The sequence below is a fragment of the Diceros bicornis genome (assembly GCF_020826845.1).
Source record: "Diceros bicornis minor isolate mBicDic1 chromosome 1 unlocalized genomic scaffold, mDicBic1.mat.cur SUPER_1_unloc_8, whole genome shotgun sequence".
Lineage (NCBI taxonomy): Eukaryota > Metazoa > Chordata > Mammalia > Perissodactyla > Rhinocerotidae > Diceros > Diceros bicornis.
The window spans coordinates 144,325-216,063 of NW_026690861.1; the positions used below are offsets into that span (position 1 = coordinate 144,325).

Genomic DNA, 71,739 nt, shown 5'->3' on the forward strand with positions numbered 1-71,739 from the left:
AGTGAGAACTCTGATGCCAGCTCTACAGCTCAGTTGTGGCCAGCTCCAGAACGAGAGCTCCCTCCAGCTCCCACACTTGACCAGCTCCAGAGCAGCAGCCATTTCCATCACTAGCTCCCGCACCAAATCTGTCAACAATACAGAGCTAGAGTCCGTCTCAAAACCGGAGCCAATTCTAGAAGCAGGTCAGGCACCATCACCTGAGACAGACCGAGCTCCAGCCCCAGATCAGGTCCAGCTCCTGGGAGAGTTGCATAGCCATAGCTTGTGGGATCTCTAGCATCAGCCACAGCAGTGGCTCCAGCGCTAGAGTAGCTGCAGCACCGCCCTCATCGTCAGCAACTAAGGCCTGGCCTGCTCCAGCTCCACACCAGAGCTGTCCTTCACCTTGCCTATGAGGGCAGGATGTCTTTTCCCTTTTCTATGTTTTATGATTTTTTATGTCTTATGTGTTCAAATTTAGATTCAATAAAGTTTAATGTTTTCATCACTTAAAGTTGTACAATTCAGGGCCCGCCATTAACTACATTCTCTATGCTGTGTACCGTCACTGTTATTTAGTTACAGATCATTGCTTCGCTCCGCCAGAACCCATGTACCCCTGAAGCAGCCATGACCCCATATCCACTCCCCCACCCCCTGACAAGCACTGATCTGCTTCCTGTCTCTGTGCATTTCCCTGTCCCTGGTGTGGCTGTCCTGAGCATAGCCAACTCTCCTTTGGCACCTCACCCCCATGCTGAAGACCCCTGAGGATGCCAATGTGTTCAGTGCCATGAACCCGAAGCTTAGTATGACTTTGGCTTGAAGAAGCCCACCGTCGCCAAGGGGATGAGGTCAGGCATGGAGCCAGCTTAACCTGGCCTCACATGAAGAGGAGGGACTCGATATTGCCAAGGGCACCTTCTCCTCAGTCCCTGGTGCTGTTCAGCCACAGGGCCACCCTCCCCAGGGTCTGGCTAGCTGGGGAGACGAGCACGTACAGACTAGAGTGACAAAAACCAGGTGGTCATCTTTTCTGTCCAACCCGCTGGCCCAGGCTACCCTGGAGCAGTTTCACCCTGAACCTCTCGTGCTGCAGGCCTGATGCCTGCCAGCCAGTTGGCTCTCCTGGCCTTACGTGGACCACTGGCAGCACTAGGTGCCTTCTGCCTTCCAGGGTCCAAAGGACTAGCTGACCTTTGCCAAGGAGTGCTGCCCATGGACATGAAGCCCTGCCTGTCACTGAGGCACGGCCCTCTGTGCACCTCCCTCACACCTTCCCAGGTGTGGGTCACTTGCATCTATGACTTCAGGTGTCCCAGAGTCCCCACTCACCAAGTGGGCATGACCTCTGCAAATGCAGCCCTTCCATCCAGCCTCCAAGCCTCCAGGGCCCAACACAGGCTTCAGAACCAGGGACAGCTACCACACCAAGTGCTGGGACACCTCATATGGGGCCAGGACCTCAGTGGCAGGGGCATTGTCCAATGCTCAGCGAGCACTTGGCTGGTTCCTCCAGCTCCAAGAAGGAGGAGAGCAACATGAGTTTTGACCCAGAGTCCCCTGATTTCAAGGAAAAGAAGGTGACTGCTCTACCCATTCTCCCTGACAGCCCATTCCCAGTCCCTTCTTGCCCAGGACCAGTGTTTCACATCCACACCCACAAAAGGGCCAAGAAGCCCAGGAGCTGAATGCCAGCCTGGGGTGTCCTGCCGGGTCCAGAAAATCTGCTGATCGTGCCATCCCCCACAGTTATGGAAATCAACCACCCCCTGGACCCCGATGGTCTCTGGTTTCATCTTGGCCTCCAGCAGCACCTCTTCCTCCTCAGTCTCCACCACACCCGAGGCAGCTTTGGCCACACACAAGAGTTGTGTCTCAGGCTCTTCAACCATACCTCCTCGCTGACCCTCTCCATCCACACGGTGGGCGATGCTGCATCATCCCAGTCCACCTGGAATAAACAACAGCAACGTGGACAGGAGCGTCTTGTTTAGCCCACTGGTGGGACTTGCCCTTGGTCCCATCACTCAGAGCTCTCTGAGCACAGACCTGTCCTGAATGGCTACTTTGACAAGAAGCCCTCTCTGGGCCCTCCAGGCAGCATGCCGAGCCCTGGGAGGAGGTAGGCGACCGCCACAGTGCCCACTGTACATGGGAGGAAATGGAGGCAGCCTTCTCATCCTGTTGGTTCTTGGGGATCTGGGCTTGAGTGGAGGTGGATAAGGTGCCCACACCAAGCTCCCTCCAAATCTAGGATCTAACTGCCAGAGGCTCTGATGAGACTGCTCGTTCACGTCCAACCAACTTGTATTGAGGCTCGACTCCTTGCCTGAGTCACGGCCCTGTGTGATCTGGTCAAGACACTATCCCCAGAGTGCACCCCTCACCGCACCCCAGCCTCCCTAGAGCCTTCCTCCCCAAGGACCCTGCCAATCGCCTATCCCATTCAGAGCTCCTAGCCTGCAGTGCCGCTCCCCTGAGCCCCCATCCAGGATGGACTCACCTCTGTGCTGGGCTCACAGGCCACCTCCTCAGTCTCCTGTGCTAGCAGAGCCTTTAGGGTCCGATTAACCTGGGGTCAAAGCCACAGCTGGGTCACCTCACAGCCCTGTGACAGGCAAGGTCATGAGGTGTCTTCTCAGAGCCTCAGTTTCCTCCATGAAAAATGAGGTCAGTGACTCTGACCTCAGGAGGCTGTGTTGGGATTCAAGCTGGGAGAAGAAGGTGCCCAAAGTGCTTGGACACAGGAGGTCGCCTGGCTGGGGGAGCCCCAACGCAGGACAAGACCTCGATGGTCAATGCTGGGCTCAATGCTGGTGAAAATCAAGGATTTCCAAGCCCCTGTTCACGTCTGGACTTGTTCACTTAGAGTAGAGTGACCTTGAATGCTGAGATCACTGGTCATCTGTAAAATGGAGTGCAATCACTCAGCACCCAGGGGGCTCCCTAATAACAGTAACTCCCTCTAATAGTTGCCCAGCTAGGTTCCCTTCAGCTCCTCCTACACCCGCCAGGGCTGCAGGCAGGGACTGGCTGGACCTCATGTGGCAGCGAGGGGGTGTAGAGGGGGAGGTAAAAGGGCGGCCTGGCCTTTTCCCTGTCCAGGGTCTGTGTCCACCACTGTCTTCGTGTACGCAGGACCAGCCAAGCATGGAGCTGGACTGTGGGATGCAGTCTTTGGACCAGGACAGTGAGGTGAGTGTATATTTAGTGACCCTCACGTCCCCAGATGTCCAACCTACCAACTGCGCACCGTGTGGCCCACCTGGCTTGTGTGGTGTGTTCCCAGGAAGTAGGGGATGTGAGGGTCACCGAGCAGTTGGCTGGGGGAGGGGACAGACGAAAGCAGCCATGTCAGGGGACCGTTGTGTTACACGTGTGTGCTGCGGGCTGTGTCACCCAGAAGGGCTGTCTGCAGGGTCCCTCTGTGTGCCTGACCATGGACAGGAGGCCTGGTTGCCCCACAGGAGAGAGGCCTGTGAGACCGTGAGGGTATCCCTGACTCACTCATGCGGGCAGAGATCCCGGGTCATGTCCATGCTCATCGGGGCTGATGTTGCTCCATGTCCAACCCTCACAGGACAGTTGGGAAACTGAGGCCAGGAGAAGCAGGGACAGGCCCTGGGCCCACGAGGTGGGCAGAGTCCAGAGGAGAAGAGAGCATTCCAAGCTCTTAGGCCAGCCTCAACAATTCCAAGGGGTTTGCTTTGGGAATGAGAACCCTAAGATCCTGGTGGACCCCTGCCAAAGTCCCCCATGTAGGGCCCTTTCCTCTATGCATCCCCACATGGACACACTCGCACACACAAGCATACACACACACTCTGACTGCACAGCCCTGTGTCAGAAGGGAAGTGCACACTGGGGACGTGACAGGAGGAAGGCAGAAGGAGGTTTGAGGCAGCTCTGCCATGGGGCAGGGGCATCCGGTCCCCTAGCAACATGTGCAGTCCCATAGCATGAGGGGAAGAGATGCCAGACTATGGGCAGGGGGTCCCCAAGGTGCACAGGGGATGCAGGGGCTGGGGCCATCCCTAGAGCAGCCTGCAGAGAACCAGGTCTGGCATCCTATGTCCATCATTCTGGGCACCGGGAACTAGGATGTGACCCCCTAGGGGGAGGGGCTACAGGAGAGAAGGCCTGATCTTCGGCCTCTGTAATTGGGGTGCATAGATGGGGTGACTCTAAGGGTCCCACAGGCTTATAGAAGAGTCTATTGACCTTCGTTCTCCATCCATGACCCACTGTTCTCTGAGTCCTTGTAAAATGCATTCCATTCCCTCGAGGTCTTGCTGAGCAGAGGGCGGGCTGAGAGCTTGGGGACTGGGGCCCCGGGCAGTGCAGAACATGACAGAACACTGGTCGACTTGTCTGGGGACCAGGGACAAGGCCATCCGTGTCGGAGCCTCGGGGTCCTCCTTTGAAAGTGAGGTGGAGTCATTGCCCTGGCTGGGGTGAGGAGGCCTTGTGAATCAACGGGACATGCCAGCGCCAGTGTAAAGAAAGTGGGGAGCAAGAGAGGCTTCTGAGGTCCCTCACGTCCCTCCTGGAGCCCACAGGTCCTGCTCCTTCGCGCCCTCGGCCCTGGTGGAACCACTACCTTGAGGACCCCAAAGAAAGAAATGTGTGTGTTTTGCTTTCTGATTTCCTGCCTGCGGCTGCAAGGCTAGATCTGACCACCAGGGATATCCTGGGTCCACTCCTGCTCAATGGAGCAAGTGTAGCAGGGAAGGGACGCCCAGGGCTCGTTCTGGGTGTTCTCCTGTCCAAGGCAACAGGCACTTTTGATTACTGGCATCCACGTCCACAATGGGAGCTGCTCAGAGGCAGGAGGGGACTCTGAGATCCTCTCATGATTCTGTCAGCTACTGTGGCGCCAGCACTCACCCTGAGCAGGGCCCATGTTAGTCCTGAGGGCAGTGCTGAAAGCACCCACATGGTCCCTGTCCTCCATGAGCTCACAGCCTGGAGGTGGAAGGGACAAAATCATGAACAAATCCATGCGAAAAAGAAGAGCAGGTGCTACAGGGCAATGAAGCAGTGTGTTGTAGGAGGGAGGGCCTGGAGCCCCTAGGTGGGTGTAAAAGGCCCCCCTGGGGACATTTGTGCCCTGAGCAGAGGGACAAGAGGAACCAGCCCTGCATCTGTCTGCAAACAGCGTGCTGGGGGGAAGCTAAAAGGCACAGAGACTTGGAGGCAGAAGAGAATTTGACGAGAGAGGAGGTGAGAAAAGAGCCAGTGTGGCTAGAGTGAGCTGGGGAGGAGAGAAGTGAGGGAGATAGGATAGCAGGACCAGACCCAGGCTTGGAAGGAGGTACTAGCTGTCTATGCTGGGTGACAGCATTAGCCTCACTTAGCACTTATGAGAACTATTATTGAGCACCTGACAGTGTCTCTACCAGGGTTCAGGCTCAGGTCAGCTGGGAGGCTCCCCGTCAAGGTCTAGCAGGAGGCTTGGGCTGTGTTCTCAACTCAAGCTCTATAGAGGCAGGAGCCATCTCGGAGATCATTCACAATTATGGGGGCAGTGGTAGGATTCAGTTTGGATGGGGGGTTTCAGGCCTTTTCTGTCTGTGGGCCTGGACCCTCTGCCCGTTCTTTGCATTAGGGGGTGCCATGGGGAAGGAAGCTCATAATATCTGATCTGGCTTCTCCTGAATAGTGGATCAGAGAGACAGAAAGAGAGAGAGAAAGAGAGACAGAGACACACAGAGATAGAAAGATGGGTAGGAGAGACAAAGAGAGGAGACACAGACAGAGACAGGGAGACAGAGAGGAGAGACAAAGAGAGAGACAGAGAGACAGGGAGAGACCAAGAGAGATACAGACAGCCAGAGACACAGAGACAGGGAGACAGAGACAGAGAGAGACAGAGACAGAGAGATAGAATGAACACAGGAGAGGCAGAACCTGGCAGAAGTCACAGACCTTTTGTTAAGCCGACCGTGGAAGTGACATCCCATCACTTGGCCCTATTCTATTGGTTCGAAGCCAGCCGCAAAGTCCATTCTCATTGAGGAGCAGGGATTACATAGGTTGTGTGCCTAGGAAGTGGGAACGCTGGGAGCCATTAGGGGGCTGCCCACCACATAGGCTGAGATGACCGCCACTCAGGCACTTGGACCTGAGTCTAAACATAACAGGAGGCCCTGGAGTGTTGCGAGCCAGAAGGAGATGATGTCTGAACGTCATTTCATTTCAACCCTCCCTAGGGACACTGGGAAACAGGCAAGAGGGGAAGTGCCTCTCCCAGACCCCCAGCAGACCCAAGCCTCTTTGCGTTGTATTCTCTGCTACAGCCAGCCCTTTCTGTAATCCTTGCACTGCCAAGTCTGTGCAGGAGCTACGTGTGGGAGCAGCCCACGGGATTCACAGACTCTAAAGGGATCTCTAGGTCTATTCACCTGATGACATCCCTAGGAAGTAGATGCTAGAATGACCCGCACTACACAGAGAGGGACATGAACACAGGAGAGACCCTGAGAGGGGAGGCCCTGAGAGGCGCAGGGTTGTCCAGGGTGACATCACTGGCAAGAAGCAGGAGCGGGACTGAATTCAACTCTGTGTCCTCAAAGCTGAGGCCCCGGTTGCGTCCAGACCTCCCCAGAGGCTGTGGGGTGGACTGTGTCAGTGTGACTGTGTCTGGACAGGGTATGGAGATGGAGAGTGAGCAATCAGCAGCCCGGGGGGCCCTTAGGAAGGTCTTGTGTGAGGAGGAAGCTTATGTAAGGGTATCCCAGGAGGTGACCTCACAGAGCCCAACAGAACTTGGAACCCTGGTAACTAGGCGCCAACATCCTAAACACAGCCCCCAAGCGAGCTCACTTGTCTAGCACTTGTCTAGAAGGAGCAACATGTTTAGTTGCTGCTTCCCAATGACCAGGGGCCGGAGCCCCAGGAAAGCCCCCAAACACCGATGCAGATGCTGGTGCCCCTCTCACGGCAGACAGCTCTGGCCGTTTACCCGGAGGGATGGAAAGGTAACACCAGGAGGCCCAAGGAAGGCCATTCCAAACCAGGCTACCACTGTGGTCCCATCTGGGCAGCCATACATCCCCTCCCCATGTGTGCCTGGGAGGGAGGGTTCATGTGGGTAGACCACCGTGAGCAGGAGCAGGAGCAGGAGCAGTGGGTGAGGTGTTAGAAGCCTGGGGGTGTCGGTCAGGTTCAAAGCCCAGGTCAAGGCCCGCTGGGTGGGATGTGGAGTGCAGGGGTGGCGCCCTTCTGCCTGAGGTTTATCTCAAGCCCCTGAGGTGTAGGTCTTTCCTCAGGGGTAGAATACTGTGCAGACACAGGTGTGTGCCTGATCTGGGAGAATTAGGTCCAGAGGGCAGAAGCAGCAGCAAGGACAGCTGGGCAGGGCTCTGATGCCTCTGGGACGGAGCCAGTCACTGTCTTTGCAGAGCTCCAGACAGGAGACAGCATGGAGCTGGTGGAAGGGGATATTCCATCCATCTCCCCGATGGAGGCGCCGGTGTCCCAGAGGACTGAATCAGCAGCTACCGTGAGAGGGTCTGCAGTGACAGTGATAAAACCTTCAGAGCCACCAGAGGACCCAACTTCAATCCTGGGAGAAAAATTATATCCACCATGTCCTGCAGCAGACCAGGAGGCAGCTGAGGCCCCAGGGTCCGTGCAGGGAGAACCATCCCCTACCCAGGCTCCTGTAGGATACCAGGAGACAGAAGAGGCCCAAACCTCTGTGCAGGGAGAACCATCCCCTGCACAGCCTCCTGCAGGAGACGAGGAGGCAGCTGAGATCCCTGCCTCCGTGCTGGGACAGACATCTCCTGCACAGCCTCCTGCAGGACCCCAAGAGGCAGCTGAGGCCTCAGCCTCCGTGCAGGGAGAGCCATCCCCTGCACAGGCTCCTGCAGGAGACCAGGAGGCAACTGAGACCCCAGCCTCCGAGCAGGGAGAGCCATCCCCTGCACAGTCTCCTGCAGGAGACCAGGAGGCAGCTGAGGCCCAAGCTTCTGTGCAGGGAGACCCACGCTCTGCACAGGCTTCTGGAGGATCACGAGAGGCAGCTGAGGCCGCAGCCTCTGTGCAGGGAGAGCCATCCCCTGCACAGGCTCCTGCAGGAAAACAGGGGGCAGCTGAGGCCCCAACTTCCGTGCAGGGAGAGCCATCCCCTGCACAGTCTCCTGCAGGAGACCAGGAGGCAGCTGAGACCCCAGCCTCTGTGCAGGAAGAGCCATCCCCTGCACAGGCACCTGCAGGAAAACAGGAGGCAGCTGAGGCCCCAACCTCCGTGCAGGGAGAGCCATCCCATGCACAGTCTCCTGCAGGAGACCAGGAGGCAGCAGAGACCCCAGCCTCTGTGCAGGAAGAGCCATCCCCTGCACAGGCTCCTGCAGGAAACATTGATGCAGCTGAGGCCCCAGCCTCCGTGCAATGAGAGCCATCCCCTGCACAGGCGCCTGCAGGAGACAGGGAGGCAGCTGAGGCCAATCTCTTTGGCCTGGGGGAGCTGGCTCGGGAACCTCCCTCATTAGCACCTCCAGTCCCACCTGTTCCACCTGCTCCCTTACCACAAATTTCCTTCCCTACCCTGTTTATTGTATTTGTTTCCTTTCTGGTCCCTTTCATTGCTTTGTTTTTATTGTCTATATCTTGAATATTTAAAATAAATTTAACTTTCATCTTTTAACAATTTATTGTTTTTCATTTTAAATTGTACACCTCATGAGCATCAAATACATTCACAATGCTGTGCATCCATCACCACTGTCTGGGTTCAGAATGTTTCATTCTTCAAAAGGAAACCCTGTTCTAAAAGCACTCACTCCCCATTTCTCCCTCAGGTCCTGGTAACCCCTAATCTGTTTTCTGTCACGGTTTTTTTATTTTTTTAATCTGTTCTGGATGTTTCCTATAAGTGAAATCATGCCATAGGTGGCCATTTGTGTCTGCCCACTCATTTTCACACGGCCTGATAGGTGTTCCTTTTCTGTTTTTATTTGAAATAGAATTTCTCTAATTTGATAGGAAAATCCCAGATGAGTCTAGATTTGATGTATCCAAGAAAGCCCTTTTGGTACATATGCGCATAATCTTGGGGTACAGACTGTTGTTCTAAGTGGGACACCAGGGCCAGAAGCCACACACGAAACGCGTTGCTCTTTGTGCGGAAAAAACAAAAACAAGAAAAGGATTGAAAGCTGGAAAAACAAACCATAAACTGGAATGTATTTCTCATAACACAAGGCCAGGGAAAGGTTACGCATCCTTGTGGTCTAAAAAAACGCTCGAAAGTCAGAGTTTTAAAAAGAGATAAAGAGCAAACACATTCAACGTCAACGAGAGGCGCTACACAGGGGCAGCATGTGTCACAGATGCGCGAGTTCCCCGAGGAGGAGACGCGCACACGGAGACACTGTGGAGAGGGCACTGGTCCCCATCAGACGGGCAGGGTTTCAGTGTGGTGATGACAAGCCCTGGTGACAATGTGAGGAAGCAGAGGCCCCAGTAGAACCCTAGAGACAAGTGTGAAAGGACACTCCTCTCTGGAGACCAGCCTGCAGGACCCATCGCTGTCCCCAGGGGCACGCCTGTGCTGGCGGTGCAGATCCCAGGACTTCATCCCACAGAAATTACTGCCCAACTTTTCAAAGATGTATTTTCCAGACTAATTCATCACAGCACTGGTTGCAATAGCAAGCAATTGGAAGGAACGCTACTGTCCATGGCGAGGCGATGGGATCCATCCGTCCCATCTGTAAGACAACTTATATGTGATATCAGCCGGGAGACACGCATCTAGGAAAATGAATCTGTGTGTGAGAGAGAGACAGAAACAGACAGACAGAAAGAGAGAGACAGAGCCAGAGAGATACGTACCAAATCGTCAATGGGGTTCACCACTGGGGATGGGAATTGCCACTTGCTTCTCTTCTCCTTTAGGGGCCTGCGTGATGTTTCAACTTGATAGAATGTGCCTCTATTCCTCTTATAATTCTAACAAGATTAAAATCACATGGTTAATGTTATCCATTTATCACTCATCTTTGGACTGAAGTACATTATTTAGTTTTTCTTTGTAAAGGTTTTTATTACAAAGACAATGAACGTTTATTATAGCAAAAGAATGAATTCTAAGGGAATTAAGAATTAAGTGGAAACTGAGTGCCCTTAATAGGCAGTGTTCACCGTTTCAGTCTTTGCCTTTGTATGCACGTGTGTGTGCACGTGTGTGCATGTGCTCATTCAGCAATGTGCATCTGTATGCACATGGGTATGTCTATGTGAAAATGTGTGTGGGTGTGCACTTGTGTCCATCATGTGGGAAGGACTGCAGGGAGTGTGCTCTTCTGGAACCTGATTTCCCCAGGGCTTGACCCTGGCCAGTCAATCCTCTTCCTCCTCTGTGTCGGCCTCAGAATTTCCTAAGAGCCTCTGCTGGGCAACACGGATCATTTCTGATTTTTCACTCCAATCATTGTGCTGAAAGGAACACCTGCATCCATAAATCTCTACTTCTTTAGGACCTATCGCTAGAGGTGGAGATTCCGGTTCATAATGTAAACGTGATGTTAAGGTGTTGGTCACAGTCTCTGACACCCAAGGTCTCCTTCTACCCTGTGATCTTGTTTGGGAACAGGGAGCCCAGATACGCTGAAGCAGAGACCTGAGGGAGAGAGGGAGAAGGAGGAGGAGCTAGGATGTAGGGGATGAAGGTACCTGGGGTGACCTGCCCAGCTGGAAGGCCCGCAGCTGTTGCTTCTGTCCCTACCACTCCCCTCACCCCGGGCCCCGCCCCTACCACACCTGACCCCACTTTGGCCTTGCCCATGCCCCTCCTGCTCCCTAACTCACCTGAGCTGAGAAGCCTGGCCTGCCATCCAGGACAGATGATGATGAGGGTCTGCACACTCCTGCCTGCTCCCTCTCCCTCCAAGCCGAGAGCCCCATCCTCAGTAGGGAAAGCACATCTAGGGCAGTGAAGTGAGTCACAGGGACCTCCTTGAACATGCCCCCTCCAGGGGGAGTTCTCAGTTGCAACAGCAGGACCCACTTGAGCTTGTGTGAGCAGAAGTGACTTTGACAAGACACAGTGGAGGTGTCATAGAAGGTGCCAGAAGGTCAGAGCACAGGGCTGGAGGCTTTGGAGAAGGTCATTGTGCCCAAAGCACACCTCAGGGTCTTCCAGGAGTGATGGCTGCCTCAGGCACTGTGCCAGCCCCAGCCCACATATCCAGCAGATTAAGCCTCTGTGATGGAGGGGCCCTGCTCAGTGGGGACGAGCGAGAGAGCCCTGGTGACCTCGGAGAGGCACTGCCATTGGAGCCTCGGTTTCCTCACCTGTGAAGTGGGGTGGCAGCCGACATTTCATGGTGGTGTCAGACAAGTTCGCTGAGGCTGCACCTGGAGTGCCCTGCACCTTCTCAGATCTCAACAACTACTAGCTCTAATGAAGAGGAATCACGGGACGAGAGATGGGGCTGTGTCCTGGATCCCCACCTGGCTGGCTGACTGCCGTGGGACGAGATGGGGTGGAGAAAGGCATTCCAGAGGAACAGCGGAGTCAGAGCGAGTAGGGCATGCCTGGTGGGAGATCAGAGTGGGCAGAAGCGAAGGGCCCCAGGGGGCTCTCAATGGGGTGACATCAGCAGGAACAGCTCACGGTGATGAGCACTTACCGGGGCCTCTGTTCTCCTCTTGAGCTATCTCCTTGAAGCCTCCCCACAACTCCTTGGGGGAGGAGAAATTATTGTCTTCATTTCACTGATGAGGAAGCTGAGGCTCAAAGAGACTTGCCCCCTCTGTGCCCTGCAGAGTGGCAGAGCCAGGATTTGAACCCAGTGCCTCTTAGACCCCATGGGGCCTGCCTGAGAAGGGCTAACCCATGCTGAGGGAGGGACCACTTTTCCCTAAAGTTCTGAGAAATTTTGGTCCTGATGCCCAGAGAGACCTCACTCTGTGGGGGGATAGGCTGGTCCTTGGTACTGGGAGAGCCCACAGCGCCCACGGCTGCCATTCCCTGGCCACCATACCCAGCCCCAGGCAGACGGAGTGGCCCTGTCCCTTTAGTTCAGTGATGGCTGGAGGCCAGAAGGGTGCAGGCCCCAGGGAGACCAGGACCCCTGAGCCCGAGGAGGCCGCAGTGCAGGACAGTGGTTTGGAATGATCCAAAGTCAGAGAAACAGGGGTCATAGTCCCTGCTCAGCCTCTTTCTAGCTGATGATGCAGGTGAGGCTCTCAGCCTCAGTTTCCCCTTCTGTACAATGAGGAAATAACTTGGCCTCCCGATAGGCTGTTGGGAGACTTCCCTGAGGAATGGCTTGAGCATCTCTAGCCTGGTGCCTGGAGCGTGTTAAGAGCCCCCTGTCAGGCTGTCACAGTGGTCCTCCAGGGCACAGGGTCTGGGAAGTCCCTCCTCAGGTTCCCTTCCTGCTGCCCTGCTCCTGGGAACATTCAGCATTGTTTGAGGAGGAGCTGAAGAAGATCCAGAACCACACTGTGTTGAGGGTGACGGAGGCTCAGCGCTGGAAGGACAGCTGGACATGCTCCATGCCACCGTCCAGGGCTTGTGCTGTGACCCCCTGTGAGCACGCCACAGATAAAGGCTTCTCTTGTGTGGATCCAGCTTCTGTGGTTTATTCACTTACTGCTTCATTCACCCAGTCATTCCTTCACTCATTCCTTCACTCACTCACTCCTGCACTCATGTACTCATTCATGCATTCGTTCATTGTTTCACTCATTCAGCCAATACGCTCTGGTCCCTGCCATGGGCTGAGCACTGTAACTTCACCAGTGAGTATGACCCGACGTGGTCCCTGCCCACCTGGAGCTCACATCCACTGTGTGACCTGAAAGAGAGCTGTCCCTCGGATTAGCGGGGGTGATGACCACCAGGAATCCACTTCTGAAAGTAGAGGCCACCCATGCAAAGATAAGAACGGAGAAAACCCATGCTTGGCACGTCATCGACAAAAAAAATAATTAAAAGTTAAGAAAAATAAATATATCCTATATTTAACAAAATGTGGGTTCTAATCACAAGTGTGCACTCATTCCTACAACCAAAGAGAAGTAATCCAGAGTGGACTGTGTATTTGTAACTCATTTTTCCAGCCAATAATAGCATTTCAGTAACCTGTTCCAGTGCCTCACGATTTTCCTAAGGCCTCTGTGGTCCTCCAACACTTAAATCTTTCTCCTTGGAAGCCTCTGCCCTGTCACCCTCCTTGTCGAATGGCTCTTCCACTGTTCGGGGGCCTACCCTGCACGTCCACACTCGTCAGTGACTCTCCATGTAGTTTGTACAGGCTGCCCGCATTCCTCCCTCAGCCTCACGAGCTCCTGTTTCTTTGGCAAGGTTGGTGTTTTCACTGGGTGATCACCTGGCATCCTTCTTTGCAGCGGTTTGCATCTTCGCATGCTGTGTCTCCTCTGACGACTCCGGGAGGCAGGCCTTTAGTCCCCATCTTACAGATGAGGAAGCTCAAGTCCAGAAGGCTGGACGACCTGCTCCAAGTCACAGCCAGCGTGGAGCTTCGGCAGGGTTTGAGCCCAAAGCAGACAAGGATGTATGGCAAGTGGTTTGTTTGCAGGTGATGGAGGAGGCCCGAGGGAGGCCAAGGGGAAGGGAACATGGAGGAGGAGAGCCAGTGTGGGGCCTGACGAGGGAGCACTGAGGTGAGCATCCAACCTAGTCCTGTTGTGAGATGAGATCCCACCCGTACTGGCTCTGTCCCCGTGGGTGGAGGGTTTACCCCGGGGTCGTGAAGGCTTCTGTGATACAGGCTGGCACAGGCTTGCAGGAGAGGAAGCTCCCGGTGCAGGAGAGAGCCCTCAGGCAGAGAGTGGATGCAGGTGCTCCAGGGGGACACTGTCGGCCTGCTGGGGACTGGCTCCCAGGGACTGCAGGGACTCAAGTGGGCTGAGGGAACTGAAGGGCAGCAGCAGCAATGTCTGAAAGAGGGATCTGCACACATGTCCCACACTTATGCACCCAGAAAGGCTGCTCTGCATGGCATTTCTCCTCCCAGATGCGTAGTTGGCCCAAACTGCCCCTCCACTCCACACTCCCAATTCTTTTCCACTCATCTCAGGTTACTAGAAATTCAGAATATTTTAGTTGCTGTTGGAGTCCAGAGACTTTTGTTTGTCCTGCCCATGTTGTAACATTGCTGGCTTTTTAATGATCTCAGGGCTTTGACTCCAAAACAGCAAGATGCTGAAGATCCCAGACAGCTGTCTGGAAACAAGACTTTATGCTTTGCAATACTGCCATCCCACCAGCTATTCTCAAAATCCCTCCAGGACACAGACTCACAATCTTGGGTCCTCAGATTGCTGAAAGGATGCGCCTTCAGAAAGTGATCGGCGTGGGGCGGCAGGACACATCGAATGGTGGAGTGAGGACTTCAGCCAATCCTCTTCCCGGAAGCCATGATCACACCGGATGTGCTGTCAGAAACAACCTCTGGGAAGAGACGAAAGACATACAACCAACTGAGGAGCATTTGAAGCTGAGGGAAGAACAGTGAGATTCATGGTGATTTTGTTTGGGGCAGATCCCATCCCCACCACCTCAGAGTGACGGCCCTGTGAGCCACGCAAGCCTGAAGGGGGGTGGCTTCACTGTCAGAGGTTGCCCACTTGATGTCGGCATGGGTGGACAAAGCCCGGCCCCTAAGCATTTCTGGAAACAGTAGCCATCTCAGTGGCAAGCTGACGTGGAAAGTCAACTTTGCAGCCGCCTGAGGTTGGATCTAGAAAACAGCAGCGAATCAGCCAGGAAGGTGAGACGGACAACCACACAATGAGACAGACACAGTGGCCTTGATGGGCTGCACATAACCCCAGGGGCTCTGAAATGTTGTGTGCTTGTCCAGGCCTGTGCCGAATCAGGAGAGACCAGGAAGATGGGCATTGTTGGGATGCTTAGAGACCTGCCACCAGCCTAGGCCCTGCCCCCAGGGTTTGCTGCCTCCCAGGAAGTCCAAGTTGACTGAGGGGACAATGCCCAGCCCTGTCGAAGGTCCCTGTCCACTCTGGGGCTCCCATGGAGAGAGTCCTTCCCATCTGCAAACTTCTCCCCAGGTCTTCTTCAGAGGTTGAAACGAGGTGCTCTCAGAGCAGAGAAGATGGTGAGCAGTGATGAGAGGCTCCTGAGGAGTTGGCCCACCTGGGGAAGGAAGCAAATGAGCTGGGAGGGTAGAGTGGTCCCTGCTTGCTCTGTCATAAGCCCCCTCAATGTACCTCTCCCTCCTGGAGGGGACAGGAGCCCAGAGTACCCGGGAGAGCACACCCGGGCCCCGACGAGCAATGCTACCAAGGAAGAGGATCTGAGCTCAACGTAGTATGGTCCCAGGTAGGAAGGGAGCCTTTCACCACCAGGACAATAGAGTCAAGGTCAACATGCCCTTGCAAGGATGATCTCCCTGCTTGTTCTATACGTCCCTGTGGACCAATGACAGCTTAGGTATTGGCTTCTGACCAGCAGACCCAGCACAAGTGACAGGACGACCCTTCCCACATTCCACCACCGAGGCTGTCATTCTCTCTCACTCACTCTCTTATGTTCCCTCGACACTCTCCCATTGCTCCCCTCTCTCAGTCTGTCTGACCCCTGGACCTGGGGAAATACATGGATGTCCTGAGCTCCCCTATGCAGAGTCCCACACAGAAGAAACCAAGGGAGTTCCCTGGCCAACAAACAGAAAGGAGCCGGGCTCTCAGTGAAGCTGCTCCTGACCGAGCCCACAAGAGTTAGCTTGACAACACATCTCATCCTAGTCCAGCCTCAGTGGAGGCCACAGCCCCAACCTGGAAGATGCGATGAGCAGAGGCTCCAGCTCAGTTGTGCAGGATTCCTGGTCCACAGAGATGGAGAGAGAGCGAACATTTGCGGTTTAAAGATGCAGGGTGGGGAACAGTGTTGTCAGAGAGAAGGAGACACCCCACACCATCTCCTAGTTCCCGGGGCTGGCCTGCCCTTCTCCCTCCTCTCCCCTCCAGGCTCTCTGCAGCCACAGTGCCCACCTCTATAACCTCCTCTGGCCAAACTCAATTCTGCCTGGGTGTCTCCACACCAGCAGTGCCTTCTCCCTGGCACGCTGATCACAGGTGAGTGCAGCGCTGGGTCCTCCTGTCATTCTAGTCACAGCAAATGTCACCTCAGTCAGGCCTTTCAGACCCTCTTACCCAGTGAGATCCCAGCCCTCCCTGCAGGACACTCTTTATTTTCATTCCAGTTCATGCTCTTCTCTTTCACGTGTCTCTGATTTTGTGCTTTTGTCCATCTGCCTCCAGACTGAGCTCCTGGTGGGCAGGGAACACTGGGTAGATTTCAGCACCACCCTTGGGCCCACCAGGGCTCCTGGCCCAGGGTGAGGGCTTGGCACATAGCTGCTGAATGAACAAATAGGGGCATCTTGGATCTCTCTTTCCTGCTTTTGCTCCACTCAGATAGTGAAGAGGAACACTAGTAATAGGAAGTGCAAGTGGGTCCCCAGGCAGGCGGATGGTCAGCATGACTTCTGCATGACTCCTCCTTTTTCCAATTGCTCCAGCAAAGCTCAGTGGGCACCACTGACACAGGAGGCTGCCACCTGATGGCCAGCACAGGAACTGCAGCCTCAGGCAGGGACAGCACAGCACACCACCAGGCAGGCATATGTTTCTTGTGGAGAAATGCCTATCCAAATACATTGCCCATTTTTCATTGTGCTATTTGTATTTTATTGTTGAGAGGTGAGAACATATTATATATTCTCAATAGTAGACCCTTATCAGATATGTAAAGATCTGTAAACATGTTCTCCCCTTTTGTGAGTCATCTTTTCAATTTCTTGATCATTTCTTTCAACGTACTCAAGTTTTATTTTTGATGAAGTTGAATTGATCTGTTTTCCCTTTGGTTGCTTTTGTGTTGGGTGCCATAATTACAAAAACATTGCCTAATCCAGGCCCATGTTTTCTTCCAAGAGTTTTATAGTTTTAGGTCTTACATTTACATCTTTGATGGTAAGAAGATGTAACATATTTGTATATGGTGTGAGGTAGGGGTTTACCTTTATTCTTTCACATGTGGATATCCACCTGTCCCAGCACTACTTGTTGAAAAGATTATTCCCTCCTCATTGTCTTGGCATCTCAAATAATTCTAGAATCTGTGGTTGTTGCAGGTGGTGTGACTTACAGTTACTTAGAATTATTCTTTACACGAAGGTTGCTTTTCTCTGGCCTTGTGGACTTTCACCCACTGCATACGTAGACTGATCATTACCGAAATAATCATATCACGTATTTTGACTAGTGTTTTCTTTGCTTGCGGTGGGTATGTAAGTCCACATCCTGTTACTCCCTGATGGCTGGGTGGAACACATTGCACCATTGTTCTGGCCTGGATCATCGCTGTATCCTTCTAACTGGTTTCTCTGCCTCTATATTTGACCTGCAATCTATCCCCAATACACCAATTGGAGTGACCCTTTAAAACCAGATGTCACACCCTGACATTGTGAAATCTCTCAAGGGGCTCTTCATTTCTCTCAGGGGGAAAGTTCAAGTCCTTATGATGGACCTCAATCCCGATACAGTTGGTCCCACACTCTCTCTGATATCATCTTTGGCCAGTCATCCCCTGTACCTCTGCCCTCCATTATGCTCCTGGTACATGTCAGGCACTCTCCCACCTGTAGACTTGCACTTTATGTTCCTTCCACTTAGAATCCTATTCCACATGATGATTTCATGCCTCATATTCTTCACTATCTTTAATTCTGTGTTCAAATGTCATCTTGGTGAGGCTGTATTGAACATGTCATTTAAAATATAAACTATCCACTTGTCCTGACACTCCCTATCCAACTTGTTCCCCTTTCATTTTTCCCCTTAGCACTAACACCCTATAAAATAATATATAATGATAAGAATCAGTGTTCAATCAGGACAGGGAAACCAACCAATAGATTGAGCAGGGACAGTTTACATAATGGACAATTAACCATAAACCTTTAAAGGGAACTATAGAGAATAACCCAGAATTACAGTAGAGTAGTTAAGAAAGAAACAAATTTGGGAGAAGACCCCCTCACCAAGGCTGCCTTCAGGCCTTGTTGGAGAAGGAATGATTACAGCACGGGGATAGTGGAGAAGATTGTCATGTTTCCCAAGGCCAGTACCGGTCCCTGATCAGGGCAGAGCTCAGCAGGTAGGGAACAGCAGGCTGAGACTGGCAAACAGTAAAGCTCTGTCCCCTCCCAGGGGCAGGTAGGCTGAGGTTGGGATGCCTACTGGATTCACTGGGATTCCACTTGCAGGGGTGCCACTCATTCTCCTTATTAAGCCATCCAAGGGGATCCACTAAATCCACTGTGGATCACCCACTGTGGGTGAGTCCCTGTAAACACGCCTGAATTGTGCCACTGCTGGTTGTACTGCAGGAGAAAGAAAAAGGAAAGAATGGAAGCACCCTGGAATTAGGAAGGAAGGCCCTTTGTCCTAAATTTTCTCTGACAAAGCTTAACCCCTGCCAGGTGCAAAAGAGAAATGTCTACTGGGTGCAGCTCCATTATTGTAGAACAGACAACAGAGGCCAACACTCTGATGTTGTTACACAGCGGCAATCCATTGATAACTGGCACCATAATTCCCTTATTATTTTGTTTATGTATTCCATGCTTTTACTTCCAACTTGCCTCTATTGCTTTATTTGAACTAAGATTTTGAAGACAGCATATGGTTGCATCAAGGTTTCTAAAAAAAGGTATTTTGACCCCCCAAAATGCCATTATTAGATCAAAACAACAGAAGAATTAAAAGTACAAAGAGGCTATACTATCAGTATATGCCTTAAGTAAATAGTTTACTGTCAAATAACTCTTATATAAGAAAGCACCATCCAGTTTCATTTTAATGATGTTGGCCTCAATAATCTAGTATAATAATAAACTCCTTTGTAATGAGTAACTATATAAAATGAAGTTACAATAATTTACAATTTACGTCTGTGACATGACCCAACTACTCTCTACAAGCACCACTGAAATCTTGATTGATGCTTGGCTACCTTGTTCTACTAGAACTAACGGGAATATTTCACTGCCAACAAATTCTGTTTACCTGCTGTGTAGTTTATAAGGGTTGAATTCTTTTCTACTTGAAACTCACCATTTTCATCTCTCCATATGGATACCTGTTTATCGGCAGATAGCTTTGCAGGGAGTATAGTTTTATTCAGGAGAGTCTTATATAAGAAGTCATAAAAAATGAGTATAAATAACTTACACTTAGGCAATTTTTCTTTTTCTTTTTTTTTCCCTGCTTGGAAAGATTTGCCCTGAGCTAACATCTGTTGCCAATCTGCCTCTCTTATTTCTCCCTTCCCAAAGCCCCAGTACATAGTTCTATATTCTACATGTAAGTCCTTCTAGTTCTTCTACATGAGCCACCGACACAGCATAGTCAATGAGAGACGAGTGGTGTGGTTCGCTCCTGGGAACTGAACCTGGGACGCCAAAGCAGAGCGTGCCAAACTTTAACCGCTAGGCCATCAGGGGTTGCTCCAGGAAATTTTTCTAGAAAAAAATTGGAATCAAGAAGTATGATTTATTTCTAAAAATTTCATAACATACTTTAAAACCTGAAATGCTCAACATGTTTAAAAGCACTTTACCACTCAGTTTACCTTAACAAAGATATAGCAAACATTTTGAGAAATATACTTTCAACAGGAAAGTCCAATTGTAGCTTTATGCTTTTGTAGACCACTCCCAATAACGTGGCTTAAAAATATAACTGTAAGATTCTCTCAAGAAAATGTATTTCATTTCTATAAAAATCGTTCTTTACAGTGTCTCAATGTTTGTTTCCTACTAAGCTTCTCAATGTTCTTTAGGCTTAACAATATAGTAGAATCAAGCTCCTATAATCTAGCTTTTAATCCCCAAATCCGGAAAGCTCTATCTCAAGGTCATCAATGACCTCTTAAATCACCAAATAACATTATTCCCATTTTATGTGTGAATACTGGGTTTTAAAGAAGTCAAGTTCATGCCCAATATTGTTTAGCTAGTAAGAGGCAGAGCCTAGATATGACTGACTCCCACTGTCTGATTCTAAAATCCATAAGCATAACCTCTAGGTATACAGCCAAACATAAAACTCTGTATTCTTGCAACAGAATAAATGCATTTGCTTTTTCCTTAATGTCTGTAACACGGTTCTTAACTATTCCCATACATTGGTTTCTCCCTTTCTGTAAATGAGAGTGTTCTTCAAAGTACCTTCCTTCCTCTCCGCTCTTCTCTATACATTCCCTCGACTCCCAGTTCTTGAATTCATTTAACAAGCATTTATTTTATTGAGTCCATACAATTCCAGACCCCATGGAAAAGCAATGAAAAAAAAACCAGTCCCTGGCCTTGAAGGATTTACAGACTACTATGGGAGAAAGCCCTATAAGCAAGTCCAATACTATTTTCAAAAAAACAAAAAACAAGTTTGAGTCTGCACAAACACAGAAGGCTATCTATGACACACAGCACGGGTTTTCAAGCCTTTTCTTAGGAGGACTACAGTTTTTTAAGAAATAGCGTTTAAAATTTCCAAAAGAGCAAGCAAGATCTAGAACTTCCCTGATCCACTGTCCCCTTCCCACTACAAGCCATGTTTTTTCTAAGACTCTTAAGAACATCGTTTGAAAACCACTATATTCTAACATCTTAATAGTTTTGCCTTTCATGCCTAGGTCTTTAATCTACCTGGAATGGATTTTTGTGTACGGAGTAAAGTAGGGTTCCAATTTGAATTTTTTCCATACTGATATCTAATAGTCCCAGGACCACTTAAAGAAATGCCCCTCCTTTGCCCTCTGCTCTGTAAGAGCACTTCTATTAAAAGAAATCAAGTTTCTGGATACACGTGGAACTGGATTTGGGTTCTCTACTGTTTTCCACTGGTCTAACACTGTGCTAATACCAAAGTGCTTTAGTTACTATAGCTTTATATATAACAAATCAGGATATCTCATAGATCAAGTCTTCTCACCTTGACCTGCTGCTTAAAAAAGATCTTGGCTATTCTTAGTCCTTTGTATTTCCATATGTATTTTAGAAAACACACGTAATTTTGAGCTCTGTAATTTCCTGGCAAACTGGTAAAATACCCACAAAACAAATCTAGATCAGTGGTTCTCGACCATGGCAATTTTACCACCCCCACCTCCCACCCCAGGGACATTCAGCAACGTCTGGAAACATTTTTGGTTGTCACAAAGTGGGGGGTAGGTACTACTGGCCTCTAGTGAGTTGAAGCCTGGGAGATGCTGCTAAGCATCCCACAGTGCACAGGACAGCTGCCACAACAGAGAATTATCCCATTCAAATTTTAATAGTGTCACTTTTGAGAAACCCTGTCCCAAATAAATCAAGGGGCAAATTTGCATGGGCCCATTAAAGGCCAGGTAACGTCTACCAAAAACAATAATTTAGTTTTAGAAAAACTGAACTGCCATGTGCCAAATGAGATTTACCCCAATTCATTAAAAATAAATCATATTATTTCCATAGACCAAAAGGCTTATCTTCCTGTTCTCTATAGCAGGGACATTTGCAGGAAGCTTATTGGAGGGGTTAAGTCTTTAAAATACAAAGTTATAAAGAAACAAGACATAGCCAGAAGATATTAAAAAAAAAAAACTCATAGAAATCAGTAAGAAACAACCCAATAGAAATATGGGCAATCTGAATAGGCAATTCATTAAAAGGAATATTCAAATGACCAATAAACATATATGAAGATTCTCAACCTCACTAGTCATCAGAGAAATACCAATTCAAACTCACGAGAACACCATCCATGCACCAGAATGGCTAAAATTTTAGAAAACTGGACATATCAAGTGTTAACAAGAATGCTGAATAACGTAATTCTCATATACTACTGGATGTAGTGAAGGGGTTGCATAAACTGGTTCAACCACTTTGGAAAATGTTGGCAGTCTCTACTATAGCTGAACATATCCATACACTATGACCAGCAATGCCATTCCTAGGGATCTATCCAACAGAAAATACTTACCTATTTGCAAAAGAATGAACAAGAATGTTCATAAAAGAATTAAAAGCCTAAAGGAGAAAACATCCAAATGTCTAATAACTGCAGAACGGATTAATAAACTGTGATATGTTCATAGATGGAAATAATATACCACAACAAGAACTACTACTATATGCAACAACACAAATGAATCCCCAAAATACAATGTTAAGCAAAAGTACGCAGACTCAAGAGTACAGATATCACTCCATTTCTATAAAGAGGCAAAACTCATCAATGGTGACAGAAGGGAGGAGAGCAATTACCTGCACAGAGAAAAGACAGTGACTAGAAAAGAGCATGAGAAGGGGCTGTAGGGTGTTGGTAATGTCCTATTTTTATCTTGGTGGTAGATACACGAGTGTGTTTACTTTGTGAAAATTCATCAAGCTATACACTTAGGATTTGTATGCTTTTCTGTATTTAGCTTATATCTTATTAAAGAATTTGCTTAAAAATATAAAGAATACAACCCTGATTTACCGCGTCTGATGCTTCAAGAGACTATTCTAAACAGCCCTAACTCACAATGATGTTAAAATGCAAGTTGTGTATATATTGACAACTGATTTTTTACCAAGGCACAAAGGCAATGCAGTGGATAAATGGTAGCCGTTTCAATAAATGGTGCTGAACAGTGAGATATCCATAGGCAAAATAAATGAACTTGGATCCATACCTCACACAATATACCAAAAATAACTCGAAATGGATTTTAGACTTAGCGGTAAAACCTAAAACTATATTTGATAGAAAAACACTTGTATTCAAAATATATAAAGAACTCTCAAAACTTAACAATAAGAAAAAAAAAGAGGCAAAAGATTCGAACAGACATTTTATCAGAGAAGATATACAGATGGCTAATAAGCACACGAAAAGACGCTCAACATCATAAGTTATCAGGGAAATGCTGATTAAAACCACAATGAGATACAACACTACACACCTATTAGAATGGCTGACAAGACTGACCATACCAAGTGTAAGCAAAGATGTAGAGAAATGGGAACTCTTGGACACTGCTGGTGGGAATGTAAATGGTATAATGTATAAACACTTTGGGAAAGAGTTTGGAAGTGTCTTAAAGAGTTAAACATAAGTGATACACTCACTCCACTCTTAGGCATTTGCCCATAAAAAGGAAAGAACATGTCCATAACAAAGACTTACATACAAATGTTCATAGCAGCTTTATTTGTAATAGCCCCAAACTAGAAACAACTCACATATATATCAACACGTGACTGGATAAACACTTTGTAGTATATCCACAGAGCAGAACATTACTCAGCAACACAAAGGAACAAAATGTTGATACACACAACATGGGTGAATTTCAAAAGAATTATGTTAAGTGACAGAAGCTAGACAAAATCAGTGTACAAATTGTCTGATTCCATTTATATAAACTCTCGAAAATGCAAACTAATCTATAGTGATAGAAAGCAAATCAGTGGTTGTTTGGGGAGAGTAAGTCACAGAGGGGTGAGAAGGAGGGATAAAAAAGGTGCATGAGAAAACTTTGGAAGATAATGGATATGTTCACTATCTTGACACTGACTGAAAGTTTCATGGAGGTACACCTTATGGTGGAGGTCATAACTTATCAAGGCATACCATTTAAATAAATGCAGTTTGTTTTCTCAAGTATATTTCAATAAAGCTTTTCTAAAAATAATACAGGTTGTATATAAATATTGTAAACCAGAGTTCTTAGAATTAGCTCAAAATCAACTCCATTCATTCACACAACAAATATTTATCTAGCACCTACTATATGCCAAGCACTCTGCTAGGTTCCAGGATTACAATGGTAAGCAAACTGACATGGTTCCTGACCTCATGGAGAACACAGTCTGCTAGGGGAAGCAGAGATTAATAAAAGATGCACACAGACACATGGATAATAAAAACTTCACAGACAAGTGCTGTCAAGGAGACAAACACAGTAAGATGACACAAAATAACAGGGAAACCAAATCTGAGCTAACGGAAAGGTCAGTATGGCTCCCTCAAGGAAGCGACATTTAAGCAACACCTAATGGAAGAGGAGGATAACAAGTTGAAGATGTAACTTTCCTCAGAAGAGACACTAACACAAGCAAAGGCTCTGAGGCAGAAGAAAGCATGACCCTTTGAAGGAATGGAAAGAAATTCAAAAGGGCTAAGGGTCAAAACAGTGTAGACAATACTATTGCTCACCTCTCCAGAAACTATCCATCTCCTCTTCCTCACTCCTAACAGAATCACACTTGGGTTCCAGCAGCCACCCTCCTCCACACATAGTCATGTGCTTTAGAAGAAGATGACTCCATTCTTGATTTTAGGAAGTGCATACTGTTGAGATTTAAGTCAGTCATGACCACCTCTTATCTCCCTGCCAGTGATTAGTTAAAGGATGGCATGAGTGAAAGCAGGAAAAGAAGTTATTGCATGCGCTAAACAAGAGATGGTAGTTTGGACCAGGCAGTTGACAATGGAGATAGAGATTTGCACGAAGAAATAAGGTAGAGCAACGTGTATAGGATGTCTCCTAGGTTTCTGGCTTAGGCAAATAACGATCAATCTTTTCCATATAGTCAAAGCCAGAGAAATATGTTTTAAAAATGAATAGTCTTATGTTAGTCTTAATATATTTCTCTTAAATAAACCTAATTAGAACTAGTCAAGGATCATACCTAAAACATATCTCATCCTCATGCAGGATACTGGCTTCAGAAGTTCATGCAAACTTATCAAGAATGAATGAGGCTAACTAGATTTTGTCTAACAATACAAATCAATGTTTTCTAAAATTCTAACCTATAATTAACAATCCTGCCTACAAATAACATCAATTTCTGAATATCATTTATTTTGCCTTGCCTGCTTCAAAAAATGATTTAAGCAAGCAAAATGTCCAAATCAATTAAAAGCCAAGCCAAGAATAAAGTAGTCCAAGGATTTCTGACCACTCTCGGGTTATCTAAAAATAATTCCAGAGAAATTAGATGGAGGTACCTAATCAATTATGCTCATCAAATTTATCAAATTAGGTCTCATAACAACAGTAATGAAGGTTCCTACTACAGATACCAACAGACCCAGGCAAAAATATAAGCTACCTTGACAAGTTGATGAAGTGCCATTTCTTTCAGAAGGTGGTGTACTTGGACTGTTGAAATGACGTGAAGTTCCTCGGTCCTCGCCATCGTTTGTAAAATTCTTTGAATGGCACGTACAACCATGTGACAATGGTACTTCAGCTTTTTTGCTTAAGCTTTCGTCCGCTGGCTTCCCTAAAAGTGAAAGAACCTCTATTGATAATATTTCTAATTCAAAAAACATTAATCATCCTCTGCAGCTACAGTGAGCAACCACTCGAATTTGCCCAGGATTGGGAGGTTCCCCAGGCTGTAAGATTTTCCGTGCTAAACCTGGGAAAGTACCTGGCAAATCTGGACAAGTTGGTCACCCTATCTGTAGCATCAAATTACGACAGGAGAGAAACACTTATGATGTCAGAGACATTTATAGAGAAATTATCATCAATTTGCATAACATACAAAAAGATAATAGTCAAAGATTAATAATGTAATAAAGGCACAACCACTTGAGTATTCGTTTATATTGAGACTTATTAAAATATCAAGCAGGGAGGAGTATAAGAAAGACCAAAAGTATATTCTTAGTTACTGCTATTTCTTTAAATGAATCATTCTGGATTAAAAGTACTTTATTATATTTTTTTCAAGTCCCAATAATCAAGCTGAATATATCAACCAAATACTTACCACGAAGAAGAGACTGTTGCCACGCTAAAGCAGCACAAAGTAAGACTAAGCTTTTCCCACTTTCTGTAGGGCTCTCCAACAAACAATGCTGCTTACTTTTTAATCCTCGGACAATCTATTGACACAAAAACAATAAAAAAAATCACTAAACAATTTACTTCATTAGGGTCTGTCTCCATCACATGTACAAACAAAACAAGAAGTAAAGTTGTACTTGAGGGAACATAGCAATAGCAGAAGGGAGAATTAGTATTTAGTTCAATCTAGACCTTATGCCTTTATCTTTCTCCTAAAAATTATGTTGGACTTAAAAGCATATAGGCATAAAAGAAATGAACAAAGCAATTTGTGCCTTAATGATGCAAGCATCGTCATTTCTGCAAAACTAGAGTACACTAATATCTTGGATGAAAACTTAATGGAGGATTCTGCTAGAGGGAGTGTAAATCGCTACAGCCACTTTGGACAGAAATTAACAATTTCTAGCAAAGTTGAAGATACCCAACACCAGGAAGTCCAGTCCTATGTATATATCCAAAACCTGTCCCACAGGAACATAAGGACACATGCATAAGAAAGTTCATAGCAGCATTGTTTAGAATTGCAAAAGAATGTAAACCACTTAAATGTCTGTCAAAAGGAAAATGGATAAAAAAATTCTGGTATATTCATACAATGAACTACTACACAGCAATTAAAATAGATCAACAATCAATAAGGCTACTTCTTAAAAATAATGTTAAGCAACTAAAAACACTTCTGAACAAATATAGGTACAGTATCATATCATTGTACAAAGTTTAAAAACAGGTAAAGTAATGCTCTATATTGTTTATGGATACATACATATGTAACAAAAGTATAACAACACGTCTAGGAAAGAAAAAGAGTAAATTCAGGATACTGGTAATGTTACTTGCAAACAAGGTATAAAGTAAATATGGCAAAATATTAAGATTGAACAACTCTGGAAAGTTGGCTTACTCATTTGTCTATTAATTTTCTATATGATTGAAACATCTCAAAAAATATGGTGAGAAATATAGTATTCTGTGTAAAAGACAGTAAATACTTTGTAGAAGGTAGTAATTCCATAAAGTAAATAGAAGTGCCAAATGAGCTGAGAATAGTTTTCAGAATATTCCCCTTTGCCTCCTAACCATATACAGTTTATAGCAATCAGGATTATTTTTCGAAAGGTTACATGTTCTTCCATGAACCCAGCAAATATTTTCAATCCATTTACTATCTGAGAAAATGAATATAGTCACAGATTCAGTATACGTTATGAATTATCAGCATCTTTATCTTAATGAAGACTTAACTGCTGAAAAATACTTGCAGAATTCAATATAGCAAGCTATGATGGACAAGCTTTACAAGGAAAGTTCATCTTCACCCCACCAACGGTACATTCAGACCATATTGAAGAGTCATGCTTTCCTGTTTACTTAGATTCCTAACTGCAGCAGAAACGAAAATCAAGACTGAAACAATGCCATTCAAAGAAAACCAGATACCCAACTAGACTAGGACAGAAGTCTAGAAATAAAAAGGGGATTCCTAAATGTATAAACAAAACAAATGCAAGTAAAACAATTTCCTAGTCTTAACCATCACAGTGGTTGAGAACATGTCTCAGAATCTGACAAATCCGGATTTGTATCCCTACTCTGCCAAAGCTGTGGACCAGGAGGTAGAAGTACGAGTTCTAGATCAGGTTCCCACAACTCAGATGTGTTTCCTTGATCATGTCTTCACTTCTCTAGACTAAGATCCTTATCTGTAATAATCCCTAATTGAAAAGCTGTTGTAAGGGATAAAATGCCTTAGCACACAGTAGGTGCTTGATAATTCTGATTTAAAGGTCAGAAGGGTATAATGAAAAGAAGATGGGCTTTGGAGTAAAGCAAGCTTAAGTGTGAGTCCCACTGTGTGAATCACTGAACCTCAGTCTGTTTCTTCATCTGTGCAATGGAGATAAGATTATCTACCTGATAGAGTTTTGACGAAAATTAGCCAGGCATTGAGTTAAGAATTAAGTAAGGTAATGGATAGAACGTGCCTAAACTCCAGTATTTGACACAGAGGAGGTGATCTACTTTAATCCCCACCTCTTCTAAGCCACCTATGCTTAATCTAGGATCCAGAGACGGAAGTCAGAGACTGTGCTCTCTTGCTATTGCGTGCAGAAGTCTTGGTACATGACTGCGTTTCTCTGAAGAGAAAGTCCGTGGATTTCTCATTCCCAGAACTATATCCTAATAAAATAACTGAAAACAGAGGGGAGACTGATATGCACTGTTATCAACTGAGGACTTCCTTGCAATAGTGAAAAGAAATGGCAAATTCGACCTGGGGATGGAGGGATAGTTAAAAGGGTAATTCAACAGTTTATGAAGCCAATTATACCCTGAGCCCTAGCCTGTGTTCCAAAACAAGCTAAGAACCACTATTCTGAGGTATTTCCCAGTTCTAATATTCTGTGATTCTATCTGTGCAACTCTTGAGTAGAGATTTGGTGGACTCTCACCCCTTCACCCCAGCCAATAACGCAACGCCGGCTAGTTCCTCAGATACAGCCTAGAAATCCATCCCGCCCCCAAGTCACCGCAATCCCCCAGGGGATAAAGCACGAGCCCCCGATCCACCTCCTGCCGTCGTCCCCGCCGCCACGAGTCAGCGGAGGGCCGAGGGGGCCCGGGCCTCTCCCCTGGGGTCGGGACAGGCTCCGTCCAGCCTCCGCGTGCTCAGAACCCCGAGGCCCGGGGACGGGGTCACCCCGACGGCCCGCACGGCGGCCAGGCGAGAGCAGAAGGGTCTCTTCGGGCAGGCTGCGCGCCGCCCCAGGAGAGACAGGCTGGCCTGTTCTGAGGAAAACCGAGGCAGCGCTGCCTGGGCTCCGAGTCCCGGGAGAAAAGGAAATGGTATCTGCGAACACACACTGTGGAGCCTGGCAGAGAGGAGAGGCCCCAAACCTCTCGCTTCCTCACCGGGCTGCTACTCCCTGGTCGAGCGCGGACTCCGGCGCCTCACCCGCTTCCTCCTCCGCTCTCTCCAGGCCGCGCAAGCGCTCTTGCAGACGAATTCCCACCTCCCGCCCCCTCGACTCCCAGCACCCAATCACCCGCCAGAGCAGAAACCAAGCAACCAATCCCGGCGTGAGGTTAGGGGGCGAGAACGCTGGCCCCCGAGGGAAGCCTCCGCAATAAAAACCAACGCAAAGTATTTCGTGGCCCGGAGGCGAACGCTTGAAGAGGGAGGGACACGAGCAGACCGCAGGGTTTAAAGGAAAAGTCTTCTCCGTTTTGAGATTTTGAAACCGGCGACTTAACCGTGCAACCGTTTCCTTGGAAACTCGCAGTCTCATTCTTCAGGTCTGTAGACCAACCGAAAGAAAACCCTTTGAAGCCTTGCCGGGTTCTTTCCAGAGCACCCGTCAGTGCCACTCAGCTCACGTTTCCGAACTTCACGGCGGCCCGGGTGTCGCACAGACGGAGGCGGGAACTGCCAAACGCCTGAGCCTGGCCAGGCGACAAGGCTGGTTGACGAGTGGCCACAGAACCTCAGGATGTTCCAGGCTTCCCCGGATAGCGAGTTCAACCAGAGCAACGCTGTAGAGCGTTCCCGCCCCGATCACTTCTGCTCCATCAAGGCTCATCTGCCTTCTGTCCCTCCTAAAACCAGGTTGTTATTCTTTGCCACGAAGTACACTTCAGTTTCCTCAAAGGTAGAGAGTTAATCGTGATCTCTCCAAATTGTGATTTTGTCAATTTCTGAATATCCTAAGCTTGGCTCTGATACTAGTGTCTCAAAAAAGTAAAACGTGAGACAGTTTCTGAAGTTTGAGCACCTAGTTTGGGGAGAGGTTTGCTGCAGGGGGAGCAGCGGGAGGAGAGTGGATTTGTTAGCTTCCCTTTCAGTTTTACTGCATCTTCCCCAATTGCAAAATGTACAGTGCTAAAAATAAATTCTACCTTTTAATTTAGTAATCTCAGGCTCAAAAATTTATCCTAAAAGAGTAATCCAAAAGAAAGAAAAAGTAAAAATACCTAAATTGATAACATTGCCTATTGTAATCCTGAAAAAAGTCATCAACCTCCCGGTCTAGTAATAGCACCCTATGCAGTTATGATACATCAGTTTGATCATTAGGAAGCCAATAAAATAATTATCAAAAGTAAACAACTTGCAAAAAAAAATTTCATATAAAGTTAAACGAAAGAAAGCAGACTCCCTACTGGGTATTACGAATTCCATTATGTGAAAATATATATGCATAAGCAAAGATGGAAAGTATAAAAAATGTAACTTACTGTTAAAACAGTGGAATGAAGGATAATTTATCGATACTTAAAAATATCTTCAAGGGGCCGGCCCGGTGGCGCAAGCGGTTAAGTGCGCGCGCTCCGCTGCGGCGGCCCGGGGTTCGCTGGTTCGGATCCCGGGCGCGCACCGACGCACTGCTTGGTAAGCCATGCTGTGGCGGCGTCCCATATAAAGTGGAGGAAGATAGGCACAGATGTTAGCCCAGGGCCGTCTTCCTCAGCAAAAAAAGAGGAGGATTGGCGGATGTTAGCTCAGGGCTGATCTCCTCACAAAAAAAAAAAAAAAAAAAAAATATATCTTCAAAATTTTATTCTGCTTTTACAATTTTTTTAAATATCAAATCGTTTAAGTAACTGCTCCAGGGAAACTGCTACGATTTTCGATTTTCCTCCGCTCAATTCCTAAGGCTCTCAACCGATTCTAGCCTTGTATGGCGATTTGACGTGTGTGGCATTAACAGAAATGGATACACGTAGGCCCTGGAGCCAGACAGTCCTGGATTCCAGTCCCTTGAACTGTTCCTTTCAGGTGAACAGTAGTCAAAGAAAACACAAAAAACTACAAGTTCATTTGATAAAGAATATGAATGTTTATAAACCAATATTCAAAATAGCTGCACACATCTGTTTTCACTTGAATAAAAAAATCACATTGTGACAAATTTTGTAAGCTTAACTTAAAATACATGAATATTAACATTTACTAATATAGTTACACATTTTGTTTCCATCATCAACGAATGTGATGAAAAACAGCATGTTGTTATTTAAACACAGCAGGTTTTGACCAGCCTTTGAAAACTGATCCAAGAATGTGCGCTGCATTTAGTTAGAAACCATTTATTTCAACTTTTTTGGACCCCTAGAGGTTTCCTACTCACATAAAATATTCCAAAGCCTCAGTTTAAAATAAAACAAAACAACACACGACTGCTGTATTTAATCTTAGAACACTACAAAACTCCCTTGTTTAAAAATATGAAAATTCTGAAAGTATTTTTTAAGTGTATGCTTTTATTTTTCACATCAAAATTACTTGATTGAACATTAAGCATCTGATATCTCAGGGAAGGCCAGCCCAGTATCCTGTTTTTCAGAGCTGACAAGGTGTTTCTGATGCAATCTATGGACCAGCAGAGACCCATTTGACTAAAGAAGAAATAACTAATCAAGTGTTCTCTAAACATTGCTGCATAATGGAATCAACTGGGGAATCTTAAAAAAAAATACTAATGTCTGAATCCCAACTGCAGACATTCTGATTTAATTGGCATGGGTTACAATTGGGGATCAAGAGTTTTAACAGCTCTCCAGGTGATTTTAATGTGCAGCAAAATTTGGAGCCACCACAATGATGCAAGACACAATAGTGATCTAAATCACAATTAGCCACAAATGACAGATGCCTATAGAGGAGAACTCACTTTTAAAGAAGTTTCTCAAGTTGGAAATACTTTATAGTTTCTCTCTGTTTCTTAAGATCAAATTTATGCTTTTTCCGAAAGTTATAATGACTCTTTAATTAGTAGTCTTCAGAGGGGATTTATATCGTTAAACACTCAACAGTTTTTTTCAACCATTCAGTTTAGGTTATTGTATATAATCACTGCTATACACTTATCTATTACATGTAATGATACACTGAAATTACCTTCGAGGCATCACGGTATTAAGAACCATCCATAGTTGATTGACTGTTTGAAGCATTCTCCACAGAACCCCTGAATTCAATAGCTGGTTCATATTGGATGTTAATACTTCTGCCTATGGTATAAGTTCACTGGCAAAGAGTAGAGTCAAGCATTCTAGAATCTGTATCATATCCAAATGTCTTACTGGGACAGCTGAAAATGCTAAAGGGGAAACTTAGCAGTCATAATCTAAATTCTATACAGCTTACCAAATAAGAAGTAACATTGCTCTATCAGACTACAGGCCAAACAAATCAAGAAAACAATGTTGTTTTCTCCTGCAGGAGATCAGTACGTAGCTGAGGCCCCAGCCTCTATGTAGGGAAAGCCATCCCCTGCACAGGCTCCTGCAGGAGACAGGGAGGCTGCTGAGGCCTGGAGGCTTGGATGCTGGATGGAAGGGCTGCATTTGCAGAGGTCACCCCCACTGGGTGAGTGGGGACTCTGGGACACCTGAAGTCACAGATGCAAGTGACCCGCACCTGGGAAGGTGTGAGGGAGGTGCACAGAGGGCAGTGCCTCAGTAGCAAGCAGGGCTTCATGCCCATGGGCAGCACTCCTTGAAAAATGTCAGCTACTCCTTTGGACTCTGGAGAGCAGAAAGCACCTAGGGCTACCAGTGGTCCACGGGAGGCCAGGACAGCCTGCTGACTGGCAGGCATCAGGCCTGCAGCATGAGAGGTTCAGGGTGAAACTGCTCCAGGGTAGCCTGGGCCAGCGGATTGGACAGAAAAGATGACCACCTGGTTTTTGTCACTCTAGTCTGTACGTGCTCGTCTCCCCAGCTAGCCAGACCATGGGGAGGGTGGCCCTGTGGCTGAACATCACTAGGGATTGAGGAGAAGGTGCCCTTGGCAATATCGAGTTCCTCTTCTTCATGTGAGGCCAGGTTGAGCTGGCTCCATGCCTGACCTCACCCCCTTGGCGTCGGTGGGCTTCTTCAAGTCAAAGTCATACTAGGCTTCGAGTTCATGGCACTGAACACATTGGCATCCTCAGGGGTCTTCAGCATGAGGGTGAGGGGCCAAAGGAGGGTTGGCTATGCTCAGGACAGCCACACCAGTGACAGGGAAATGCACAGAGACAGGAAGCAGATCAGTGCTTGTCAGGGGGTGGGGGAGTGGATATGGGGGCATGGCTGCTTCATGGGTACAGGGGTTCTGGTGGGGCGAAGCAATGATCTGGAACTAGATAACAGTGACAGTACACAGCATAGAGAATGTAGTTAATGGCCACCCTGAATTGTACAACTTTATGTGATGAAAACATTAAACTTTATTGAATCTAAATTGGAACACATAAAACATAAAAAATCATAAAACATAGAAAAGGGAAAAGACATCCTGCCCTCACAGGCAAGGTGAAGGACAGCTCTGGTGTGGAGCTGGAGCAGGCCGGGCCTTAGTTGCTGGTGATGAGGGCGGTGCTGCAGCTGCTCTAGCGCTGGAGCCACTGCTGTAGCTGATGCTGGACATCCCACCAGCTCTGGCTGTGCAACTGGCCCAGGAGCTGGACCTGATATGGTGCTGGAGCTTGGTCTGTCTCAGCCGATGGTGCCTGACCTGCTTCTAGTATTAGTTCCGGTCCTGAGACGGACTCTAGCTCTGCATTGTTGACAGATTTGGTGCGGGAGCTAGTGATGGAAATGGCTGCTGCTCTGGAGCTGGTCAAGTGTGGGAGCTGGAGGGAGCTCTCATTCTGGAGCTGGCCACAACTGAGCTCTAAAGCTGGCACCAGAGCTCTCACTAGTCTGCAGCTGGAGCGGGATCTCGTGCTATGTGGCTCTAACTTTGTAGGTTGAGGTAACTCTGCCTCTGCTGCTGGTGACCGAGCCTTCTCTAGCTCCACAGCTGGTAAACAACGTGTCCTGTCCTTTAGATGGGGTCAATGACATCACCAACCCATCATGAGCAGTCCATCAGATGGTGGGAGCACTCCAGCAAATAGCATCTATTACATTAGTGATATTTCATCTCAGTTCCAGTTACATATTTATTTTAAATATACTTAGAAGGAGAATAGGATAACAGAAACCATTTACTCTTTGCTGAGATTTAACAGAGCACACCATATTGATGTCATTTTTTAAGAAATATTACACAGTGGAAGACACCATTCTCCTTCCTCTCTCTTTCCTCCCCAGAGGTAACTACCGTCTTGACGTTAATATATGTATTCTGTACACATTGTCTTTTGCAAAAAGACAATCGTCCCAAATTTGCTGAGGTTTTTGCTATAAATGGCCATCAAAGATATGCATCCTAGTGGATACTGTTAAAAACTCTGTCCTTTCAAAGTAAAGACAACAGTTCAACAGTTAGTTGCGAAGACACCTGCTTTGTAGATATGGTTTTTAAAAGAGAGGTTTGAAAATATCTCCATTATGTTACCATTGATCCACCTTATTTGGAAGAGTTATGTTCTGTCAATTCTTCACTCACACTGCATGAGCAAGAATGAACCACTGCTCCCAGGGGAAGGACAAGGTGAGGTTTTTGCAGCCTCTGGTCGTGACATGTTTGGGAACCTCTCAATGCACAACCTTGTCTTATGTGTGTCTCTTGAAAATCACCTTATTTCATATAGATTGTTGATTAATTACTTGAAATCTAGGCCAACAGCACTATCTATAACTCATGCCTGAAGGACGCTCATCCAACACAACCATTTTCTACGAAAGGCCCATCACAGGCTCCTTGTGCTTATGAACACTACACGACACTTCAGCACTACATTTGAGGGCCATTCTAAAGAGCAAAAGCACCAAGGAGAAGCACAAAAGGTGACAAACGTAGCATTCCATAGATTAGAAAAAGGACATTTGTTGACGTGAGAATTAAAACAAGAGTTTTGATACTGTAACAGCAAAAACTAGAAACAACCCAAATGTACACCAAAAGGAGAACGGTCAAAGGAGATGTTGTTTACTCATACTAACATGTAACAGTGAAAAAGAATGGCATAGGTCCAAGCAAATTGTTACAAAAGTATCTCCAATGTAGTTTTGAGTGAAAAGAGGAGGTTGCAGAACGAGGTCCATGCCTCACAGGAAGAGGTCTGCCTGAGGTTTGATCTCCAAGCAGCTCTATCAAGCCTAATGCCAACTGCTGTGAAAAAGGAAACAAAAATTCTGTTTCTGGAATGTGCTATTTGCCTAAAGAAAATCTTGCAAGCATGTGACTGGTAAGTTCATCTAAAAGGACAGAGAGCTGAGACTTTGCTGAGCTTACAGAATAGGATTTACGAGTTCTTTCATTCCCTGATTCCTAAGGAATATTTTTAAGTAAATATCTGCTTATGTGACAACATTTCACGTGAGAATCACTTGCATTATAACCTGGTAATGAGCTTGTGGGGCTTAGCTAACCATTACCAAGGCAAAGTTTTGCTGGCTCTCCTCTCTACCAAAAGCAATCTAAAAGTTGGGCAGGACTATTTTGGGTTAGCTGGTGCTATTTGGGCTTGTTTGCAGCACACACACCCAAGAAGTCTCTCACCTCTGTGCCTCTGTACTTGAGGTAGCTTCTGCCTAGAACCTCTACCCAGGATGTGTAAATGGCTCACTCTTCATTTCTTCCTGCCTTGGCTCAAATGTCCTCTGAGAGGTGGACACTAAGACAGGATTAAACGGGCAAGGATTTTATGAGGGGAGATGCTTCTGTAACAGAAAATGGGGTGGGGGAGCCTGGAAAAGTGGGAGAGCCATCAGGCCATGATGCAAGTCTGACTCTAAATGAGGGGGTGATAGAGGGAAGGATGGGTCCAAGTGTCCTACACTGCTGTATAGTCTAAGGAAGGCTTAGGAATGCCACTGGGGAGTCCTTGAGCACAAGCAGATCAGCAGAGGAGTCCATGCCTCCCAGGAACAGGTCTGCCTGAGTGTCTATCCCTGCCTCACTCACTGATTCGGAGCAGTCCAAGGGAAGCATGACCTCAGTGCAAACAGAAGATAGATCTCATAGCCCAACAGACTACTGACTTCATAGCTTTGTTTAATTACGTTTGCTGCAGGTGGAGGCCTTCCAGGAGCAGTCTCCTGGATACCATATCTTATCAGTCAGTTTTCCCTGATCACTCTCTGCAAAACAGCCCCACAGAACAGTAAAACATCAACCACATTTCACCAGGAAACAGTAAAAACACATTTCAGACTGGATACAAGGCACATTCCAGGACAACAAAGTAATCTGAACTGGTGTTGGGAGTAGATTAAAACTGGATTACTTCTAGGGATCAAGCAATATCAAGAGAAAGAGAAGGAAGCAAGGGAGGGAAGACAGAGGGCGTTGGCCCTCAGCATTTGGGGCTAGTATTTGGCCATGCCCATCAGGGATCATAACCGGCTGCAAGACATCCTACAAGCCATAAAGTCAAAACACCTCATTCATTTACAAAAATACATTTCATGTATTGACTTTTGTTTTAACCCGTCCCCTCATTTCAGACAGGAGATCCAGAAAAGGGAGACAACTAGTCAGTAGCAGAACCAGGACTAAAATCCAGGGCTCCAGACTCCTGGTCATTCATTCAGGAGGGCACCCCTTGTTCCTGGCTGCCTGCCAACCTGTAGGAGGACAACATTGGTGAGGACAACCTGAAGGAACTGAAGTTCTTTCCTTCACAGAAGTTCAAAGGAGGTGCTTGAGCTGGATCTTAGAGGATGACTAGGAGTTTGTCAGACATCTGAAGGGCATTGGAGGCAGTGCGTGCAAAGTAGGGAGGCCTGAAACAGCGCTGGGATCAGAAGGCACAAGTGGAGCCTTCTGCTCAAGTGGATGAAGTGCTGAGGAGCTAGGTGAGCTGGGGATGAGGATGCACTGTGGAAGACAGTGGGGAAAGCCTGCAGGCGTTTTGGCAGCGAATGCCAATAGGAAGAGCTACTCTCTAGCTCACTGTGGGTGCAGCAGGGACTGAGTGGCCTAGTAGCTGATGGGGGCGGGGAACGCCCACAACAAGGCCAGGGAAGAGATGATGACGGACAGTGGCAAAGGTAGTACACAGAGCAGGGGAAGGACTTACCTGGAGATGCGCGGAGGGCGCCACTCCTCCAGTATTTCCCAGGCTGTTGCCAAGAGGCAAAGGGCCTAGTGACAGGAAAGAGCCCTGCATCCGCCCGAGCCAGGCAGATGCTAGGGAAACGTGCGCCCTGCTCAGGCGGGGCTGGAGCTCAGTGGAATGTCGCGCACCAGGTGGCAGGGCCAGGACCTGGGCCCCATCCACCACCCTGAGCATCGCGGGTCCCCGGCTCCGCCCAGCCCAGCCACCCCCCCTGGCTGTGCCACTGGGGCCTTTAGGCCTCTGCCTTCAGCCAATAGGAAACCCGGTGGCGGGCGCATTCGCCAGGGCCTGGGGTCAAGGGTCACACAAGTTGGCCTAGCCTGGTGGCCTGAAGGAGTGAAGGGCCAATGGCGCGGGAGGCGAGGGCCCGGCTGGGGCACCAGCTGGGCTGCCCGGGGCCGGGGCGAGGGCTCTGAACGGCGGCCATGTGCTCGCGGAGCCGGCAGGAGGCGGCCGAGGCCGAGGCCGAGGCGCGCCGTGGGCCTGTAGGTTGGCCAGCGCGCAGCCCACGCTGACCGCACCCTCGTGGGGGCTGCAGCTTTTTGGGGCGCAGGTCGCCCCCCCTTCGTGCTGCCCAGCTCCGGGCCGAGCCCCGCCCCGGCTCGCTGCCGCGCTGCCGGGTCGAGCCGCTGCTATCCCGCCTGGAGCTGGAGCAGAAGGAGCGGGCGGCCCCTCCCTCCGCGCGTTCCGCCCGCTGCCTCCACTGCTCCTCCCCGTGCCCTTGGTCTCTTGAGAAGCTCCCACGCTGGAGGGTGAGACTCCGGGAGTGCGTCCCTCGAGCGGCCGCAGGCACGGGAGGGGGAGGCGACAGGGGCGCTTCCGCCTTGATGGAGGCGCGGAAACGGCGGGTTTGTGGCGGCCCGTGGCATCCGCACCTCCCCGGGGGGTCGGGGTTGTCCTCACAGATCAGGGAGCAGAGGGAGGCTCAGACAGGTCAAGGGACAGGGCCCAGGCCCCACAGCTGATAGTGGTATGTACAGTGGGATCCTCACTCGGGCAGTCGGCCCCGGAGGTTCTGATGTTAGGACAGCTGGCTGCAAAAGCTCCGGGACCTTGCGGGCCGGCTGGAGTCGGTGTACCAGTGGGAAAGGAAGCGTCAACAGGAGCAAGTACAGGGATGAGCGAGGAGGAGCGGAGGTCCGCACACACTAGGGTGTTAGCACAGGAGGCTTCTGCCTTGACTCAGGTTTGAAAAGATGGCAGCAGAGGGCGACCTGTGGCAGCTTCTCTTGGAGCCAACAGTCAGAAGAGCAAAACGAGGTGCTTGGGATAGGTTCTTGTTGGGGATGCTTGTGGGAATCTCGATGCGGGATGAAAAAGCAGCAGATTGGACCAGTTTGGCTTCTGACTTGTCTGTCAAGGGTAACAAGTGATCTTGAACTGAAAAGGGGAGATCAAGAGAAACGGGGCATTGAAGCTCCAGAGGAATGACAAGTTGCGTTGTTTTTTCCTTAATATTGAGTTGTAAGAGTTATTTATGTGTGCTGGATAGAGGTTCTTTATCATATACATGATATGTGCAGATATTTTCTGCCAGTCCACAGCTTTTCTTTTGAAAAGGACACTTAAGTGTCCTTTGAAGAGGCAAATGTTTAAATTTTAATGAAATTCAGTTGATCAGCTTTTCTGCTGTGGATTGTGTTTTTGGTATGTGTAAGAAGTCTTTGCCTAACCCAAGATCACAAAGATAGTTTTCCTCTGTTTTCTTGTAGGAGCTTCATAGTTGTAGTTCTTCTGTTTAGGTCTATGAGCCAGCCATTTGAGCTGGTATTTGTGTATGGTGTGGGGTAGGGGCCTTTCTACATGTGGATATCCCATTGTCCTAGGATCATTAGTTGAAAGACTATCCTTTGCTTATTGAATTGTTTGGCACCTTTGTCCAAGTCAGTTGCCTGTAACAGTCAGGGTTAATTTCTGAACTGTCAGTTCTGTTCTGTTGATCTATATGTCTAACCATATGCTAAAATTATGCTCTTTTGATTACTGTAGCTTTATAATCAATTTTGAAATTGGGAAATGTAAGTCCTCCAGCTTGTTCTTGTTTTTAAAAATTGTTTTGTCTATTCTGAGTCTTTTGATTTTCCACATAAATGTTAGGATTAGCTTGTCAGTTTTTGCAGAAGTACTTGCTGGGATTTTGGTAGGGATTATGTTGAATTTGTAGATTGATTTGGGCACAAATGCCCTCTAAAAATTATTTTGTCTTCCAATCCATGAACGTGGAATCTCTCATTTAAGTAGGTCTTTAATTTCTCTCAAGCATGTTTTGTAGTTTTCAGTTTACAAGTCTTGCATTTCTTTTGTTACAGTTATTCCTAAGCATTTTATCCTTTTTGATGGTATTTTGAATAGAATTGTATTCTCAACTTAATTCTTGGAGCGTTCCTTGTTAGTATATAGAAATACCTTTGGTTTTTGTATATTGACCTTCTATCTTTTGACTTTGCTGAACTTGTATATTAGTTTTATATGTTGTGTATTCCTTAGGATTTTCTACATACAAGATCGTGTTGTCTGGTTGTCTGTGAATCAAGACAGTTTCACGTCTTCATTTCCAATTTGAATGCCTTTGTTTCTTTCTCTTGCCTAATTGCACTGGGTAGAGCCTTCAGTACAGTGTTGAATTGAAGTGCTGTCCGTGTTCTGTTCCTGATCTTAGGGAGACAGCATTCAGTCTTTGACCATTGCGGGTGATGCGAGCTGTAAGGTTTTCACAGATGCCTTTCCTCAAGTTGAGGAAGTTCCCTTCTTATCCTACCTTATGCGGAGTTTCTTTTCTTTTTTAAAATCCTGAATAGGGACTAGATTCTGTCAAATGCTTTTTGTATATCTGTTGAGGTGATCATGTGATGTTTGTCCTTTATTCTGTGAATAGGATATATTATGTTAGTTGACTGTTGGATGGTAAACCAGCTTGCATTCCTGGGAGAAATTCCTCTTGTTCTTGGACAATAATTCTTTTTCCACTGGGTTGGTTTTGCTAACATCTTATTGAGGATTTTTTTCGTGTGATGTCTTTGACTGGTTTTGGTATGAAGATAGTCCTGGCCTCACTGAATGAGTTTCTGGAAAAGTTTGTGAAGAATTGGTGTTATTCCTTAGGTAAATGTTGGGTTAATTTACCAGGGAAGTAAGTCATCTGGGTCTGGACTTTCCTTGGTAAGAAGAGTTAGTTTTATTATTAATTTAATTTTTTTAAGCTTGTTATGGGTATATTAAAACTTTCTGTCTCTTCTTGAGTCAGCTTGGGTAATTTGTGTCTTTTCAGGAATGTGTTCTTTCCTTGTTAGTTATCTAATTTGTTGGCATAAAGTTGTTTGTAGTATTCACTTCTGATCTCCCACAGTTCTGTAGGTTGGTAGTGATCTTCTCTCTTTAGTTCCCGATGTTGGTAATTTGCATTTTCTCTTTTTTCCTTGGTCAGTGTAGCTGAAGATTTGGCAACTTTATTAATATTTTAAGAGAACCAAATTTTGCTTGAATTCATTTTCACTATTGATTTTCTATTACCTGTTTCATTGATTTATAGTTCAATTTTTACTATTTCCTGTAATGCTTACTTTGGGTTTAGTTTGCTCTTCTAGTTTCTTAAGGTGGAGGGTTTGGCTAGTGTTGAGGTCGTTTTTCTTTTGTAATGTTGGTATTGGAAGACATTACAAGCTTTAAACTTCAGTTTAAAGCTCAAATTATGAGTTTGTCTCTAGGCACTATTTAGCTGCAGCCCATAAATTCTGATATGTTGTATTTCCTCTGTCTTCATTCACCTTCAAGTATTTTTCAGTTTTCTTTGGAATTTCTTCTTTGACCCTGGAGTTATTTAGAAGTGTTTAATTTCCAAATATTGATGGTTTTCTTAATTTCTTTATTGTTTGATTTCCAATTTCATTCTGTTGTGGTTATAGAACATACTTTAATTTCAATCCGTTGAAATGTATTGAGATTTTGTTTTTTCGCCTAGCATATGGTCTATCCTGAAGAATGTTCCATGTGTGCTCTAAAAGGATGTGGATTCTGCTGTTGTTTGGATGGAGTGTTCTAGAGATGTCAGGTCAAGTTTGTTGATACTTTCTGGGTTAATTTATTGTTTGCTCCTACTATTATGCACCACCCAGGCAGCTTCAGTGTTCCTCATTAGCCTCTCATTGTTTTCAACAACCATCCCAGGAGGAAAGGCTGTTTGCTCTTGGTGATATCTGCATCAGGTCAGAAAAATAGAGCCTTGTTAATGTGGTCTTGAAAGGAACCACCAGGCAGAACAAATGCGAGTTCTCTGGGAGTGGGGCTTTGCAGTTGTTCCAATCCTTTTCTGCCTCCCCCTGTGGCTGCCAGATTGCAGATTTCCACTGAAATTGTGAGCTGTTGGTGTTGAGGGCTCCTGCAGAGCTGAGGAGAGGTGGATGGGAATAGGTCAGATTAAAATGCCACCAAGCTTGCTGTTCTGACTGAGAGTCAGCTGCTTTCCTGGAGTGAACCTCCCCGAGATTGCTTGAAGTCTTTGGTTCTTTGTCAGAGTTTTGAAAAGTGGATTTTGACAGTTTCCCCGTGTTTTTGTTGCTCCACTATTTTCACTGACGTTGCTCAATCCATGTCCTTTGAATGTAGTTACGGATGTGGTCGGAGCACATCTGCCGTTTTGCTGTTTGTTTCTTTATGTCGTTTTTATCTCTCTGCTCTTCCTTTGAGGCCTTCTTTGGTGGTTAATAGGTATTTTTCTAGCGGACCTTTTAAATTCCTTTGTTGGGTGTTTTACTATATTTCGTTTGTTTTTTTTAGTAGTTGCTCTTGGGATTAAAATATGTATTTTAATTCATCTCAATCTATTTCCGGTTTTTAGTGACCTAATCCTGACGAAACTAAGGCGACTTTGTTCCAACATTGCTCCATTTCCTCCTCTCTCTTTTGTCTGGTTGTTCTGATATATACCACATCTTTATACATTTGAAGCTCAGCAAAGCAATTTATAATTATGATTTTGTGAGATTGTCCTTTAAATCTCTTAAGGGATGAAGATAGACAAAATATATTTGTGCAGTGTTTTATATTTACCTTTATAATTACTTTGACTGATGTTCTTCATTTCTTCTTGTGATTGTTACTGACCATCTGCTGTCATTTCCTGTCAGCCTGAAGGACTTCTTTAGTTCTTGTTCAGACACGTCTGCTCTCAGTGAATTCTGTCAGTCTTTGTTTGGTCATGTCTTTATTCCAGCTTCAATTTTTTTTAAAGTGTAATTTTGCTGGATATAGAATTAATGCTTGGTTGACAGTTTTTGTCTTTCAGACTTTGAATATGTCATTCTATTCGTTTCTGGTCTCCATAGTTTCTGATGAGAAGTGAGCCGTGAATGTGATTGTTGTTGCCTTGTACCTGATGAGTCCATTTTCTTTGGATGCTTTCCAGAGTTTGTTTTTTAACGGCTTAACTGTGTTTTGTTGAGCATCTGTGATCTGTAGATTTATGTTTTTCATAAAATTTGGTGGGTTTTCTGCCATTCTTTCTGTAAGTGTTTTGTTCTACTTTCTTTCTTTCTTGCCCTTCTGAGACTCCCATTTCCTGAATGTCAATACACTTGATGTTGTGCCACAGTTCTCTGCAGCATCATTCGTTTTCTTTTTCAGTCTTTTTTTTTCTATTTTTCAGAATGAATATTTTCTGTTGGTATTTCTTCAAGTTCGCTGATTCTTTCTTCTGCCATCTCAAATCTGCTGTTGATCCTATATAGTGAATTCTTTATTTGTTATTTTGCTTTACAACTTTAGAATTTCTATTTAGGATATTTGTGTTTGTATTTCTGTATTCAGCGTCCATATTTGTCAAGTCATTGTCATGATGTATTCATATGGTTTTTTAACATGGTATTAAAATAGTCTTTGAACAACAATTCATTGAAATCTTTGATGAATCTAACATCTGGGTCAACTGCGTGTCAGTTTCTGTTGGCTGCTTTTTTCCCCCCGGTATACGTCACTCTTTCTTAATTATTGTATTTTTTTTGTTAAAAATTGGAGTTTTTCATGATATATAATAACAACTTTGTATTTTGATATTTTTCATACTGAGGTTTTTTTTTTTTCTTTTTTTGAATTTTTATTGACTTGATTTATAGCCTCAGCCTCCTGGGCTGTGCGTGGCCACTGATATCTTTGCTCGGTTTCTGTTTTGTCCCCCTCCCTCTTATTTTTTTAGCCTGACTTCCTGAGGGTTGCCCCCAGTCTGCATCCCTTTGAGGTCAGCTGATGATTTGGGTTGAGGTTGTGCTCAAACATCTTGAGGTTCTAAGGTTTCTACCCTCTACCTTTGATTGTGTGTAGGTTGGAACCACATCAAAGTTCAGCCTGTTCTCCTGTCTCCTCATCTTTACTTTCCACTGGTGCTCAGGTCTCATCTGTCCATTCGTTCAGTTTCTCATTCAGCCGTGGATGTGGGCAGAGGCTTCTGTCGCTCTCTCCTTTCTAGCATCTTCCCATGAAATTTCTGGCTGGTCTGCCTCTCCTCTTTCCCCAATCAGGATTGCAATCAGGCTCATCGAGGTGTGCATTGTACTTGTTTGGTTCCTACTAGTTTGCTAATGGGCATGAGTTTGCACCTTCCAGTTTCAGCATCCAATGTAAGTCTGTGCTTTCTGGCAACAAAGCTGAAGGTTTTCATGGCCAGCCCTGCCCCGTTCAAACTTCTGTGCTAACTGAGCTGGGGCGGATGGAACAGCACAAGACAGGAAGTCTGAAGACTCCAGCTGTTCTTACCTATAGTTCTCGCAGTCTTCTGTGAATAATTCCTCAGTTTATTTGTGTTTTATTGATTTATCAGGCTGTGAAGTGGTGTTTTTTAAATAATTTTGTCCATTTTTGTAGTTCTTTTTTGGTGAGAGCTTCACTAACCTCTTCACTCCACCATAGTTGGAAGTGCTCTGCTGGCACTTTGTTATAACACACATTACTGAATGCTGACTCTGTGTCAGGTGTTGTTCGAAGCCTTTTCTCATAATAGCAGAGTTAATAACACAGTAGGTGCTCACCAAGTATTTGTTGAGTGTTGAATCAACAGCTACTACAAGCAATGAGAGAAAGCATAGTGTGCTGGACATCCTTTGTGGACTCGCTTCTTTTCTATCTTTCCTGCCGTGTAGTCCGGGGCTGTCTCCAGCCTCCCCAGTGGGTCGTTTCTGTGGAGCTAGAGCCGTTCCCAAAGGCCAAGGAACTGACCTTTTTGACTCACACAAGAATGCATGTGTATATGTTCCCTGTGAATGTGAGGAGAGAAAATATCACAGGGCAAAAGGAAGGATATGTCACTTTGGGATGACTTGATTAAACAAGTCACCAACAAGTCAAATTTAAAGGAAATATTTAGCTAGCTTTCTTCAGACCATGATGCAAATAAAAAAATAATTTTTTTTTTTTTGCTGAGAAAGAGTCACCCTGAGCTAACGCACGTGCCAATCATCCTCTATTTTGTATGTGGGTCGCAACCCCAGCCTGGCCACTGACAAGTGGTATATGTTTGCATCCTGGAACTGAACCCGGGCCGCCCTAGGAGTGCGTGCCAAACTCACCCACTGGGAACTAATACACAGGGCCGGCACCCCCGCCAACAAAATTCTTCACATTTGTTCTTTATTGGTCACCTGGCTTTTCCTAAGGATTAGGTTTATATATAGTCTCTGAGACTGACTACAGAGGCCTGTGATAAACTGTAAACAGCCAACAGACAGTGGGGCATCATTTGGGTTACCATAGAATTTGTCATCCAGTTTGTTCGAGAGTAAACTTTGGGACATCAGGTGTAAGCTAGGACTATCCCAGGCCACCCGTGAAGGTGCGCACTCTGGGTTTTATGGGAAAGGAGCCGATTCTAAAGCCAGGCTGCCTTTGGCTTCAGCCCTACCGAATCCTCCGTTTCCTCACGCGGCCCGTGAAAGGGAGGATTGATAACATCACATCGCGTTTGGGTGAAACACCCAACAGAGTCACTGGGCTGTGAATGTGTCACTTTCGCTGTGGCTGTGGTATGAATGCTTCTTCATGGCAGGTCTTTGAGAATGTCACAGTGCAGCATCAGGGTCAAGAGGGTGCATTCTGGAAACAGACAGCCTCCACTTCTTAGCTGTGTTACTGTATTAGGCAAGTTACTTAATCTCTAGGAGCCTCGATTTTCTCCTCTATCGACTACTCCTCTTACTACCACCAGTAATGATAGTGAGTACGTGCCGTCGCTCTTACACATGAAGTTAGGTACTATTCACTGTAGGGGCTTTAGCTCTATTAACTCATTTAGTCCTGACAGCAACCAAATAAGAGAGATATTATTCTGAACTCCAGTTCACATAGAGGGAAACAGTCAAAGAGAGGTCAAGCAGTCTGTGTCAGGTCACACAACTGGTCAGAGTCTACCAGCAGTAGACCCTCTGGTGTTGCGAAGATTAAAACGAAGGTTATGTTCAACTTTACTGCTTTGTGAGACTGTGTCTTGGTGAATGGGGAGGATCTGATAACTAGATCCTTGGGTGAGTGTGAAGATGAAATGAGATAGTGCATCTCAAACACCTAGCATGTAGCAAACATTCCATAAGTGTTGGTTGCTGTGTTAATAGTGTGTGTTCTTGGAATGGGTAAACAAGCTGCCATTTATTGCTGAAAAAACTGGACTTCCCAGATCAGTGAATGCTTTATGGGAACTCTTTTTCAGATTTCACCTGCCGCCTGTGGCCATGGAATCACACTGCTGCCTCTAAAAATAAGGATGGGACGAAAGTTTGGGGGATGGAACTCAACAGAGATTCTCAGTTTGGATTTGACAGGAGCCAAAAAGAGAAAATTGAGGCTCTCCCCTTGGCTTTTTCTGCTGTGATTCGCTGAGGAAGCTCCCTCTGATTTTCAAGAATCTGATGACATAAAGCAGACCGTAACAACAACATAGATTGAGTCTTGAAAGGCACATTGTTTGGAACTATCTGGACTAGATTATTTTCAGCCTGTTTGGTAAAGGTCCTTTGCTGATAAGTAAGGATGTTATTTTTTGGCCCCGGAGTGATGACCTTTGTTTCCTAACTTGAGATATCCTGAGACACTCGACGGTGCCTAGAATGTGGTCTGGGCAAAATATTCAATGAAAGCCTTAAGATGGAGGCTTTATTCCAGATATTGAAATTGGATTATAAAATGTTAGAAATGATTTATGATATTTTCAAAAGTAGACACCAGTCAATCAATATTATGAGGACAATATGAAACATTTTTTAAAATAAAGGAGAATTACCCAGAAATACATACTGGACAAATCTTTCTTTTCATTTTTTTCCCTCTTCCTTCATTTGTATGCAAATGTCTGTTTATAGAATTTTGATCACAGTGTATATTTTGTTTCCTGCCTTTTTTCACTGAATTTCATATCAGAATCCTTTTACCCTTAGTATTGAAGTCTTTATTGGCTGTACGATGCCAAATGACATTTCTTTTTACCTTTTGTTTCGAATGATTGTAAACATACGCAGTGGATGGAATAGGATAATGCACCCCGTGGGCCATCATCAGCTTCCACCATCGTCAACTCATGATGATCTTGTTTTACTCATTTCCCCCATGTGATCCCTCAGCAAATTTGGAGCAAGTCATAAGAAAATTGATTTCATTCATAAATATTTCAGTACATATCTAAAAAAATAAGGACTGAAAAGAGTGGTAAGTATAGCATCACACCTAAAAATAATGAACAGTGTAATCCCTTAATATCAAATACTTTGTCAGTGTTCAAACTGACAGTTGTCTCATAAGTGTCAATAGATTTTTATGTTATTTTAAACATTTATTTGAATCCAAAGCCAGATAAGGTCTAGACATTGCAAGTGGTTGAGAAGACTTTTATAGTCTTTTAAGTCTGTTTGAATCTTTTTTCCTTGAAATGTGTTTAACGAAGAAATGACATTGTTTCTTCTATAGAATTTTCCAGTCTGCAGTTTGTTAAATGCATCCCTGTGGTGCTGTTTGACATGATCCTCTGTCCTCTGTATTTCCTGTCAATTGGTAGTTGGAGCTAGAGCCAGTTTACCTTTCAATGTTATATAGTAACATTTCCCAGGCCCTTAGGGGTCTATGCAGATAGTAATGGGGGATGTGAATCACTTGTCAGTATTTTAAAGTACTTCATATTTTCAGCTACTAATATGAGCTAACAACATTGTCCATTTTCTTTGATTTTGCCTAGAATCACATCATCTCATTGTGATAAACCAGTTATTTCATGCAGATCAAAAGCTTTGTCTGCAAATTATATCAGTCACTGATGGATGGACAAGTAGATTATTATAACAGTCATAATGCCATTTATTTGGTAGATGAGATGTTTTTAAAGATGGGGATCATAGGAGAAGATAGAGGGTCATTAGCGAGGAGTATGTTGAGAACCAGTGCGCTCGCAGATCTTCTCCTCAACTCCAGCCTCCACTGTAAATAGTCAAAAGTTCATTGTTTAAGACCTGTCAGAGGAATTCCCTATGTAGACCAATCTGGCCTCTCCAGTAGGATTATAAAGAACACTACATTTCTTCTTTAAATCATTTATTTATTTATTTATTTATTGTGAGGAAGATCAGCCCTGAGCTAACATCTGATGCCCATATTCCTCTACTTTATATGGACGCCGCCACAGCATGGCCTGACAAGTGGGGCGTCGGCGTGTGCCCGGGATCCAAGTCAGCAAATCCGAAGCACAGCGCACCCACTTAACCGCTTGCACCACCAGGCTGGCCCCAAGTTTCTTCTTTAGAGTGACTTCTAGACAACATTCCCTCTTACATGCTTATTTAAAAATTAAAATTTTCTGTTTTGAATATGTAACATATTTGCATAATTCAGAATCGTAATGGCGCCCTAGAACATATGATGAAAAGTCTGCTTTCCACCTCTGTCCTCCCAGCATCATGATTTTCTCCTTGTCGTTAACAGTTTCCAGTTTATCCTTCTGGAGAGATGTAATGCATGTGCAAGCAAATGCATCTACAAATGTATTCTTTTTGCTTCCTTTTATTAGAAGTGGTGTCATATAATATGTGCTGTTCTTCACCGTACTGAGAAATCCTAGTGGCTATTGCAGAAAGTGGCTATTGCTTTTACTTTCCTGAAAAATTCAAATGGTGTGAAATGACATGTGAAGAGCTTTCTTTAATAAGACTAAGGATGCTTTTCAGTAACCCCGTGTGTCATGGAGGCCGTGTGGTGCAGTGGGTTGGACTTGGGGACCAGGGTTTTGGTCCTTGCTGTGCCACTAACTTATGTGGTTTGAGTAAGTCGTTCTGATCTCACTGTGTAACAATGTGGGGGTGAGGCAGTGTCATCTCTCATGTTAGAAGTGCTCTGACTCTGCGTCAGTGCACTCGCCCTGGTTGTGTTTGTTTCAACGAGGGGAGACGTGTGGGTTTTGGAGCTCTCACCCGTCCCACTGCCTCTGGACAGACCTCAGGAGACACAGGTGCTACAGGTCTCCTGCGGCAGAGCCCACTCTCATCCTGACAAGACGGTGAAAGACGTGAATTGACCTGTTCAAGATTGTTGGAGCGTGGGGGGACCACTTTCTTGCCATAGGGCCTGAAGTGGCCCATTTGATTGAGCCACATCTGATTGTGAAGCTTTGGAATTTCCTGAGAAAATCAGGAGCATGGCTCAAGAGACTGTGTTGGGCAGACTTGGCTGACTCTTTTCTGTTCTCTGCTCTCTGTGGTTCTTGAGAAATCTCAGGTATTTATAAACATGACAGCGTACACCAGGCAGCCTCATCGATGCCTGCCTTTGTTGTGAAGTCACTGAGCTGGGCTATGTGTGTAAACGGGTTTTCTACTGTACTGAGAGAAGCCTGTTTGCTAACGCTTCCTCCAAGACGCGGGGCTTTCAGAGTCCAGGCTCTTGGGTAACCCCGACCGTCTCAAAAAAAGCAGTTATTCCAGGGAAGGCCAACTTGATGAAATTCATCACATTTCATTTTCTGACTTAGGGTGCTTTGTGGGAAAAGGCGAAGGTGGTGATTAGGAACTCTTTCCAGAGGGGCCTTGGCCTTGAGGGCAACCTGGTGACAGGTACAAGGAATGGGGTGTTATGAGTGGTTCGGGGGATTCAATCAGAGACGTAAAAGAAACTCCACTCCAAACAAATGGACTGAAGGTATTTTTTATTATATAGAGGATAGTAAAGGCGATAGTCCTCCAACAGATCTGAATAGGTCAAGTAATATGAGGGAAAAACACCAGCTCGATCAGAAAGGGAAACACCAGATCAACTGAAGGGAAATAACACAAGTCAACGGGAAAGAGAAACACCAGGTTGACCGAAAAGAGGACACATCAGATCAATTACTTCACAATAAATCAATTACTCACAACATCCACACCCCACTGTCGGGAGAGTCCTGTCAATCGACATGGCTGGTTGGGAATCATACATCCTGGGCAAGGCGTCCCTTCCACAGGTAGAACTCTCACCAGGCCTCACTTTCCAGCTGTTTATATAAGCAGTTACAGAGTTTACAGAGCAAGCATTCAGTGTTTCCATGCACAAAAGATTATCAGTGGTGTACATGCACTGAGCCCCCTGGATAGTGTCGCAGCCCAGTAGTTGTGTACGTGCATTGTTTTTGTGGTTTCGTTCCAGCCCGGCACAGATGGCCAGTCAGCCCCAGGCTACGGCGCCCGAAGGGCCTTGAAATTTTTACACATTGCAACTTTGTCCATGGGAGAAGGGCCAGTTCCCACCATGCAGAAAGCAGCTTTTATATTTCTTTTTGTGCTGCTGGCTGTAGGTCAATGGAGCGGCCAAACATGGCTGTACTCATGTCAAGACATGAGGGTGCTGAGGCCTATCACAGGAGGTGCTGGCCTCTCATAGAATTCCTGAGAGGCAGAACGAGGACCCAGAGGGGAAGCAGAGGGAAAGTACAGGTGGCCCAGACTGTTGCAGCATGTCTGGACCCCAGCATGCCTAGAGGTGTGCCAACACTGGCTGGAAATATTGGAGAAGGAAACCCAGTGGCAGTTGGGTGAGCAGTTGGACTAGGACTACTTTCCAGACCCCTTTCCAGTCCTGACATTCTCAGATTCCCCGAACCTGTAGAACTGATTTCATTGGTGGTGGTATTCTTTAGTCTTCAGCCTGGGCAACAGCTATTACGGACAATGTGGAAGGAAGGTGGTGGAAAATGAACTTTACAGGTGAGTTCCCACAAGGACTACCCCTCCCCAAGTTGTATTGAGCATTAAACATCTCTGGAGTGATTACTATGTGATAGAGCCACAGAGCAGTGCAAAGCCAGGTTCCTCATTCCTGAGAGGATCAGTGAGCGCTCCCCGGAGAGCTGTGGAGGGTGTTGTTCCATCTCAGGGGGAGCTCTGTGCATCAGCCTGGTGGGAGGGAGGGCGCATGAGCATTGATTGGGATGCCTGGACCTTCTTTGGATTCCTTCTTTATTTTTAGCCAAATTGATTAACTTCAAAAATTCCTCTGTTTCAGTTATATTTCTGTTGGTCTTTAAAAATTTTCTCTCTAGTTCCTCGTGTTATGCTGGTTGGTCTAAACACCAGTCTCAGCTCTGGCAGCATATTAAAATCACCAAGCGATTTAATTTGTATTATTTTACCTTCGCACCTGTGTCTAACTCTGCCTTCTTTTTAACCTAGAGAGTTTCCCTAACAGTTACTATGTGTGTGTGTGGGGCCACCAGTGAGGAATGACAGAAGGGAGGCCAGAACCCCACAGTGCTTACCATGACCATATCTCTTGCTTCTCTCCAGATTGCCCTCAGCCATTAGCGGAAGTCACAAAGTCCACAGAACGCAGACCTTCGATGGACAGGTGGTCCGGGTAAGAGGCGTGGGCTGAGAGCCAATCATTCTGCACCCTGGGGCACTTTTGAAAGGGGGAAACTTGGGTGGGGTGATGGGAAATTTCTTAGGGGGATTTTCTGAGTTAATAAATTTTTTTATGCAAATGATTGCCTGGCTACTGTAGACCAGGATGTACAGTACTGGAACATGGGGTACCAAGTTGAATAAGGTTTGGGGGGGATAACACTCTAGTGGGAGAGACAATTGAAAAAACTAGCTGTACCCGAGTGTGTCCTGGCGCTGTGTGTGTCCCAGGCTGGCTTTATCTTGTTCACCATTTATTCCCATGCCTGGGGCAGTTCCTGGCACATGGTAGATAACTATAATCAATACTTAAATACATAAATGAATGCATACAGAAAGTGCTATAAGAGTAGCAAAAGGGAGTCGTTAAGTCTTCCGGGGGTGGAATGGAAGGGACAGAAGGCATCGTGGAGGAGGTGGCAGAGGAATTTACCAGATAGACTGGGGATGGGTGGTAGGAAAGGTTTCATGGCAGAGGGGAGGAGGCAGGTGGAGACTTTAACTGCTGAGAGCAAGTGGCGTGGCTGGAGTTTGGTATGCTTACAGGGGAGTGCTGTGGCATAGGCTGGAAGACAGGTGGAGAGTGAGGAATGCAGGGTTTTCTAAGGTTGGGGGAGGAGGTGATGAAGGCCACTTGGGAAGGTGTGGGGAGAAGGGACATGTGGAGAGACATGTAAGGAGGATTGACCAGATTTGGGGCTTGATAAGAGGTCCAGGGAGTGAGCTAGAAGGAGTGGAACCTGACTCCACTGGCAAATGAGTGGCTGCTGATGTTCTCAACCCAGATGGGGGAGTCCTAGAGGAGGGGCAGGCTTGGGTTGAGTGGGAGAGAGACGCGAGGAGGAGGTAGAGAGTGAAATTGCTTTTAGTATGCAGTAGAGTATAGTGCTTCTTGCACAGACTTGAAAGTCCCATGGATGCAAATTCAAGTCCCTGCTTCCCCACATATTAACTGGATGACTTTGAGCAAGTTACCAACCTTCTCTGAGATTCGGTTTCTTATTAGGTGTTCTTGGTTATTGACTTAGCACAGTGCCTGGCATAATAAGCATTTAGTAAACGGTGCTTTTCATTAGGCAGTTAGAAAAGCAGGTCTGGAACTCAGTACAGTTCTTGGGATTGGAGATAACAGTGTACAGGTGACAGGGAAAGCCTTGGAAACGTATGCAGCCTCCCAGGGGAGTGTGAAGAGGAGGAGAGAAGAGGACAGAAGACTGACCTTGGAGAAGGATTCCAACACTGAAGGGTAAGGAGTAAGGCTGAGCTAGGGAGCAAGACTGGAAGCTATTGGAGAGGCAGAAGAGAGGGATGGGGAAGAGAAAGGCTTGTGGAGGAGGGAGTGGTTCCTCAGGGATGGACTGGGATGGAGGAGCTCTTGGGTCTTCTCCTTAGGACATCTCGCCCTTTCCTTTAGCAAGAGCCATGTCAGTGGAGGGGCAGGCAGAAACCAGGCTGCAGTGGAGTGAGAAAGAATAAGAAGTGGAGGTTGTGTTGGGCAGCCTGCCTGGATCCGACCCCCTCGGTGCTCAGGAGCAGTTGGGAATGCTCCCGTACTTTGGGTCCCTTGAACAGGACACTGGTCTTCCAAGAATTTCTTCTCATCAGCCTTCCCTCTGTTTGTCTGATAGGTTGCCAGTGGTCAGGACTATAGTCTGTTCCTAACGTATAAAGGAGAGTTCTATTCTGGTGGCTGGAGCGCAGCTGGGCAAACAGGTAGTGGACCTTACACCCCCTTGGGATGGTGCAGTCTGGAGCTGTGAGCAGTGGTTCATTCATGGGCTAGAACCACCTGCCTTCATTTGACTCTTATCTCTCTTATCACTTCCTGGGGCGCCACTGTTCTGTTTGTCCCTTCCCAGTGCCCTCACCCCTGGCTCCCATGGAAAGGAACCGATAAAGGATTGGGTAGAGGATTAGAGCCAACCCTCAGCAGAGGAGCTGTGAGCCTTTCTCTCAGCAGAGACAGGAAACCGTGTGAGGCTTTCAAAGATAAAACAAGTGTCCCCTAAAAGGAGCTTGATGTTCACTGATTTGGGAAGAATGTGATTAATGCAGGGAGGAATGATTGAGAAATTTTCTCAAGCTTGTATATTTAACCTTTTTGTTTCTGATATTGGTCTGAAGGGAGGGCCATTAAATATAAGACTAAATCTTTTAGAAATCCTCAGTAATCCTACCAGCACATGAAATCATCTTTGTTCATTGTCTAGTGTTTTCTTCCAGTCCTCGTTCATATGTGCACTACTTTTTTTTCCTCCAAAGCCCCAGTAGATAGTTGTATGCCATAGCTGCACATCCTTCTAGTTGCTGTATGTGGGACGCGGCCTCAGCATGGCCGGAGAAGCGGTGCGTTGGTGCGTGCCCAGGATCCGAACCTGGGCCGCCAGCAGCAGAGCGCGGGCACTTAAGTGCTAAGCCACAGGGCCAGCCCTTTTTTTCGTTTCTTTCTTTTTTTTTGATGAGAACGTTTCGCCCTGAGCTACCATCCGAAGCCAATCCTCTTTTTTCTAACAAAGATTGCCCCTGGGCTAACATCTGTGCCCATCTTCCTCTACTCCACATGGGACGCCGCCACAGCATGGCTTGACAAGTGGTGCATCGGTGCACGCCCGGGATCCGTACCTGGGAGTCCCGGGTGGCAGCAACGGAGGAGCGTGCACACTTAACCACTCCGCCACCAGGCTGGACACCATGTGTGCACATTTGTATACAGTAATCACACCATAGGTGTGGTTTTATATGCTTGTTTTACCATTTATACTTACATAAAGCATTTTTCCATGGTGGTAATGTTTTCACAGATACAGTTTTTAATATTTGTATGATATAGCATCAATTTAATTTATCATAATTAATTATTCATTTAACCATTTTATTAAATAATTACGTAAGCATTTCCCTGTTGTCAGGTGGCATACTTCTTTGGAGGCGGAGTGCAGTGGCCATTGGAGATATCATGACATTTATCTTGTGTGCATAGGTGACTTTTTCTTTCGTTTGGATTATTGCTCTAGGATAAATCCCAGGAGTGTCAAAGAAGTAGGATATTTTTATTGTTGTCAGAATGTGTTGTTAAATTGCTTTCCAGAAGTTTTACCAGATGATACTGCCAGCAGCAGTGGGTAGAAGTACCACTTGAATTTTGTGGGTGAGGCATCTGGGGGGGGCTTAGCTGGGTCTTTGGCTCTGAGTCTCTCCAAGGCTGCAGTCATCGTAGGGTTCCACTGGGAAGGCTCTGCTTCCAGGAGCACACCGATGGTTCTTGGCAGGATGCAGGGGGCCCAATTCCTTGCTGGTAGTTGTCCAGCAAATGGTTGCTGGCCAAGCCTTCCTCGGTTCCTTGCCATGTAGGCTTCTCCATGTGGCAGCTCCCAACATGGCAGCTGGCTCCATCAGAGTGACCAAATGAGAGGGTAAGACGGAGTGCCAGTGAGACTGAAGCCGGTGTTCTCTCATTTAATCTGGGCAGTGACCTCCCTTCACTTTTGCTGCCCTTCTGCTTGTGAGAAGCAAGTCACTAGGTCCAGCCCGCACACAAGGGTGGGGAGTAAACATGGGTGTGAACAGCGGGAGATGGGGATTACTAGGGGCCATTTTAGAAGTAGCCCGCCACAACCATGATATTGACTGTGGCCTGAGCCTCCCCCTGTCAGTGACAACAGTGATTTCTTTCCAGTGGCCCTTGCTAGAGCACAGTTAGGTAAAGAAGCTCTCTGCGAGCCAGGCAGCAGAGGCCAGGCCCCAGCTCTGCCAGCCTCGCTCACCTAGGTGTACACTTTCTGGATCAGTAAACCCCTCTTTTCCTTTTGAGTCAACTTAGGGACTGTTGTTGTTCCGCTGTCTTCAACAAAGCACTTAGAATCTGTCTTTCCAAAGCACTTAGAATCTGCCTTTCCAAAGTTATCCCTCAGCAGAGGCACCAAGATCAAATCCTGCTGGAAAGCTAAGTTGGCCACACTTCATCCTCCAGACCGCTGACCCTCCCATCTCTCGCTCTCAGCAGAAGAACCTGCCTCCTTTTTGATAGAGGAAACAGATGCCGTCAGCTGAGAAAGCCCTCAGTTTCCCACACGTACTCCTGCACACTTGCCTCTACCTGTCCCTGCCCTGGGTCCCTTCCCTTTATAGCGGTGGGGGAAGCGTGTCTCTTCCTACTGAAGCTGATGCTTCTCTCTGTGCCCTGGATCCCATCTCCCCCCGTTCCTCAGAAGCCTCACTCCATCTGCTGGGACTTCTTCCCCACAACTTCAGCGTCTCCCTCTCTACTCGTCCCTCGCCATCAGTCTTTTCACATGACTCAGGTGTCTTCCATCTTAAGAGGTCCTGTGTGGAGCCCTCCACATCCTCCCATTCCCCCAAGTCCCACCTGTTGCTTCACCTCCTGCCTCCACTTCTAGGCCAGACTTCTCAGGAGCTGCATTGACTTACTGTCCCCATTTCCTCATCTCCTTCTCATTCCTCTGTCCGTTCCACCCAGATTCCACCCTTATCAGTTTGCTGAGTAGCTCTTGCTAGGGTTACGGTGATCTCCATGTTGCTGAAAACAATAATAAAGAACCTGGAGACCATTGTCCAATCTTTCCCTTTCTTGATCTCTCAGCAGCGTTTGACATTGGCTATGACGTGCTGAGCATCTTGGTGAAGAGCGGTCTTCCTTTCGTCACTGTGACAGGGTTCTCTGAGGGCTCTCTTCCTTTCTCATTCCTTCTGGGCTCATTTCCTGGCTGTGCTCCTGGGCCAGGCCCTCCTATGTCGGAGGTCCCCATGGCAGGACTGTGCTCGGCTCCTTTCCTCTGCCTTCTCCTTCAGAAGGTCTCACCCTCACTGTGGCTGCAGTTACCGTCTGTGTGCTCAGCACTCTCCAGCTGACAGCTGAGGCCCAGCCTGCTCTTGGGAGGTGCAGACATCTCTCAGTGCCACTTGACGTTTGCCCTTGGCCATCTCTAAGCACTGTGAGTTCAGTGGGTCCAAAAGTGAACCCCTGCTCGTCCCCCGCCTGCTCCTTCTCCACTGTTTGCCATGTCCACTTACGTTCCCCTCTAGGAATCATGTCTACTCCTTACTTAGAACACTTACCGGCTACGCATTGTGCTTAGAATAAAGACCAGACCCTTCCGTGATCTACAGCATCCTGCATGATCTACCCTCCCTGCTCCCCACTGGCGTTTTGCAAATATTCCCCCTCGTCCCCTGGCTTCATCCACTCAGCCCTTGTTTAAACTCCCTCAGTGGGCCATGGCACCTCCCTCCCTGTGCAGGTGCTGTCTCCCCTACGTGGAATACCGTGCTCTCCCCTGCCCTCCACACTCCTACTCATCCCTCAGACTGCGTGGCTAGAATGAAGCCTCCTGAACACTCCTGCCCATGAACTACTTCAGGCTCCCTGAGTTTCCTCACAGTGGCCCCTGTCCTGCCATCCTTGCAGTCAGCACAGATTAATTGGGTGTTAATTTTGGCTGACCTCTGCCCCCTCCACTAGACTGAACTCAGAGAGAGGGACAGGGTCTCTTCCTTCCCCTCATGTTCCCATCACCAGTTAGATGTTTAGCATATGTTTGCTGTTTGGGACATATTTGTGGAGTGAATGAATGATCTGGCACTTATCTGGTCCTTCCATTCAACAGAATCCTTCCAAGTTCTCACTGGTTTGTCTTCCTAACAGTATGGACCCTTCCTGTGACTCGGGTGAATGTCCCCCGGTACTTGCGCTTCTCAGTTGTGGGGACCGTTAAGCACGTGGCGTGTAGGGGCATGGGCTGTGCTGTATGAAATGGTGAGAGCCTCTTACAGGCAGGTCATTGGGAAGCTGTAGAGGGGTCGATGGTGAAGGGTCGGTGTCTGTTGGATTCACAGGCACAGACCTCAGCCTGAGGGAGGGAACGTGGCTGTGGGAAGACCTAGTTAGAGTGAGTTCAGTTAATAGAGGGTGAGGGTGATGTTCCTGACAGAACGATAGTAGCCCTGGTTTCTCTGTAGACAAATAGCCAGCCCAGAGCTTAGTAATTCTGTAGTAATCCTCTGGAGTGGAGAAGGAACTGCTTTCTCCCCCTCCCGTCTCCTGGGCCAGAGACTCCGGCCCTGCCTTCTCCAGAGAGGCTGCACCAAGAAACAGAGACAGAGGGAGAAGAGCCTTAGGGTTTCGACGTTGAGGCCCTTGCCCCTGGGATGAAACATCTGGCATCACTGATGGGTATTCCACTTTTTATAAGCAAAACATCATTTCTGATGGTTTTCAGCATCTGGCCCTAAGTTGTTTTGTACTTGGCTTGCTCTCCTGGTCAGTGTGAAACTTAGAGCTGTTAGTAGGGGGACAACTGCCCTTCTGAGGCTCTCCTGTCTTCACATGGGGTTTCTGGGTGCTTTGTTGTCTAGGCCCCTCCAGGTTGCCCTCCAGGTGTGGGAAATTTATATTCTGAGCTTGGTTAGTTTGCTTGACATACGCCCAGAGTAAGAATTTAAAAGAGGAGAAAAGAAATTGATTCTTTTCCAAGTGTCATTAATGTGTTTTTGCCAAGCAAGGAGGACAAAACAATCCCTGTGGATCTAAATCATCCCGGTGGTGCAGTTTGAATTTCTGGTGAGGAGGGCTGCACTTGGTTTGACTTAATGACCGCTGTTTTTACTGTCATGTAGAAGGACATGTTTTTGTCTGAGGCTACGGAATTCTTGGCAAAGGACCAAACGTAGTGGAAACTGCTCTTCCGGAAGTGATTCCACCCACTCTCTTCAGCTTGATGGAGTTCAACCCAGAAGTCCAGGTTTCCCGCATTTGCTGTGGACTCAGCCGCTTTGCTCCCCATACCAGTAAGTGTCCAACCTCGTGTGGCCCCAGTGATGGGCCGACTGCACTCTCTTGGATTCACCCCAAGCCGTGGGCAGCTTTCAGTGTCCATCCATCCAGTGGAGGGGCGCCCCACGTGGATAATTACAGAGAGCAGCTCATTCAGACGTTGTTTGGCTTGAAGTTATATAATGTGTGTCTTTTTTCATCCTGGAGTTTTGTTTTTGGTTACTTTGGTTTGTGGTTGGGCTCATGTGAAATTGAATTTTATCAAGAGGACGCCAGTCGGTGGTGGTGGGGGGGACCCTCGAGATGTCGGGTTGCTGGGGAACCCAGCAGAGGTTTGGTGAGTCCCCGGGAGAGCCATTGGGAAATGAAAGTGTGGGACTCATCCCGCTCCTGGCCAAGCCCAAACCCTGACCCGACCCAGCAATGGGGGACGGCAGGACGCTGATTTGTCAGATGCCCTGGGGTTTTGTGGAGGAAAACATGCCCCATTTCTCCAAAGTGCCGAGAGAGAATGATCAAAGTCAAGACTGGAATGGAGCTGTTCTTGAATGCTTGCCCAGTTACAAAGCCACCGGACACCCAGGTGCCTCCCGCCCTCGGATGTGCGCTTTCCTTGATTGCCTCTCCCGTTCCACGACAGTAACTGTCGGGTCAGTCTGCTAGTCTTTAATTGACCTGACTGGTAAGACTGAAGAAAATTAAGTTCATTTTGTGGGGATCCTCACGTAAATTAGCTATTTCCTTGCACTTAAGAATGTTAATTTGTAAATCTCAATTACTCATCTCTGGTGAGTTATTGTTTTCTCTTTAGGCGTCTGGGCCGGGACAATGAGTTGGGTCATCCTCGTTTGTGTTCTCTGGCCCCACGCTATTGTGAGGACTATCCAAGGGCCCCCTGACCCAGAGTCCTGACTGCCCTTCAGTTGTCTTCTGATGTTCAGATCTCAGGCCTGTAACACACATGGGCTGTGGCGTGGACTGTGGGGGGGTGACTGTGTACACAGCACCCTTGGTCGTAGTGATGACCGGGGTAATCCCTCAGCACCGTCACTCGGAGTCAGCACTTCCATATACTAATGTCTTGAGGGTGCCAGACTCTTCTAAAGCTATTTTGATTTAAAAAATGAGAGTCATTATGGACTCAGTCTGGAGGTATCAATGATCTATGGCTTAAACTGTGCAGAGTCACATCCTTGGAAATCCGTATGAAATGTGCAAAGTATTCAACTAGAGTACACTGTTTTCTGTTTGCTGTCATGCCATGTGGACGTTTTGGGTCACACTGAAATGAAATCCCCTGGTAGATTTCCCCCAAGACCCTACAGCCACCCTCCAAGTGCCGTGACTGTCCTCAGTAGAGGGAGCATCAGAGCTTGGATATCTCCCCTTCTGTGCCCAGCGTTTGCATGTGGTCAGCTGGGAGTTGGACTTGGTTGGTTTCCCCTGAGATCTGCTAACCTTTTGGGGGCCAGACTGAATTGTTCTGTTAAATATGTAAAATCTGAGGGTAGAGGCCCCAGGGTGGTGGTTAGACCAGAGGGCCTCTGGCAGATGGGAACAAAAGGATTCCTTATTAATCAGTCAGATTATTTTAGTCCTGGCTTCTCCATGTCTTGTCTACTTCTTCTGCTTCTCAGGTGGAGTTGGTTACATGGGGCCTCTGTGGCAAGGAATGCCTAGAGCTGATGTGGACGGAAGTGTTATCTAAAGGATGGGTAGCGGGAGGCTGCACCAGGAGGTCTGGGGTCCCATCCTGGAGGTGGACATTCCCGAGCCCAGTCTAGATTTGTTCTCCTGGACTGTCCTCTAGAGAACTCTGTCCTTTCTTGTCCCTCCTGGCACTTTTTACAGTTTGTAAACACGTATATATTGGTTTGATCGTTTGTTTCTTTCTAACTGTTTGACTAGCTCCTGCACAGGAACCGTATATGGTCACTCACTGTCCTGTCCCAGCACTCAGAACACAGACATCGACCCGGCCCAAAGAGGTGCCCAGTCACCCTGTGTCCCTTGACCAAATGCTGCCGAGATGTGGAAACCCAGACAAGGAATGACAGATGGAGGTCTCCCTCTATCAGGGCATGACCAGGACTGGAGTGTGCTCAGACTTCGGGAAGTGTGGAGGGCAGGGTGTGGTCGGATGTGGCTGTGGGTGAGGGATATGCATAAGGGGCGAGCAGAGTGGGCCATGACCATGGGTGAGGGGTGTGTATAAGAGGCGAGCAGAGTGGGCCGTGTCCAGGAGCCTCCTGGGCCTACAGCTTCGTGTGTGTGCTCTTCTCCATGTGAAGGACACACCGTCATTCGGGGCTTGCACATGTCTTTGGTTTGGGGATAGTATACCTTTCCTTTCAAAAGGAGGCGTTAATGCCTGGTAGAAATTGAAGTTTAACATTGGGCTCTGTTTGTAACTGGTTCTAGAAAGCCTATTCTCATGACCCTTCCTCTTCTTGGTGACTTGCTCCTGGCCTAGCCCAGCCAAGCCACCCTTTTCCTTTCTATGCAAAGGAGAGCTGTTTGTGTGAGGCAAGAACATCCAAGGGTGCCTGGGAATCGGTTGCCTGGAAGACCGGTATTTGCCATGGAGCATAAGGCTGGACTGGACGGGCGTGAGTGCGTGCCCACAGAGCAGACTACCTGATGTGGCAGCAGCGTCCAGTGTGTGGCTGGGCCAGGACCAGGTCCCTGGGCACTGCTTCCCCTCCCAGGTCCCAGCTGGCCTCCTCCTGCCCCAGCGCACCCTCTGCCAGGGCATCAGGAGAGACCGCGTAGTGGTGAGGAGCCAGAGCGAGCGCCCAGCAGCAGCTTCTCAGGCTGCAGGCTCCCTGGTGCTGAGCTTCTTCCTGGTGCTGTGAGTGAGCAGTCTGTGCAAGCAGGGGACAGCCTGACCAAGGGTTCCAGTCCCCCTGTGCCCTGGAAGAGGCCTCGTCAGAGGCTGTCCACGGGCACATGGAGCAGGAAAACAAAGGCCCCCCGGGACCTCACTGAGGCAGAAGCTACAGGCCAGGCTCCACTACGCCCAGAGGGGCTCCCAAGGGGGAAAGATTTGAAATGACAAAGCTGGCGTGCCAGGAGCTGTTTGCAGAGGCCCGTTTGGAGGAATGGTTTACAGCGCATTTAAAAGAAAGCAGGACATTTAATATTTAGAGTGCCTTACCGCAGCCACCAAAGTGAAAAATAATGGTTTTCACAACGGGGAGGATGCAATTAGACCAAAAGGCTCATTTCAGAGTTAAAATGTTCTTTCTTAAATTGTAGTTTATCTTACTGTTTACTAAGTCAGTTCTTCTAAACAAAGCTATTGATATTTTTGAACACAGAACATATGTACTTGGTACAAAGTGTCTTATGAAAACTAAGTCTCCCGTCTCTTGTCCCAGAGGCACCACCGGTTCTGGTTCTCATGTTCCCTCCAGAGAAAGACTGTGGAGATGGCGTGTGTGTGCGCATGCGACCGTGTGCACACACAGGCCTAAGTATTTCCTTTGCAGGCTGGATTTTAATAATGTCTTTTGAAATTGTGAAAAGCATTTTTAAAAAACACTTGTAAAAATGCAAAAGAAATGTATAATTTAAATACAATAAGGATTTATCTTTCAAAAACCCACTGCAGAGTGTTTCGAGGCACTTTGGTGTTTCAGGGGCTGTTTCCATCGGGCCTTCCCTCTGCCGCTGGCTCTCCTGGTTCCCTGTGACCTTGGCAGGCCCAAACACACAGAAACTGTCTACACCACTAGCTTCGTTGCCATAATTTATCCTTTTTTTCCCTGTGAAAAGTCTGTCTGCAGGCTCCGGGCTCCTGTCACTTCAGTGAGTGTGTGAAGACACCCTGAATACAGTGACCACGGGCCACTCCGACGTGTCCTCTGGCTGTCCTGACTTCTTACACTCAGGCTCTGTACTTCTGCATGTATTGGGGTCTGTAGAGGAGGGCAGTGCAGAGATCGAGTGGCAGGTGTGGCCTGAGAAGGTGGAGGGACTCTCATCATACAGTGGCCACCACGATCTCCCTCAGTGGATAGCCGTTCCCAGGGGCCTAGGTCTCGGTCTTCTGTTCCCTGACCACATGCCGGGCGTACAGGCTGCCACTCAATGATTATTTCTGGCGGGGACGGGGCCCCGCTTTCTGGCAGGCATACCCTGACATCAGTGAATCCAAAACACTTGGCCTGCCATTCTCGTCAGGTCTACCCCTGACTCACTCAAGAGAGTCCTGTCCTGATCATGCTTGTTTCTTGACTATGTGGTTGTCTCACATTTTCACGAGGTCAGGAAACACCTACTGTGCACTCACTGTGTTCATGTGACACAGTCAGACGCTGAGCACCACACGGCAGGAAGAGTGCTCTGACTTGGCACAGCAGGTGACAGTCTCGCTGAGCACCTGGCACAGGGTAGACACTCGGGCTGCATTTCTGAAGATCCACACTGTTCTCTCTCACATTACACTCAGGTCCCAGCACCTCGTGACCAGCAGCAGAGTTACTCACACCTTCTGAGGGCCGTTCTCCCCGCAGGGGCTGCATGGGAGCTGCTCAGGTGCCTCTGCCTAACCATGCTGCCTGACATTCCCAGAGAGCACTTCAGATGGCCTTGGGGGTGGCCCCCAGGACTGGGGTGGCTCTGTGAGGCCTCCATTCTCCTGGGGCCTGCCCTGCCCCATGATTGAGCACCAGGAATGTATCCCCTCCCCCAAGGAGACCACACTTGCCTTCTCTCTCCCAGGGTGCATCACCCAGCTACCCTCAGGTGCTCATGCTGCGGCGACCAAGAAACCCAGCCTTTCTTCCACACAAACCTTGATATTTCACACGGAACAGCCCAGATTGAGCTTGAGCTGGAGACAGTGCTTGGAGTCCCTCTCGTTGTGATTTTCTTGGGGCCACACTGAGGGCATGCTGAGCAGTCAAGTTTAAAAGGAAAAATCCCGGGAGTGTGGTCACCTCCTTGAACCAGGAGTCCATTGTCTTGCTAGGGAGGCAAACAGGTGGGATGTAGCTGGTGTGGGAGCTGCCCATGAGGAGCAGAGAGACTTGGTCTTGCTGTCGCTCTGGTAGGGTGGTGCCAGCTGTTGCCAGAGAAGAACACAGGAATCTGTGCCCAACAGAAAAATGCCTCGTGTGAGTCCACCCTCAGAGACAGAAACTGAACAGGCTCAGGCTCATGACTGGAAGCTGTTCCACAGCTAAGTCATCCACCGTCATTACAGCGGGAGAACACGGAAGAAGAAGCAAAGGCCTGATTGGGTCCCTGTTCCTGTCTGACTGTACGCCAGGAGTTGCCAGGTGCAGGGGATGCAGTGGTGAGAAGGACGCGTTCATTCCAGCTGGTGCATAGGGCGGCAGATTGCCTCTAATGAGTCTGGCCTCAAACTAGGAAATCAAGATGAGGCCGCCTGCCCCCAGAGCAGGCGAAGGAGGCCATGTTCATGAGGGGATTCCTTTGGGCAGATTCTACGCCTCACCCTGGGCCTCACAACCGTGCCTGTGTGATAGAATCATCTGGGAGGTTACTGATTGATTGTTTTGATGTACTGTATTCAACAGTTGGTAGACATTTGGGTGGTTCCAATTTTTGGCAATTATGAATAATGCCAGAACTTCATGTATGAGTTTTACGTTGGCCCAGCGTTTTATTTTTTTGGATCATTCACACACAAGTGTCTGTATGAACATGTTCTCAGTTTTCTTGAGTGTATACATAAGGAGTGGGATCACTGGGGCCTTCATTTAATTTTTTAAGTTTGGACACTTTTACCACATATTTCATGACACGCTCGGTGATCTTGAGTCCAAGACACCGAGTATTAATTGCCCTGAAGACAACACGGGCTGTTCCCTACGGGCTCCTCAGAGGCTCTGCCTGCTCTCCGAGGTTCTCGCTGGACATCAGGACCCTCCCGGTGCCCCATGTTCATCAGGGTGGCAGATGGGCCTGGGTCTTGCTGACGCTGCACAGCTTCCCGCTGGATCAGCTCAGGTCCAGAGCTCCTGGAAAAACAGCTCAAATGAGATGCTCCCCCACCAACATTTGCAAGGTGGGAGCTCTGGGTTCTTGCCTCCGTCCTCCTCCTCGTTCTCTGTGCTGCCTCCACAATATTGATAGGGACTTCCTTTAACCCTCAAGAGTGTCAGAATAACTCACATTCTTTCTTGGCCATCCTTCACGCCCAGCATCCATTCCTGTTGCTTTTTGTATGACATCGATATTTTTAAAACATTGACATGTGGGTCACATAACGTAAGACCATTTTAAAGTGTACAGTTCAGTGGTTTTAGTGTATTGTCTATGTGGTACAACCACCCCCACCATCTCATCCCACATATTCCCTTTGGAGAGCTCGTTTTCACCATCATGAGCCCCCCTGCCCCCCAGTGGCATGTCACATAATAAAACCAGGGGGGCCATGTGACCACAGAAGCTGCTCTTTTCTTCTGTGGCCGAGTTCTTTATGTTACCTTTTGAGAGAGGGTGGGGGAAGTTTTAAACCGTTATTTTCTCCAAGAGAAACTGAATCAGATGCTTGGGGGCGGAGTCTTGGCATGGGTAACCCCCCTGGGCACCCGAATGTGAGCTGTGGTGAGAACCTGCCAAGGACCAGCCAGAGCTGCTCCAGGAGGAATTATGCCCTGGTTGGGGGCGGGGGGGCAAAGTCATGATTCTGAGGGTTGGCTGCACATCTGCTAGTTCCCTGCATGCACCACTGCCCCCACCACCCCAAGTCTGCACACAGAAGACACTTGAACCAGCCAGGGACCCCTCCTGAGAACTGAGGCCAGGACGCTGGCAGTACCCTTTCCCTCCTCCTATCAGCCCTCTTCATAACGTAGACCCCCACTCAGATGTTAACTTTTGTCCCCTGCGTGGAAGTCCTCAGTGGATCCCCATGACCTGTAGGAGGGTGAGGCCCCTGGCGGACCTGAGAACCCACCTTGCATTTCAGCCTCATCCCCTACCTGCCCCATCCACTCCTCCCTCCCCCGCTGCACTCCTCCCTTCCAGCCAAGGTTCCCTCTGGCCCTCTGTGTCTTTGCTCCTCCCTCTGCTGGGTCCCCATCTTACCAAGCTCAACCCTAATGTCCTGGCTTCTTGGTCTGCCCCCTACTGCTGGACAGTGGTCATTCCCTACCCCTGGGCACAGCACACCCTTGTGGTCTAGCCTGGCCCTGCACTCCCTGGAATAGCTCCTTTCCCTGTCTTCTCACCTCCTAGAGAGACTCAGGTGCAGGGGCCACAGCAGGTTCCTCGGGGTCCCCAGCACCTGGCACAAGGTCCAGCACCGCCCGAGTGACAGCGACTGTGAATGAGTGGTGGGAAAGGGAGGTCGGGCTCTGGAGGCCTTTGTAACTTTTGAGAGTTTGGGGGACATCAAGAGTCCCTGTGGATGTCCTAGCTCCAATTGGGTCTCTGAAGGAATGAGGGGCACGTAGTCTGAGAACCCCAGAAGGGAAAGCATTCACAGCATCCAGAACTTTCTTGGGCTCAGGGTGGTGAGAGTGTTTCAGCCCCATTGTCACTCCCTTCAGACCCCAGGTCTGCTTGTCCTGTGGGCGGGGGTGAGGTGGGTGGGGATAGAGGTTGGTGGGGTTCAGTGCAGGCTCAGGTCTTCAGCCCTGTCCTGGTCACTCTGGCCCTCTGTGGAAAATGTCAGAGAGGGACAGTGAAGGGTGTCCAAGGTCCAAGACCTCTGCCTGGGTCCTGGGCATCCTGCCTGGGCATCCCAAGTGTCTACCTGCCAAAAGGACAGGAACCAAATGCCAGAGCCCTTGTAGGAGGGACGCTGGGCATGGAGCCCTCTCTCGTGCCCCCAGGGTATCTTGTCGGGAGGCATCACCTCCTGGACTTCTAGCACCAGGTACCTTCCTGGGAGTGTGACATCCACAGTAGGGCTCCAGGCTTGGGCCAGAGGCCCTGTGGCCCAGAATCCAGCCCCTGATCCTCTGCCTGCCACCAGCAAGGCCCTGTCCTGCTCTGCAGGCCCCCTGACCCCCAGGCCTACCTAAGCCAGATGTTTGGGAGGATGGATGGGCATAGCAGTCGATCTCCAAGATGGCCCCAGCGATCTTGCCCGCTTGGTTTCACACCCTTTTGTGTTCTCCTCCTGTGTCAAATCAGACCGGGGCTCTATGCTCACAGAGTATGGTGGAGGGAGAGGCATGTGAATTCTGAGGCTCAGGGCCAAAAAACCATTTTGCCTCCTATACTGGCCCTTGAATCCCTTGCTCTGGGGGAAGCCGGGTACTGTATTGTAAGGTCACTCAAGCAGCCCCATGGGGAGGTCAATGTGGAGAAGAACAGACTCCCTGCCAACAGCTGAGCCTAACTTGCCAGCCCTGTGAATAAACCACCTGGAAAGTAGATCCTGCAGTCCCAGCCAGGACTTGAGATGATCGCAGCCTCCTGAGGGACCCTGACCCAACTGCTCAAACTGCTCTCGAATTCCTAACCTACAGGAATGGTAACACGTAAACAATCATTTCAATCCATTGCGTTTGGGGCAACTCATTACCCTGCATCAGGTAACTAATACAATCCCTCTCGCTCTGGGGATGTGTCCTCTCTCAGCTGCTCGGTGTGGACGGGAAGGTTGTTCTGCCTTCCTCCCAGCCCCTGGCCATGTTCCTCGACCACGGAATGGAGAAGAAAAGAGATGAGATGTGGCCCTGGAGCAGCACAAAATCAGACGGCCTCAACCAACATGATATTTTTCTCCGTTTTAATTAACACTTTACAAAGTACAAAATACATTCTCTTTTGGGGGGAATATTTGGTATTTATTTCTCTCCATCACACAATACATGAATCTTGAGGGTTTCGTGTTTCTTGAAGAAAGAAAGAAATAGTGAATGTCCCCACCAGGGTGTAAGGCTGCCCAGTTCTCCCCTCTCCAGACCTTGGGACAGATGTAAGTGCCATTGCTACAGCTGGTGACCTGGGGCAGGCCAGGTGAGGGCCTGACCCCCGAAGACGAGGTCCTGGGCAGGGCAAGGCCCCCCAGAATCCCACTCTACCCCCAACATCCACTCACCCCATCTCAGGATAAAGGAAATGATCTTGGCATAGTGCAAGAGGGGGGCGTGGGATTTTGTTTCTTACTCCCCGACCCCAGCATGGAGCCCACCCTGCTGAGTTCTTCCCTGGACCATTTCCTGCAAAGGTAAACTGAGGCAGGGGACAGGGAGAAACACTGGGCTTGGCCTGTGACTTGGGACATCGACTTGGCCTCTTTTACAAACCCCCTTCCCACCCCTTCTCCAACATTGCTGGACCCTCTTCAGGGACGAGCCCCAGTAGGTGAGGGGGCACCAGCACCCAAAACCTCTCCCTATGAACAGTATCCTGAGGACTGCATGCTTCTGAAGAGCCGGCTCAGTAGGCCTAGGCCCTTTGGGCTTCATGGACTGCCAGGCCTCGCAGAGCACAGCAGAGCCCCTACTGGGGACACCTCTGCCCCCACCACAGAGCAGGATTACACAGTCAAGTGGGCTAGGGCAGTCCTGCATGCAAGGCCTACCACACCACCGTCAACTCCACATGTGGTCCCCGGGTAAGAATGCTACCAAGGCCTCAAAATACTGGATGGGTCAGTCCGTCAACTAGGATTTGGGCTCTACACACGTGTTCTCGCACACACACTAATGTGGATGACATGGCACATGCTCACACATACATGTGTGTATATGAACACACGTGTGGCCGTCCACAGAACACTGTCCTGCCCACAGGGCAGGGGCCACCCTGCACTCCTGACTCTCACAGCCTCCCACCACCTTGAAGCAAGAGCCACAAACTCCCTCACCACCAGGCTGCCCACAGATGCCAGGGGCCGGGCCGCCGGCTCCTACCTCCACTCCAGTCGCTCCTGGTGCCGCCTAACTCAAGGACAGAAGCTGCCTCAGCCACCAGCTCCTGCCTTTACCTTCCCGAGAGAGCAGGCATCATAGGATGGGTGGACATCAAAGCTGAAGGTATGGAAAGGGGATGAGAGACAGTTAAGCTTGTCCTTTTGCTGCCTCTAACTTGAAAATGAAAGAAAGAAAAGAGCTGGATAGGTCTGAGAGGTAGGAAAATGGCTCTCCTTCAGCAAGGCTCCAATCCCGTCAGGACAGCCCCGCCACTCTTCCCAAGCCTGCCCTCTGCCGTGCCGACCACCGTCCACCACCCTGGTTTCTCTCCTCCCAGGAGGCCTCTGTGAATGGAGGGCTGCTGTCCCTCCCTCAGCACAGTATCCAGGAACCTGAAAGGCCAAAGCTCATGTCTTTCCACGGCTGGGAGACTCCGTCATCCTCCCCCAGGCTCCGCTCACAGAGCGACACCAACTTCATTCCTCCACGGATGTGACAGCATTGAGTTTCTGCTCCCTGCCCTGGCATACAGTAGGCACAGATATATTGGGAGTATATTCTTCCTACCCCTGCCCAGTGTCCACTCAGAGAGTGGCATAAAAAATTCCTCAGTAACGGGGCTGGAGTGCTCTGCTCTCATGTGGGTGCTCCCCAAGGCCCCTCTTTTAGCTGGGGCCAGCAAGGGCCCTAGTTGTCCCCACATCCAGATCCAGAGGCTCAGAAAGGCGGCCCAGGGTGGCCGTGGGACTCCTAAAGTTCTTCCAGGGAAATGCTGCCAGGTGGGTGGGCCTGTTCATCTTTGATTATCAGGCAAATGGTGACTTGGCTTGGTGTGGGGGCCTGACCCTTCCTATCTCCCCAGAGGCTTCTCTCCTGACCTCCGTGGCCTCCTCTGTCCCCTCAGAGGGGACAAGGCACACAAGATCATTCATCTTCTTCTGGACACTACACTGGTACCCGAGTCCATGCTGCCTGGTGGGAGAGGCCACAGTGGGCAGCTCTGGGTCACCTGGCTCCCTCCTTCCCCTTAAGGGGCTTGTGGCCTGGAGTTGGTGGGAGGGGGAGAATGCTGATTCTTGGGGGGCTCTGGACCCCCTGAATCTTGGAGAGGAGAGTTTTGCATGCCTCTCCAGCTCAGATGTGTGCCCTGGGCTGAGGGCAGTGGCATGGGCAGCACCTGCTGTGGGGCATTGGAGATCCCCATGGAGGAAGGAGGTGCAGAGGTGGCACTGCACATCTCTCTGATGGATTAGTGTTGGTGGCTGAGGGAGAAAGGGGTTTCTTGGGAACCAGTGGAGGCCATGCTGACGGTTGAGCCAGAGCACATGTTTCTAATTGGGGGTGAGGGACAAGGGGTGGTCAGGGATCCCCCGTTCCTCACTCTCCCCTCCTTGAGCTCTCACGAATCTGGAATGTACAGGGATGTGGCAGGGAGGGGTGAGGTATGAGGGTGGTGTAGAGGGTGTGAGCTTTCCTCACCAGGGAGAGGCACAGAGGCAAAGACACACCCCGGAGGCCAGGTGGGGGCTCCAGTCACTGACTCAACCCGCCTCTCCACAGCCTGGCCCAGGAACACCATTACCCTCCCGTGCACGTGTCTGCCTAGCCAGGGCCCAGAGATGGTCAACACCAACAGGACGCACCCCTCAGTCCTCCCTGAGCCATTGGCTGCCCTCAGTGCCTTTGCCTTCAGCCAGTAGTAAACGTGACCATGGGCTCTTCCACTGGGGAGTGAGGGCAAAGGTCATGCAACATGGCGGTGCCCAGAAGAGTTCAGGCGTGAAGCAGAGAATGGCACTGGCAGCCCTGGTATTTTGCTGACGGGGATTTCCACCCCTGCACGGATGGCTGAGCTTGCCAGATGCAGGTCCCCTTGTCAGCCCAGCAGAGTAAAGGAGAACAGCCTCAGATCACTGATGGTCCAGCTCAGTGCTGCCCCTGGTTTCCTGCACCAAGCACAGAGCAGAAGGGAGCGGGGACGTCCCTAAACACCACCCAGATGAGAAATCTCCGGGAAAATCTTGGTCCTGAGTCCCAGAACTCCCTGGTCCCATGAATGGCCCAGAGTAGAGTTCACAGGGTTGTGGGGAGGACAGGATTGGGGGTCAAGGTGGGCGCTGGTATTTTAGATGAGTGGGAAGGCATGAATTTTACCACATTTTATCCTTAGGAGAGTTGGAGGAGCAGGTGCAGTCGTGTCTCCATATCTGCCATCCCTGTGTTGATTCTATTCACCTTGACAACTACCGCTGCACTGCCTGCTCCACGTGCACTGATCTCATTCAATGGCACAGAATTCCCACCCAGGTAGCAGCCTTGTCCCCATGTCATATGGGGAATTGGATGTGCAAAAAGTGTCACCAATGCCCTCCTTCAGCTAACAAGTACACCTGGTGTGGAACTCAGGGTCAGGAAAAGTGTTCCTGGAGTTTCTACCTGCTGAGCTTGGCCAGGTTCTCACCCTGCCCTGGGTGGCACCGTGTATCCCGGGTTTTGGGAAATGTGTGGAGGCTCTTTGGGCTATGCCAGTGAACGGGGGAGACCACTGTCATTTAAGGGGGCAAAACATGCCACAGACTGAAAAATTGTTGCCACCCCCAACCCACACCCAGGGTTCCGAGGTGAGAACCCCTGGGAAGACAGGGGAAGGACGTTCTAGCTCTGGCCTCGCTTGGTCACTGGGGATAAAGAAGGTGCTGTTAATCAGCACAGGTGGCTGGTCCCTGAGGGCATGGGCACTCTGCACTTGGAGCATATTAATAAAGACTTTGAAACACGTAGAGCCCCAGAGTGCTCTGGTCCTTTCACTTTCTCTAAGAAAGGATCTCCTTGGCCTTGGAGCTGGGTTGAAGGCCACAGGGTCAGGGGCCTTGTGTGACCTGGACGGAGACTCTTGTCACTGTCAGCCCTGGGCAGCTTCCCTGAGCCCCAGTGACCCCCCTGTGCTCCTCAGCATCTCTCAGACATAGCCCCACCCCTTGGCCAACCCTTGGTTCCTTTGCTGGGACTGCCTCCCAGGCCTCTGCTCTACTTTGATGAGCTCCAAGAGGTATGAAAAGGTCTGTCCTTCAGCAGGGCTCCACTCCCCTCAGGACAACCCCGCCACTCTTCCTAAGCCTGCCCTCTGCTGGGTCGACCACCATCCACCACCCTTGTTTCTCCACTCCCAGGAGGCCTCTGTGAATGGAGGGCTGCTGCCCCTCCCTCAGCACAGTATCCAGGAACCTGAAAGGCCAAAGCTCATGTCTTTCCACTGCTGGGAGACTCCATCAACCTCCCCCAGGCTCTACTCACTAAGCGACACTAACTTCATTTTTCCGTGAATGTGACAGAAGTGACTGGCTGCTCCCTGACCTGGCATACAGTAGGCACAGATATATTAGGGGCATTTTCTTCCTACCCCTGTCCAGTGTCCACTCAGAGAGTGGCATCAAAAATTCCTCAGTCACGGGGCTGGAGTGCTCTGCTCTCATGTGGGTGCTTCCCAAGGCTCTTCTCTTATCTGGGGCCGGCAAGGGCCCTAGTTGTCCCCACATCCAGATCCAGAGGCTCAGAAAGGCAGCCCAGGGTGGCCGTGGGTCTCCTAAATTTCTTCCAGGGAAATGCTGCCAGTGGGGTGGGCCGGTTCGTCTTTGATTATCAGGCAAATGGTGCCTTGGCTTGGGGTGGGGGCCTGACCCTTCCTATCTCCCCAGAGCCTTCTCTCCTGACCTCCATGGCCTTCTCTGTCCCCTCAGAGGGGACAAGCCACACAAGACCATTCATCTTCTTCTGGACACTACACTAGTCCCCGAGTCCATGCTGCCTGGTGGGGGAGACTACAGTGGGCAGCTCTGGGTCACCTGGCTCCCTCCTTCCCCTCAAGGGGCCTGCGGCCTGGAGTTGGTAGGAGGGAGAGATTGCTGGTTCTTGAGGGGCTCTGGACCCCCTGAATCTTGGGGATGAGAGTTTTGCATGCCTCTCCAGCTCAGATGTGTGCCCTGGGCTGAGGGCAGTGGCATGGGCAACACCTGCTGTGGGGCTTTGGAGACCCCCGTGGGGTAAGGAGGTTCAGAAGTGGCACTGCTAGTCTCTGATAGATTAGGGATGGGGCAGGGAGGGGCGAGGCGTGAGGGTGGTGCAGAGGCTGTGAGCTTTTCTCACCAGGGAGAGGCATAGAGGGGAAGACACACCCGGGATCCCAAGTGGGGGCTCCAGTCACTCACCCCGCCTCTCGGCAGCTTGGCCCAGAAACACCATTGCCCTGCCGTGCACCTGTCTGTCCAGCCAGGGCTCAGAGATGCTCAACACCAACAGGACGCACCCCTCAGTCTTCCCTGAG

At 48.2% G+C, this 71,739-nt stretch overlaps 2 long non-coding RNA genes across 2 annotated transcripts; one reads left to right on the forward strand and one right to left on the reverse strand.

Moving 5' to 3' along the window:
* Positions 1-12,742: 12,742 nt before the first annotated feature.
* Positions 12,743-25,264, reverse strand: LOC131401581 (uncharacterized). The gene is made up of 3 exons (XR_009217769.1): positions 25,149-25,264; positions 14,270-14,419; positions 12,743-12,811 (listed from the first exon to the last, which is right to left on the reverse strand). It is a non-coding gene; the product is annotated as an uncharacterized LOC131401581 (long non-coding RNA).
* Positions 25,265-29,503: 4,239 nt separating this feature from the next.
* LOC131401582 (uncharacterized) lies at positions 29,504-45,607 on the forward strand. The gene is made up of 3 exons (XR_009217770.1): positions 29,504-29,547; positions 32,190-32,267; positions 45,581-45,607. It is a non-coding gene; the product is annotated as an uncharacterized LOC131401582 (long non-coding RNA).
* Positions 45,608-71,739: the final 26,132 nt, after the last annotated feature.